This window comes from Euleptes europaea, chromosome 12 (genome assembly GCF_029931775.1).
Source record: "Euleptes europaea isolate rEulEur1 chromosome 12, rEulEur1.hap1, whole genome shotgun sequence".
In the NCBI taxonomy this organism is placed as follows: Eukaryota; Metazoa; Chordata; class Lepidosauria; order Squamata; family Sphaerodactylidae; genus Euleptes; species Euleptes europaea.
Genome location: NC_079323.1, coordinates 16301720 through 16366419, shown reverse-complemented (window position 1 = coordinate 16366419; position 64700 = coordinate 16301720). Strand labels below are relative to the sequence as shown.

General features: G+C 42.3%; 3 protein-coding genes across 3 annotated transcripts in view; all 3 read left to right on the top strand.

The window, feature by feature from the left end:
* Positions 1–16405: 16405 nt before the first annotated feature.
* On the top strand, positions 16406–28670 carry LOC130485504 (stromelysin-1-like). Its single transcript, XM_056858709.1, has 10 exons — positions 16406–16547; positions 17656–17897; positions 18765–18913; positions 19007–19135; positions 20991–21152; positions 22547–22697; positions 24508–24641; positions 25796–25955; positions 27137–27240; positions 28503–28670. The coding sequence occupies exons 1-10, from the start codon at positions 16440–16442 to the stop codon at positions 28601–28603; spliced, it is 1440 nt and encodes a 479-aa protein (XP_056714687.1). The 5' UTR covers positions 16406–16439; the 3' UTR covers positions 28604–28670.
* Positions 28671–39040: 10370 nt separating this feature from the next.
* On the top strand, positions 39041–49166 carry LOC130485501 (stromelysin-1-like). The gene is made up of 10 exons (XM_056858705.1): positions 39041–39148; positions 39881–40122; positions 41341–41489; positions 41810–41938; positions 43338–43499; positions 43892–44042; positions 44800–44933; positions 46030–46189; positions 47465–47568; positions 49063–49166. Exons 1-10 carry the CDS (start codon positions 39041–39043, stop codon positions 49164–49166), a joined length of 1443 nt encoding a protein of 480 aa, XP_056714683.1.
* An 8302-nt stretch (positions 49167–57468) lies between these two features.
* The window catches only part of LOC130485500 (interstitial collagenase-like), a 16007-nt gene continuing 8775 nt past the window's right edge, over positions 57469–64700 (top strand). Inside the window, exons 1-5 of the mRNA XM_056858704.1 lie at positions 57469–57576; positions 58264–58508; positions 59026–59174; positions 59270–59398; positions 60970–61131. Coding sequence (XP_056714682.1) covers positions 57469–57576; positions 58264–58508; positions 59026–59174; positions 59270–59398; positions 60970–61131 — 793 coding nt within the window. The remainder of the gene's footprint in view (positions 57577–58263; positions 58509–59025; positions 59175–59269; positions 59399–60969; positions 61132–64700) is intronic.

Here is a 64700-nt window from a genome sequence, read left to right as displayed (position 1 = left end):
CAAACCACCTCCTAATGTCTCTCCCCTTGAAAACTCTATGGGGGTCACCATAAGTCGGCTGTGACTTGACGGCAAAAAAAAAAAGTGTGTGTTGGTGACAGAGCTAGGCATGCTTTGGTAGATCAGGGGTAAAATGTGTCTATTCACTTCTCGTACATGGCTATGAAGAGGAAAACCCAGACTTGCCCATTGCTATTCTGACAACTGACACAAAAACAGAACCAAACATGTAAATAAAGGAAATAACCGGATATATACTGCCACCATTCTAAAATAATTGCTTGTGGGGGTGGCAAGACTTAATTATAGATTCAGATTTTAAACCTGTTAATAGTTACCAAAACCAACATTGCCTCATATTAGTGGGAGGGGGAAAGAACTTCCTCCTGTGTCAGATTGGTTATGGAGGAGGTGGTCAGTTCTCTCTTCTGTAGATCAGCCGCTGACAGGAAAAAACTGAACTACACAATAAACTGAACTACACAGTCATCAGAAAATGATGGCTGGAATACTTGAGATTAAGTGTCCAAGCATTGAGTCATAGAGTTGAAGATTAAGGTGGGGTCTGGAAGAGATGAGTCAGTGGGCTAAACTGGTGACAGAACCGGATTAGGGGTACATCTGAATAGGGTTGAAAAGATATGGCAGGATGCTTGCGTTCTACTACAGGATGGGTATAGAAATGCAAAAGGCTTATCTTGGTCTTCTTTTGTCTTCATGGAGGAGCTGCAACATTCCTTGCAGGGGAGAGTATGGCACACATTGCTGCTTCAGCCCAGTCAGCTTGCTTCAGCCTTGGCACAAACTAGATGGATGCCATGAGACCCCTTTTAGTCTCTGGCTACACAGCACTGCTCCATCCTTTGCACAATAGCTCCAGTCCTGAACACCTTGCGGGGGTGCCTCAGGGTAGCTAAGGGCCTGATGGGGTACCATAACAGGGATGGAGAAATGATACCACACCATCAGTTGTTGAAACTCTTGAGAAAAGAGATTTGTAATAGAAAGCTTCCTTTCAAAATTGTCTCTTCCAAACAGTTGTTTAAAGAAAAATGTCTGTAACCACCAATTTCCGCTCTCAAAAGCATCTGAGGGCAGTACAGGCAAACAGAGAAGTGAAATAATGCAAGAAATTTTGTCATGAGAAGCTGCATTTGAAATCTTCTCCTCAAAACAAACCTCATGGGGAAAAAATATTTTTCTAACCACAAAATTCCACTTCCTTTGATGAGCATATGAGGACAGCTCATGAGCGTGAGAGAAATGATACGATGCAATTGCTTCCTGGGACTTCGAAGGGATTTTTTTTGTGGAAATCTATTTTCTGAAATCATCTCATCAAAACAAACAATCCTTCTAGAAACCACGAATCTATACTTCATAGGACATAAGGACCAATTTACCTCATATAATTTGAAAGAAGAAGGTTTTGTCAAGTCATAAGAGTAACCCACATATGAGGTATTCCAGGCAAGAGACTAACCAAGATGGTTTGCCATTGCCTTCCCCTGCAAAGCAACCCCAGTCTTCCATGGTGGACTCCCATTCACGTACTGACTATGCCCAACCCCACTTAGCCCCTCAGCTCAACTTGGGTGAATCCAGGCCCTCCAGTCTGCCCATACAATTTGGAGACAATGGCAAAACCTCTTAGTTTGCTGATGCGTCATATTAGGTGAAATTTTTGAACGTTTGTTACACATTTGTCACAATAGTTTTGTATGATAGTTATAAAACTGAGATTTTTTGAAAAAAAATATTTCCAGGAGAAGGCCATGGACCCCCACCTCCCTTTTCATTAGTGAGGACGCTGCTTGGATCCAGCCTGAGGTTAATGTAGAAGTTTAGTACTTGTCAGAAAAGTACACGTCAGGTTTAACCTTCTTTCATTGTCTGGATGGCAGTCAGAATTTATATATTGTTATAATTGTCATCTGTGAGGAAAATGACTGGTCCCTGTGTAGATAATGAAAGTATCAACATCCCACAGGCAAGGGAGGGATCTCTGTGTGCTCAGAGGACTTCTTCCAAGGAAACAGAAAATTTTGATTTTTCGGAGGGGGGATTAATTAAGAACCATTCAGCCAAAATTACATTTAAATTCATTCTCTCTCTCTCTCTCTTCTCTCTGTCTCTCTCTGCCATTGAAATCGACAGGATTTTAAATTGCTTCTGTTGGATTGTGTCTAAAGTGTTTTGTGGTTTCCCCCACCCCTCAAGTAATAACTACGTTACTCAGATGGAAAGACAGGCAGGAAAACAGAAGCTTGACAGGGTACGACACACCCATCTAAAAGAACAGATGTACCCACACACTGGGACATTACAGGAAGCACCTCTTGCCATAACATGCAAAAGGATTATAGCAGTTTGCCAGCCAAGATTAGGAAGATCTTGGCATAAACTCCGTTGCCCCTCTGGATCTCCGGTTCCCGGACTTTGCAGCAAGGGCTGCCTGTCAGTATTTTGATCTGCTTCTTTTGAGCCCACTGTCTTGGGTAGTTTGAGGGCAACTTCCCAGCAAGCAATTTAATTTAATTTATTGCACTAATTTTTAATGGAAGTTCTCTATTGGCTGGAGATCAGTTGTAATAGCAGAACCTTAATGGGAGACCACCAAGGAACTACATGGATGGGTAGGGTTGCCTGGTCCCTCTTTTCATCCAGCAGGAGATTTTGGGGGCGGAGCCTGAAGAGGGCAGGGTTTGGGGAGGGGAGGGACTTCAATGCCCTAGAGTTCAATTACCAAAGCGGCCATTTTTCTCCAGGTGATCTGATCTCTATCGGCTGGAGATCAGTTGAATTAGCAGGAGATCTCCTGCTACTACCTGGCAGTTGGCAACCCTATGGATGGGAGACCACCAAGGATGTCTAAAGTTGCTACACAGAGGAAGACACTGACAGATCGATTTTGTTCATCTTGAAAACCCTATGAGGTTACCTTGTCAGCTGCGACAATGTGTAATGTCATGGCTTCCTGGGTCAGCATAGGCCTCTGAATGCCCGGGGATATCAAAATAGGATCTTTTTTTTTGTCACTTTGTATTTCAGCAAAGGGGGAATCAGTGTGGTGTAGTGGTTAAGATTGGGGGACTCTAATCTGGAGAACCGGGTTCGAGATTCCCCACTCCTCCACATGAAGCCTGCTGGATCACCTTGTGCCAGTCACAGGTCTCACAGAGTCAAAACTCTTTCAGCCCATGTGGAGGCAGGCAATGGCAAACCACCTTTTGCCTTGAAAACCCTATGTAGTGGCCACACACACACACATTACAGCAAGGGAGAGGAAAGGCAGCATCAGATCCTGGGAGCTAAGCAGGGTCAATACTTGGATGGGAGACCACCAAGAAAGACTCTGCAGAGGAAGGCAATGGCAAACCACTTCTTGCTGGGGTTGCCTTGTCCACTGTGAATTGACAGCACTTTGCACATACATTTCAGCAAAACCCCATACAGAAACATTCTTTGTGCAACTATATATACAGCCAATGCCCAGCAATTTTAGATTTTTTAAAATAAAATATTGAAGAAAAATTGAACTGATTTGAAAGCTGCAACAAACCATGTACACTAAGACTCAGTAATTTATTTTACAAATTCTAGTTAAAACAGTAGATCAGAAAATAGGTCAGAGCAAACATACAGAACACTAGAGAAATTGAATGGAAAATTTGCTGATCTTTAATCCCTCCCCCCAATATTATAATATCGTTAGAGTACAAATGAGTCACTTAGAAATGTGTACATTTTCAGATTCCTGCAGGGCATTAAAACTGTAGCGAGATCAGATATACAATCATGTCCTTAGCTCTCATAAAATTGTCTGCCAAGTACGCTTGTTGGCACTGACTCTGGTCACGTGTCCATAAGACAACACCCAGTGTGGCTCACAGTCACAACAAAACCTCAAACACTACCATAAATATTAGTAATAGTTGTTTTTTTAAGTTAGAAGATTGATACTCAGATTTAAAACCAGACGTAAGTTTCTAACTTTAGTTTATGCAGGAAATAAAAAATATCTGAGACCTCAAGGCCTTCTGGGTTTTTAAAAAAGTCTTCAATTGGCATCAGAAGGCCTACTGTGAGAAAGCTAAGCTTAACTCCTGGAGGAGAGAGATCCAAAATCTAGGGAAAGCCTTTGCATGGGTCCCCACCAAATGGACCTCAGGGAGCGTGGGTGCATCCTTGAATGATCTCAGAGAAGATCATTCAACACAAACACTGAATTCCATGTTCAGGGCACTCAGCTTTAAGACTGCAATGTGAAGGGTTTAGCTAATCCAGTTCAGAGACAAGTGGCACTAAGCAAGAAAGACCTAGAGATCTTTCTTTTCCAGGAAACTTATCTAAACCATCACTTATTCTTTTGAAACCTCACTGGTTCAAGTGATTTGTGTAATCTACCCAGTTCCACAGAAGACCACAGTGCTGGGATTACTTTTATGGTCTCTTACTAACATCACTTGTGAGGTTATCTTGCCAATGATGACAGTAGAGGAATTTTGTTAGTTTTTTGTCAAAGGGATCCACAGTACCATCTTAAGCAATGTTACACCTTTCTAAGCCCATTGCTTTTCACAGACATCCCATGTAAAATGTACGATAATCTAACCACAATGCTGTTATTACTGGGATATTTTATGAATACAGCATAATTTTATAAACCTCTATCATGTCCCCCCTTAGTTGTCTTGTTTCTAAACTGAAAAGTCCCAAGTGCTTCAGCCTTTCCTCACAGGGAAGGCGCTCCAATCCCTTATCATCTTGGTTGCCCTCTTCTGTCCTTTTTCCAGCTCTGCAATGTCCTTTTGAGATGCAGTGACCAGGTCTTTCATATCACCTGGTCCTTTTATCTGGTGATGCATGCCAAGCAGAGTCTCTACCACTGAGCCACAGCCCTTTCCCAAATGTTAGTGCTGATATTTTTGCCTGTTTTCAGCCTCCCACGTTTGAACTGGGAACCCTGGGCATGCTATCCCTGTACCATGCCTCTGTTTTTATATATGTACTCACAGGAGTCTGTCATTCAGTCTGGAAAGAATTTAACAAATTCAGTCACATCGATTTCAGTGGAGAACGCATGCTCTTTGGGGAGGTGACTGAAGGACTTTTGGTTTTTGGAGAGTCTCCACGTAAGAAAAAAAAGAAAGATGACAGAACATGTGCATTTGCAGTCCCTGGCAGTCTGTTGTCTGCAGTCTTCCTGCAAGCAATGCCATGGCCCTCCAGCACATTTGTGTGTCCTGGATGGCCTTTAGTACCAAACATAGCATAGCACTCAACCTTTGTCAAAAGCTCCAATAAACAAAAAGAAACTATAGTCATCTTAGGGCATGTTCTGCACAGCGCTTTAAAAAAATAAGCTTCTCAAATATGGCTTTCTGTTCTGTCAAATAGGAGTTGCTCAGTTTCCTGTCTCATTACACAACACAGCCAAATACGAGGCTCAAGTTTTCTTGCTGAAACAGTTGGTAAGAGCAACAGAAAAAGGAAGCATTTCCGTTTCTGGATGCAGGACTTCTTTGGAAGGCTTTGAAAAGGATTGGCATCCAGCAGCTACCAAGGCCTCTGCACTCTGAGAGAAATCACCCCTAAGCCATGGCAGGGGCAGTAGCCACCACCACACAGCTTCAGTCTCTTTGAGTGGCAGTAGTAATGTAGCCACCTTGGAAGAATTTAGGCTCTTGGGGCCCCACTATTGTATCATGTCCCTACCTGCAGTGGTCTCCAAATTTGTATGCTGCTCAGGCTGTTTAGTAAAAGGCAAACGATTCATACAATCTGAAGAGAAGCCAGAGTACATGGCACTCAGTCGATAAAACTCTTTTTTTCCAGTGCGTTTTTTCAGTTTCCAGTGAATAGCTCTGCCAGGTGAGAGTTAGGTAACTGCTGTAGGGCAGGAAAATTCCCAGCGGAGGTTATTCTAGAACATGTCAGAGCTCTTTTAAACCCTCTGTCATAAAAGTAACACATCAGTCTGAGGAAGTTTCATAATAATTTCCAGGATTGGTTCTCTGTGAGAAAATCCTTTTCAAACTATACATCTGGTCCATTGAAAGTGTTTGGGGGAAGAGCCAAGAAGCCTAAAATACTCATTAAAAACTCTTTGCCATCTAATGCAAATTTGGAAATACCCAAATGCGTCAGATCCGGATAGGTGGCTTTGTTCTATTAATTTAGGCCATTTCTGCACCAGGTTTTTACAATGTGTAATGAATCGTTTCATTTCCTCATGTCCGCACTATTTTCACTCCATTTGGGGTTGGAACTATTTTGCAAATGTTTAATCGACATGTTATCTGCAAATATTTATAGGATGATTTTTCCCTTTTTCCGTTTCCAAGATGACTTCCTCTGAGAAGCGGATATGTTTAAGATGCTTTTCATTTCTCTGCCCCCTCTGTTGAACATACCCACTGTGTTGCCTCCTGTTCCCCCTTCCAAATTCCCCCTCCCCTCTCCTCTCGCTAACCATTTCTGTGCTTTTTATTTTTTTAATGCAACAGGACTACCAAAAGAATGTTAAACTGTTGGACTAGAAAAGAGACGTTGGAGCATTGCTGGGAGTATCTTCCATTAATTTGTCTCATCCCCCTTTAAGCCAACTAAACTAATGGCCACCACAAGATCCCGGGCCAGTGAGTTCATGAGTTAATTACTCATTGAATAAAGAAGTCCTGTCTTCTGCCTGTCCTGAATGCGCCACCCATCAACTTCATTGGATATCCTCAGTTCTTAATATTATGGGAAGGGGAGAGAAAGTTGTGTCTACTTACTTCCTGCAGAACATGCATAATTTGAGTTGTCTTTTCTGGAAACTAAAAAACCTCAAACATCTTAACTTTTCTTCATAGGGAAGATGTTGTACCCCTCCCAACACAATATTACAAATGCAGCCATTCCATAGATCTACACAAAGGCATAATGAAGCTGGATGTTTTGTATTCAACCCCATTCCTTATAACCCCTAGCATAGAATTTGCCCTTTTCACTGCTGCTGCACACTGAGTCAACATTTTAATTGAGTGGAATATGGAATGGCCTTTTTAGAATATTATTTGTAACAATGATAATGTGTAATACTTACCTGCCAACAATAAATCAGGCTTTGGGCAGCCAAAGGACCAATCAAGATGATCACGGCAACTGTCCACACTGTCTCTCCCTTCCCCCTTGTTCTCCTCTTTCCTCCTCCCTATGAATTTTCTCCTTGCTCTTTGGATTTACCAGTCCTGAAGAATGACTGCAGTTTCTACACTGTTAAGTGCTATTAAGCTGCGACTCTACGAATCAACCTCCTCCAAAACATCCTGTTGTTAACAGCCTTGCTCAGGTCTTGCAAACTGAGGGCAGTGGCTTCCTTTATAGAGTCAATCCATCTCATGTTGGGCCTCAGAAACAGTGGCGGATAGCCATAACAACCAAAAGATCAACTCAGAACTGCACTTACTCCATAAATTCTGGACCAACATATTCTAATGTAGGTTCCAACCAGTCTGACTGACAGCCAGCCACTCTAGGGTTTAAACTAAGCAGTTATTTCCTAGCCTTGAAATATTAACTTGAACTGCCAGAGATTGAACCTTCTAGTGAGCTATGGTCTCCAACATTATTATCATTACTCCATAAATCTGCATGGCACTAGACAGAATTATACAAACTCAGAGATTAGTGCTGATGCTAAGATATTTGTGTGTGTGTGTGTGTGTGTGTGTGTGTGTGTGTAAAGTGCTGTCAAGTCATAGCAAGGAACTTCAAGGCAAGTGAGAAGCAGAGGTGTTTTGCCATTGCCTTCCTCTGCAGAGTCTTCCTTGGTGGTCTCCCAAGTACTGACCCTGCTTAGCTTCTGAAATATGATGAGATTGGGCTATACCATGCCACTCTCCCTCCCGCTAAGACATTTACAAGTCTAAATTTCACCATTAGAGGACCACCAAAGGAAGAACTGGTGAGGAAAAGTCTAGGGTAGTAAACAAGCAGAGATGAGAAAAGTGGTTGGGGGAAAAGGGTTTCAAAGGCAGAAGATGTTGCCGCACAGAATGTTTCAAGTGTGTCTAGGGCAGGCCCCCTTCCAATTGGCCCTTGTCCCAAGAGGATATCACCTGGCTCTAGGGCTGATTTCCTCAATCAGAGGGGAAATCCTGACAGTAGGTCTGGCGGAATTTCCAGTATTCCTTTATTTAGTTTCTTTCCTCTTTAAACATTGCATGCCATGACCTAACTTGTTTTGATTTAGAAAACAGTCATCAACCATATAAGAAAACTTTGCCTTATTTGAGAGGAGAAAGTGCTTAGATGCTTTCTTTGGTGGGATCTGTTGATCAAAGTACAAATTATGAGCAAACTGGGAATTGCCAGCTTCATGTTCCTCTTGTAAGGCAAGTGTGGCGGTAGTGCCTAAATAATTTTCTCTAATCAGGACCTGTAATCAGTAGTAATAGTAGTAGCATTACTGCAACTACTTAGGGTTACGAATAGGGCTGTCGATTTGGTTCGTCCCAAACAAAAAAACAGCCGAATTTCCCCCAATTCGGCCTTTTCTAGATCGGATGGAACCGAATTCAAAAAAGGCGGGAAAACAATGCGCCGAATTCGGTGAGTTTGGGGCGATTGCCGAATAAATTCAGCAAATTCAGGCACTCCAAATCATCAGCATAACCGTCAGTTAGTAAGCAACTAGCAGCATTCGGCCGTTTAAAGCCATTAAAAACACATTCACCATGTGCATTTTCTTGGCTGTCTGGCTTGGATCTCCACCACCTATCACCAACTTATCAACTAATCAACGAATAAATACCTCACTATCTCAAGTCTATGTGAGTAACAAGAATACCTTCGCCCCCATAACTCGGGGGCCCCTGACCCAATCTTTACAAAACCTGGGGGTTCTTGCGAGAAGGGTCCCCTGAAGCGACACTGAAATTTTGGGACCTCTACCTCCAAAATGCCCCCCCAGAGCTGCGGAAAGGCGCAAATGTGTTTTTAATGCCTTTATTCCAATTGGCAATTTGGGGGGACCCCTTCCGGGCCCCATATCTTGGGACCCCCTAACACAATATTTACAAAACTTGGGGGTTCTTGCAAGAAGGGTCTCCTCAAGCTATGATGAAATTTTGGGACCTCTACCTCTAAACATGCCCCCCCCAGAGCCGCGGAAAGGCGCGGATGTGTTTTTAATGCCTTTATTCCAATTGGTAATTTGTGGGAAACCCCTTCCGGGCCCCATATCTCGGGACCCCCTGACCCAATCTTTACAAAACTTGGGGGTTCTTGCAAGAAGGGTCCCCTCAAGCTACGCTGAAATTTTGTGACCTCTACCTCCAAAAATGCCCCCCCTGGAGCTGCGGAAAGGCGCAAATGTGTTTTTAATGGCTTTAAACGGCCAATTTTTTTTCCGAACTTCAAATTGCGTGCTGAATTCCACGGATCCGAATCGGGGGAGTTCAGACTTCGGTATTTCTCAAATCAAAACAGGCTGAATTTTGCCAAAACCAAATTTTACCGAATTTGTTTTTCAACAGCCCTAGTTATGAACCTCAAGGCAAGGTCTTGAGTTCTTTTGAAAGTACAGCTGAACTCCAAACTACAGAGATCAGTCTCCTGATGGACATGGCAGCTTCAGATACAACCTTTCCTCCTTCACATGTTATGTGCTGTCAAGTCGCTTCTGACTTATGGTGACTATGAATTAATGACCTACAAAAAGTCCTATCATTGACAGCCTTGCTCAGGTCTTGCAAACTGAAGTCCATGGCTTCCTTTATTGAGTCAATCCATTGCACATTGGGTCGTCCTTTTTTCCTGCTTCTTCCACTTTTCCTAGCACTATGGTCTTCTCCAGTGACTCTTGTCTTTTCATAATGTGACCAAAGTATGATAGCCTCAGTTTAGTCCTTTCAGCTTCCGGAGTTCAGGCTTGATTTGATCTAGAACCTGCTTATTTGTCTTTTTGGCAGTCCATAGTATCCATAAATCTCTCCTTCAACACATTTCAAATGAATCCACTTTCTTCCTGTCTGCTTTCTTCAATGTTCATCTTTCACACCTGTACATAGTAATGGAGAATACTATGCCATGAATTATCTTGATCTTGGTCGCCAGAGTCACATGATTATACTTAGGAATTTTTTTCTAGCTTCTTCATGGCTGCCTTTTGCAGTCTCAATCTCCTTCTGATTTCTTGGTTGCAGTCTCCCTTTTGGTTGATGATGGAGCCAAGGAGCAGAAAATCTTGAACAACTGAACAGTTTCTTCATTTTAGCTTCGATGGAGAGTTCAAGAGGTACCTTACCTCTCCAGGTACCACCCCCATAACCCCATGAATTTCCCAAGCTGGACTTGGAAATCCTACTGCAGCAGCTGCTACTATAGCTACTATTATTAACACCAATGTAGTACCTTCAAAACTTCTAAGTACCTCATATATATTATCTTATTTCAATGGTCTGTGTGTATTTCTTCCAATGGTATTGGCAACGGAAGCATATTTATTTATTTATTTAAATTTATAACCCGCCCTCATCCCCAGCAAGCCAGGCTCAGGGTGAATAACAATGATTAAAAACAGATTACATCCAGAATACACCTAAAACATCCTTAAAACCATAATCATTAAAAGTCAAAAAATACTCAGATGGCCGTAACTACCCTAGGTGCCACAGCGACAAATATTAGCTGATCAGCCCCCAGATTTCAAAAAGGGGGGGATGGGGAGGCCAGTAAAGATGGATCTTCTTCTTGCGGCTGTCCTCAATTATAGGCCCGATGGAATAGTTCCATTTTACAGGCCCTGTGGAATTCCCTAAGGTCCCATAGGGCCCTGATGTCACCAGGAAGACTATTCCATCAGGCCGGGGCCAGGGCCGAAAAAGCCCTGGCCCTTGTTGAGGACAGCCGCACATTGTTCAGGCCAGGGACCACCAGTAAATTACTATTTGCAGATCGTAAGGCTCTCTGGGGGGCATACCAGGTAGGGCTGCCATCTACCAGGTAGTAGCAGGAGATCTCCTGCTAATATAACTGATCTCCAGCTGATAGAGATCAGATCACCTGGATAAAAATGGCCGCTCTGGCAATTGAACTGTATGGCATTGAAGTCCCTCCCCCCCAAACCCCCCCTCCTCAGGCTCTGCCCCAAAAATCTCCCACCAGTGGCGAAGAGGGACCTGGCAACCCTAATACTAGGAGAGGCGGTCAGTTTGCATGCAATTGAAAACAATGCAGTGGTGTGTTATTTGCACTGGAATACTCATCCCATGTATGCTGGGCCCAATTTTATGGGGAAGAAGTTGGATTTAGAAAACATGCACCTGAAGGTGCCAATTGCTGCTTGCTTTCCTACAGGTTGTGGCCACAGATGCACATCAAAATGCAACAATGCCTGGCATGTAGCCAACATCTGCCTTTGATGGCACATTTAGATGTATACCTGTTTAACATTTGCAGCTCCTTATACTGCAAATTCAAGGAAGGCTATTTCTGGACATGGTTCTCCTTGCTTGAATCAGGGTAAGGATATGTCGAGGAAAGGGAAGCAGGAACATCTCAAGTTTCCAGTTATCTATCAGTACCAGAAAAGGTCTTATGGAATTGGTTCTTGTAGGTTATCCGGGCTGTGTAACCATGGTCTTGGTATTTTCTTTCCTGACGTTTCGCCAGCAGCTGTGGCAGGCATCTTCAGAGGAGTAACACTGAAGGACAGTGTCTGTCTCTGTTCAGTGTTACTCCTCTGAAGATGCCAGCCACAGCTGGCAGGAAAGAAAATACCAAGACCACGATTACACAGCCCGGATAATCTACAAGAACCAATGAACTCTGACCGTGAAAGCCTTCGACAATATTTTGTCTTATGGAATCTTTCCCAGGAACTTCAAATCATGTTTGGACTAGGAATCATGCAATACTGTATTTCCAGTAATCAAAGCTCCTAAATAAGGAGAGTGCAATTCTAAAAAGAGTTGTTGTTTTATCATCAAGTCACAGCTGACTTATGGAGACCCCATAGGGTTTTCAAGGTGATTTGCCATTGCCTGCCTCCACGTCATGCCCCTGGTATTCTTTGGAGGTCTCCCATCCAAATACTTGCCAGGGTCAAGGCTGAGAGCATATGACTGGCCCAAGGTCACTTGGCGAGTTTCCATGCCAGAGTAGGGATTTGAACCTGGGTTTCCCAGATCCTAGTCCAACACCTTAACCACTACGCCATGCTGACTCTCAAATAGAATTACACTCTTCTAAGTCTACTGAAGCAAACGATCTTTGAACAATGTAGGAGTACTCTGCAAGGTTATGGGTTTCCATGAAATTGTGTTAGATTCAAAGCTGTGAATTTCAGTTCTACACAATGTTGCACCTACGCAATACTTATTTGTTTTCTCTGCCTTTCCCAGTGCAGGTATGCCAGGAAGAGGATGGCCCAGATACATCTGGTGCAGCTGAAAAGCAGCTTTCTCTGGGGCATTCCTGCATGATCAGGCCTGTGTTTATTGGCCTCTGTACAATGTTGTATAAAACCACAATTAGAATGGCAGTAACCACTTAGAAAATGAGGCTTGTGTGAGTGTGGAACTTCCTCTTTTCATGCTTTGGAAATAATTTGTTCACATATGAGTATGCACATGAATTAATCAAGGTATACAATAAGCTGGACAAATGTAAAGAACTGGCTGGCAAGCATTTCTGGGGTCCAATCAGGCTGCTGTTCATCAAAGACTTTGTTCCATTTAGTTGACTTTTATAAGCATAACTGTTGGACCCAGCTTAGCTTCCAAGATCTGATGGGATCAGGCGAGCCTGGGGCTATCCAAGTCAGTGCAAAGCTTACTATTACTGGGCACCAGTGCCTAAACTTAGCACCTGGCCTTGCCAATCCTAGACGTCAGCTGAAATTGTTTCCGCATCCAGCATTTTCTTCAAGCTGTCTTATTTTCCTAACCTGTACAAATTCTTTCTCATTTTTTCTATTTCTTCTCATTTCAAAAACTCCATTGTTGTTGTACTCACTATGTTCCTTTTTGTTCTTATTTTAATTGCATTACAGTTGTTTGTGCTAGTAATATATTTTAACCCAAACATCTATTCTGTTGCATGATTTGTTTGACTTTGATGATTGGAAAGTGTCAATATCAATTTAATATGATTTCCCCTTGCCCCTTTCTTTTTTCTTCCTTGAAAACTCTGAACCCTACAACCAGGTTCCAGGAAATGAATACAACAGATAAAAGGAATGGCAATTCTCATTAATTTGTTACCTTAACAAATGTGATGGATGAAGCTTATTGGGTTCATTTTTCCAGTTTTGAAAAGAATGCACATCCAACAGCTTCTTTTCCAAGCTACTTCACATCCTTGCCTCAAAGTCACTGTTCTCTCTCCTCCTGCCCATTTTTGTGTTTTGTGTATGTGGAGAAAACCAAAAGTCTGCAACCACAAAATATAAGGTGAAGAATCTAAGATAGGAGTTTGGGAGCAGAAGAATAGACAAAAGAGAGCCAGGGTGGTGTAGTGGTTAAGAGCGGCAGACTCTAATCTGAAGAACCGGGTTTGATTCCCTGCTCTTCCACATGAGTGGCAGACTCTAATCTGGAAAACTGGGTTTAATTCCCCACTCCTCCACATGAAGCCTGCTGGGTGATGTTGGGCTAGTCATAGACCTCTCAGTCCCACCTACCTCACAAGGTGTCTGCTGTAGGGAGGGGAAGGGAAGGTGCTTTAAGACTCCTTACAGTAGAGAAAATTGGGTATAAAAGCCAACTTTTCTTCTTCTAAAATCATGTGAACTCTGTCATCACACTGTTCTTTGTTTGGAATGCAATAGCCTTCAATACAATTCACAATTCTTTCAATTATGTTAAATGAAATAATCCTACATGGAAGAAAATATCTGCAAAAGGGCTTTAATTCATTCAGGTTTGGACATTTCCCAGCATCTCCTGGTAAATGTTAATATTTACTGGCAAATGATGAAAAAAGGTGGAGTTCAGTCATTACTAAAAATACCTGTAGGGCAATCCTAAAGATATTTTCCAAGGATTCAATCCTACTGGGAGAGGTATAGCCTGATATCATCAGATCTTGAAAGCTAAGCAGGGTCAGTCCTTGAATGGAAGACCACCAAGGAAGACTCTGCAGAGGAAGTCAATGGCAAATCATCTATGCTTCTTGCTTTTCTTGAAAACTCCTTGCTGGGGTCGCCATAAGTCAGCTGCAACTTGACGGCACTTTGCACACACATAAGCCCTATTGGGTAGATTTGAGTAGGATCCCGATTAGACCTGCTAATGATGACACTGTTGGTGCTTCTTAACATGTACTAATGAATTCAGAAACTTTACAACAGAGACATGGAAATGTCATTCTCTACCAATAAATGGCAATCATGGCAACATTGCTGGCCTTGAGATTTAGTAATAAATGTTAGAATATTTCAAAAATTCCTGCTGGCTTCCTAATGTAATTATCAAGAAATGGCAGCATTTACCAATTTTTTTAAATGCCCTTTACCAGAAATGCCCTATACCAGAAACGTCCTCAGAATTTGTCTACACTGACAGCCCATTACTGAGCCTTGCAGTGACTGTGGACAGCTTGGCCAAGGCATCACCGTAGCACCTCCAAAGAGGTTTCCCGGCTGCTACAAGGTGAAAAAACTTTTTAAAAGTTAAAAAAAAATGAAAATGGGAGAAATTGCTCCATTAAAAATAGTGATGCTGCACCAACAAAAACCTGGCGCAGCAATGCTGTTTCTTATTTTCATGTTTGGTGGACTTGTCCGAAGTTGCAAATGTACTGGAAGAAGATTCAAGGTGAAACACAAAAAAATGTTTAAACTAAAAATAAATTTAGACCCAAGATATTTTTTATTAAGCATAACACCATCTGACCTACCCATGAGACTTAAAGATCTGTTCAAATATGCTACAACGGCTGTGAGAGTTGTCTTGGCAAGAACTTGGAAACAAACGTCTACACCTGGCATAGAAGAATGGAAAGACAAGATGCTTGAATATGCACATATGGCCAGAATGACTTTTATGATGAATCCAATTGATAATGAGTCCATGGAACAGTTTAATGAGAAATGGCAGCCATTTCATACCTATATATCAGCCAACCTATAGATAAACATAGTATAAAAATTAGACAACATAACTAGCTATATGAAAATGTAAAATGTTTTTGAGTGTATTTGACCAACAAGAATGTTCATTTATTGTAGTGTGAAAATGTAAAATGTTTTTGAATGTATTAGACCAATAAGAATGCTCGGCTATTGCAGACGCCGGATTGCTCTTACCCCTCCCTTTTTTTCCTTTTCTGTACCCTATATCTATAATAAAAAAACTTATTAAAAAAAACCTGGCGCATCAATGCTGTTTCTCAAGGAGATGTTCCTGGGATGGAGGGGCTTAGGAAGCTGACTACAGTCAGCTCCACCCCTGGGAACACCCCGGGAATGCCCACACACACTGGTGCCGCTGCTGCCTTCTGGGATTTAGGTCCCGGAGAAGTTGCGACATCAGAGGAGCCCCGTGCAGCTCTGTGACACCCAGGTGCTGACAGAACTGCCCCTGCTGCCAGTGTAAGTGCCTCTTATTCCGTGATATGAGGCCACTTCCGCTGGTGATGGGGTCAAACTGCCTCCACAGCACTTTCAGCCCAATCCTCAGGAATGGGCTGTGAAAGACTTTGGTATTAACTGATTTTTTTTTTTTTTACATAATAGTGGTTGTTTGTGTATCATTAATGTTAAATGTTTTAGTAATCACCCCCCAAAAAACACATAAAGTACAATCCTAAAACCACTTATACTTACATACAAATTGATTAAAAACAGTAGCAGTAGTAATATACAGATCTTTTATTTCATATTTTAATCTACCTGTTAGTATGTAATACATTGATATAAAAATATTTTAATAACCCAAGCCTTATTAAAAGGGACGTCTGGAGTTGGAGCTGTAAAGATTGCTGTACACCTCACATTGTTTTGACATTGGGGGTAGGGGTCATTCCCACATTTATTTTTGGTAGAGGATAATTTGATTCCCTTTGAAAAACCATGAAAACTATTTTTTAAAGTCCTGCTAGCAATGAGTGTTTGAGGTCACAGTTAAAATTGTTTTCCTGTTCCTGCCTGTCTGGACACTTCATTTTCTCGAATACAAAAAATATAAACCAAAGATTGGTAGGATTATAATTCCAGTCGTTTTATTAGTGATTGCCAAATCAAGGATTTGGGGAATTTGGTTACACTTCATTCATTCTATGATTATTTTACATGCCTGGCAAGTCAGAGGATGTTAGAGTGCTATGAGTCATACTTCTGTTGATTTTATAGTACAAACATGGAGTATATATACCAGGGCATGTGCGGCACATTAACAGAACGACTGGCAGCAGTGTTTTGAGGCTGGTGCACAGAAGAGAAGGCAAAAATGAAACATTTCTTACTCATGATCGGGCTCTGTGGAGTGCTTTCACGGGCTTTGCCTGTTCTCCCACAAACTGAAGAAGTCACAGAAGAGGATGTGCAGCTCGCCAAGGTAAAGTAGGTTAGGAGACGCATAGTTAAATTGTGGAACTCCGTGCCCCAGGATGTGGTGATGGCTGCCAACTTGGAAGGCTTTAAGAGGGGAGTGGACATCTTCATGGAGGAGAGAGGTATTCATTGCTACTAGTTAAAATGGATACTAGTCATGATGCATACCTACTCTCTCCAGGATGAGAGGAGCATGCCAAATATATTAGTTGCTGTGGAAAACAGGCAGGATGGTGCTACTGCAGGAGTCTTGTTCGGGGGCTTCCTAGAGGCCCCTGGTTGGCCACTGTGTGAACAGACTGCTGGACTTGATGGGCCTTGGTCTGATCTAGCATGGCTTTTCTTATGTTCTTATGAGACATATTAAGCAGAGAAGAAACAAACTGATTAGTAATTGTTAGCCAGTCTTTAAATGTGCTGTGTTAACTGACCCTCATGTGATCCTGTGTAAAGGCAGGGAGAGGAGATTTAGGCTCAAGCTTTGCTCCAATGTAAGTTGGTAGGCTTTGTGCAAGTAAGTTCCACATGAAACTGCCATATACTGAATTAGGCTGGTGGTCCATCAAGATCAGCATTGTCTACTCTGACTGGTAGTAGTTCTCCAGGGTAGCAGACAGAGGTCATTCACATTACTTAATACCTTATCCTTTCGTCTGGCGATGTTGGGAATTGAACGTGGGGCCTTCCGCATGCCTACAAAAAAGGTGGAATAATTTTATATAGTTTAGAAAATATTTATTACAGCTATTTTCTAGCTTGTCTTTCAACTGTAGTTCAAAGAGGCTCACAGTCATAGAAACAAGATTAAAAAATTATAAACAACGAAGTCAAAATCAGAGAATAGAATCAGGACCAGCCATGATCTAGGGTCAGTTCTAAAATAATTCAAACATCATCTTTAATTTAAAGGCAATAGTAATAGTGTTGTTGCCTGGCAACTAAAGGCTAGCTAAGATAACGCCAAATGTATGTGCTGGCAGAGACTGATCCACAAATGTTCTAAAATGCATACCCTTCCACATAAAAGTTATATTGACAAAAAAGGCAGGGTTTTTAAAATTGCATGTAAAATAATGCTTAAAATGATCATATGTATCTCTTTTTCCCTTTAGAAATACCTCAACAGCTATTACCCTGAACCAGAAGGATCTCCTGTCATTCGAAACAATCATAATAGCTTTGATGCCAACAAACTACAACAAATGCAGGAATTCTTTGGGCTGAAAGTGACAGGAAAACTAGATTCAGGCACCTTGGATGCAATGAAAGCCCCCAGATGTGGAGTTCCTGATATAGGAGGATTCAGAACCTTTCCGCTGTCTCCAAAATGGCCAAAGAAAGACCTAACATATAGGTAAGAATTCAATGTGCTTTCTTATAAATACTTGTGAGTAAAAATGGAGTGCCTTTTAAAGTATACAATGTAGCAATGGCTAGTGCTGGACCAAAAAATAACTGAAAGCAGGAGGAGAGTTTTTATATTTTGAGGTAGCTGAAGGTAGGACACACCAAATATGCTGAGCCCGGCTTTGGCTGGGGATTGAGGGTGGGGATAAATTTAATAAATAAATAAATAAATAAATAAAACCTTGTATCTGACAACTCTCACAAGGGAGTAGACATGTTCATGGAGGAAAGAGCTATCCATGGCTACTAGTCAAAATGAATACTAGTCATGAATACCTATTCTCTCTAGTATCAAAGGAGCATGCCTATTATAATAGATGCTATGGAAAGCAGGCAGGATAGTGCTGCTGCAGTAGTCTTGTTTGGGGGCTTCCTAGAGGCACCTGGTTGGCCATTGTGTGAACAGACTGCTGGAGTTGAGGGGCCTTGGTCTGGTCCAGCATGGCTTTTCTTATGTTCTTATGACTTTGATTTCATTAATCCAGAATCCTAAAACAAGCATAGTTGTAGGACAAAGATGCCAAATTCAGGCTGATGGTATCTCACTGTTCTTCTAAGATTCTTCAGGAAGCATATACAAGGATTTCCTCATCTTAGTCTCACAGGAAACCTGTCAGGTACATTAACTGAGAGAACCTGATTTGATCACTGCTACCCACTGAGCCTCATGACTAAGCAAGCAACCTGATCTTCTTGTATGAAGGCCAACAAGTTACTTGTAGATACTAGGTTGGAAATGGGTTTCATTTCTCTCTGAAGCTGTTGTTCCTTTTAGATCAAATATCCATTTCCTTTACCACTGTCTATTTTAAAGTCTTCAGAATTACACACCAGACATGGCTGGTGCTGATGTAGAAGAGGCCATCAGGAGAGCTTGGAAACTGTGGAGTGATGTGACCTCCTTGAGCTTCACCATGGTATCAGGGGACTCTGCAGACATATTAATTTCATTTGGTGCTAGAGGTAAGTAAATCAGAAAAAAAATATGCATAGGCAAGTTTACTTGAATTTCTGGATGGGGGGAGTTACAGATTTTCTCCCTTTTGATCTTTCAAGTACACAGCACTAATCCCTTTGATCCTCCCTTTGACGGACCCAAGGGAGAGGTGGGTCATGCCTTTTCACCAGCTCATGGTGGATATGTCCATTTGGATGAAGATGAAGACTGGACTAGGGATGCACAAGGTACTTTCAAGTATTTTGTACTTATACATTCCATTTTGCATGTAGTGGCTATTAGACAGTAAACTCCCTTTACTGCAGAATATTAAGACATAAATACAATTTAGGCATAACATTTAGGTGTAAAAATATCTATACATTCCAGGATGCATCTTACACTTTGATGGGGGGAAAACCCCTAAAATTGATTTTTCAGGCCCGATGTATCTACTGAACTTGATGGACCAATAGTCCATCAATAGACATTCAATAGACAGCTTTCCTGTGAGCCAGTGTGGTGTAGTAGTTAAGAGCCATGGTTTGGAGCAGTGGATTCTGATCTGGAGAACCAGGTTTGATTCCCCACTCCTCCACATGAGCAGTGGAGGCTAATCTGGTGAACTGGATTTGTTTCCCCACTCCTACACACAAAGCCAGCTGGGTGACCTTGGGCTAGTCACAGCTCTTTTAGAGCTCTCTCAGCCCCATCTACCTCACAGGGAGTCTGTTGTGGGAAGGGAAGGTGATTGTAAGCCGGTTTGATTCTCCCTTAAGTGATAAAGTCGGCATATAAAAACCAACTCTTCTTCTTCTGATGCAGGATTTGTAGCGCCATTAAAATCAATCCAAGGACTGCAGTCATTGGGCCAATAAAATTAGTAATATTTATTCTGAATGTGTTCCCAGCCTTTGCCATCACACAAAGTTTCTAAAAGCAAAAGCAGTGTCCTCTTTTCGCATTAAGAGTAAGCAGAGACTCAGAAGAGAGCCATCATGGTGTAGAGGTTAAGAGTGGTGAGGATGTGAGGATCTGGCTGCGGCATCTGTCACCCCATTGATCGCCAGGATTGATTCGGCCGATCTGGCTGGCTAGGCGGGTGTCCCCTACCTCTAGGGTTGCCAACCTCCAGGTACTAGCTGGAGATCTCCTGCTATTACAACTGATCTCCAGCCAATAGAGATCAGTTTGCCTGGAGAAAATGGCCACTTTGGCCATTGGACTCTATGGCATTGAAGCCCCCAAAATCTCCCTCCGGTGGCAAAGAGGGACCTGGCAACCCTCCCTCCCTCTCTCACAGCTCCATGTGCATCCCTCCCGAAGCTGGGCGCTTGGTGGAAGAGAACGACCATCCCAGATAGAAGGAGTGTACCGTTCTTCGGTCAAGGGTATATGATAGCTGCGCTCCCCTGCTAGAACCTCCAAACAACAACAAAGGTTAAGAGTGGTGGCCTCTAATCTGGAGAACCGATTCAATTCCCCACTCCTCCATGAGAAGCCTGCTGGGTTACCTTGGGCCAGTCACAGTTCTCTCGGAATTCTTTCAGCCCACATGGAGGCAGGCAATGGCAAACCACCTCCAAATGTCTCTTGCCTTGAAAACCTCTGGGTTTTCAGCTGTGACTAGATGGCATTTTCCATCACTTGGGGTCAGTTTATATCCCATCCTGATTTGGAGACTGCCACCACAAAGCTGAATTTGATCCTTTGCAATAACTATTTTGTATGTTTTTAATTAGCTACAACTTGTTGTATAAATGCCTTGCAACCTCTGGTGCTGTGCACCTTTTGGTTCAATAGTAAGCCACGTGTATCAAGAATAATGCTATGTAACTATTCATATTCATTCTCTCCAAAAAAGTCTCATCAGTTCTTTATAAGAATCTTTATGACAGAAAAAAAACAGTGCCCTGAGTTTACAGCATTAAAACTTACCTTTCTTAATTCAAGGTGTATACCTCTGAAGGGCAAAACAGAATACTCTTGCACAACATTACAAAAAGCATGTCTGATATTGTACAGTAGACTAAAGTTTGATTTTCACTATCATAGAGGCAAAGTAATTTCATCACTGATCATGCTCTTCCTGATCCTTTTTAGGAATCAACCTTTTCCATGTGGCTGCCCATGAGTTCGGCCACTCACTGGGTCTCTTCCATTCCAACATTCAGGAAGCTCTGATGTTTCCAAAATACATACGTTCAGATCCTGCAAAGGTCAAGCTTCACCCAGATGACATCGAGGGCATTCAGTCTCTTTATGGTAAGTGCAGACTTCTCCACCTGCACTCTGGAAATACTCTTAAAGGGCAATCCTAAATGGGGGGGGGGATAGTTAGGTGACGGCCAGGAATGGTGCATCTGCCCTGCCCCCGAGAGGCTTCCCAGCCCAAAAATGAAAGGAAGAAATGTTCTTTTTACAAAACCCAGTGAAACTCCTCCATTGACTTTAACGGGGCTATGCTAGGTATTTTGCAGATGTAACTCAACACCTGCAAAATGGGAACACCCTAGGGTTGCCAGGTCCCTCTTTGCCATTGGTGGGCGATTCTGGGGGCCGAGCCTGAGGAGGGCGGGGTTTGGGGAGGGGAGGGACTTTAATGCCATAGAGTCCAATGGCCGAAGCGGCCATTTTCTCCTGGGGAACTGATCTCTGTCGGCTGGAGATCAGTTGTAATAGCAGGAGATCTTCTGCTGTTACCTGGAGGTTGGCAACCTTAGAACACCCCCTGGATGCTGACGCGGGCACTTGTGCTGGAAAAACGCTGCCAGGGAGGCTGCACCAGTGCCTGAACCTCACACTGCAGGCTGGTGTAAGTGGCCATGTCCCTGTGTCTGTGCCACTTTGGATAGTGCAAATGGCACGGCTCCTAAGCAGCTCCGCCCCCTTCAGGATTGCACTTATTATTTTTTTAAATAGAAGACAGAAGCCTTATCAGCCATTGGTCAACCAACTGAACTCTGTTTGGGGTGTGGAATCTCATCAGTCTAATATGTTTTGGCGTAGGGATGCCCACTCTGGAAATATACATCAGGAACTGTAAGCCCCAGGCCTGTGCCCATCTTCTGTCAACGTCTACCAGAAATTCTGTCCTGGTACATAGAAAATAATCACAGTTACAAATTAATGCTCATTTCTTTTGGAATGAGACCCAGTGCGCTCAGTGGGACTTAATAAAGATGCGTAGGATTGTGCTGAGAGTTTGATTTCACTTCCTTCCCATCAGTTGTGCCTTCCTTAGTCCAGGGCCTTTTGGGTCCTCCTAGTGCAGGAGTGTCAAACATAAGGCTTGAGGGCCAGATCTGGCCCCTTGAGAGCTCTTATCTGGCCTGCGAGCCAGCCACCGCCCCACTCTCGATCTGGGCTGGCGAGGCCTGGCCTGGCCTGACCAAGTGACATTTATGTCATGTCTGGCCATCGTAACAATTGATTTTGACATCCCTGTCCCAGAGCAACCCAGACATTTATTAATTGCACATGATTTAAGGAACAAAACAGTGTGTCATAGCATCACCTAATGTGACATGGCAGTTGCTTCACTTAGAGTAATATTGAATTACTATATATCTTGGTGTGCATCCTCTAAGAAGTTCTTCAAGTTGCATCTTTTCAAACGCCGATTATTCTACAGTACTTCTGCTTGCCTCTTTTTCAAGGACCCTCTGAAGAAGCTGAAGGTGATGGTCAGCCGTCCGGGTCTGGCTCACCAACAAACGCACAAGAGGAGGCAACAGACTTGTGCAACCCTGGCCAATCTTTTGATGCTGTCACCAGTCTCCGAGGAGAAACTCTGTTCTTTAAAGACAGGTAAATAAGCCCCAGATTTCTCAAGACACTAATCCTTTTTTCTTTCTTTTTAATAATTTTTGTTAGATTTTTTGGGTTACAGAAATAGAAGGGAAAGGGGAATAAAAGTTAAAAATAAAAAAACAGTGAGTGGGTCAGTATCCAAGTCAAGCCCACCGGTGTAATCCAACATTAATTTCAAAGTCCCTCTTTACAAATTTTATAGTTATTTTTTCTTCTAAGTCTACTGTTTTTCTACGTCATATACTATTTCAATTCATGTTTGCTTTACCGATTTCTGTCATAAAAGTTTTGCCATTTCTGCTGGTGTTCCTCCGTTGACTTGTTCTGAAGGCAATTAGATAGTCTGGCCATATCTGCATACTCGTACATTTTTGTAACCCACTCTTTCAGCGAAGGTGTTACTTTGTTTTTCCAATATTTCGCATAAAGTATTCTAGCCGCCGTCATCCCGTATAAATAAAGTTCTTTGTTTATAGAATCTATTTGTGTTGGAATCAATCCTAGTAAAAAATACTTAGGTTGTAGATCAAATTTCACCTGAAATACTTCTTGGAGTTCTTTTTGGATCTCTTTCCAGTATTTCTGTGTACTAAAAAAATAACCTCAAAGCTATGGGGGCTACTATCTTGAGTTGGGATATTCAAACACTTGCCGGTTTGACGCACATCCTATTTACCCCTGGCAATCAGGCAACCCGTTAATCAACAGGCTGTTTGGATGTTCACATCTGTTTGTGTCTATTTGTAGGAATAAGCTATTAGCATCCCTCAGGAGCCAATTTCCTGCTGATGAAGGGTCAGCTTCTAATCGCCTGCTGGGGGAATTTTGCTCTGTACATTAGGAGGGGACTCACAGCTGATCTACTGGAAGTTGGGGTCGTTTAGCTAGACTGAATGCTAACCCCTCTGTGGCTATTCTGCAGGGCAGAATTTTGAATATCCCATACCCAGACAGGACCTGTCCTTGCTCTTCTGGCTCTATCGATTCACTAGCTCATGCCCTTAGAATGCAGCTTTTATGAGGAACTTCGAGCACATTAAATCTCTCCCTTTAACATATAAATCTAATGCCTCTGTGTCTGACATAATGTCTTTTTTTACTAAGTGACAGGGATCCCATTGCTACTTTTGTTTCAGTCCTTATATCCCTCAAACATTAGATTTACACTGCTCAAGATCAATGGATCAAGGAGCTTCTAAGGGATAAAAGAAAGGAAAGGAAGTTGGGCTCTTGTGATCTCCCATTCTGGAAACTGCTGCAACCCTGATTTATTGAGATGCAGCAAACGGGGGGCAGGGGGGGGTTGATCAGAAACCCAGTAAATTTCCCTTCTTTTCTCCCCACCCCTAAGCTGTCAGCTGATAGAGGTTGCCGTTGCAGCTGAGAGAGCTGTGACTAGCCCAAGGTCACCCAACTTGCCTTATGTGTAGGTAGCTTCAGATATTAGGCAGAAGTTGACTCACTGTCAAGAGTTAAAGCCATTGGCCCACTGCAGAGCCAATGAGCTCACAGGATTACTTTCCGATCCAAGAGACGAAATCAACCCCAGCATATTAAATTAATTATCTATGACATCCATTTCATATATCATCTTCAGTTGGTAAGCATGAGGGTTATAATTCTTAATTAGTTGCTTTTATCGGTCAACTATATCCTGGAAACTTTGTGGGTGGGTTTCTAAATCAGCTGTCAAGTTGAGGTACAGAGCATCCAGCCATTTCATTTAAAGCATTTCATGTCAACACTTCCTTAGCTAGAATTCTGATATAGTTTGAAGTAAACTTTCTTGTCCCCCCAACCCCACCAGCTTTATGTGGCGAAAGAGCCCTGCTCGAAGCTACATTGAAAAAGATCAGATTTCTGCATTCTGGCCAGCTTTGAGTGGTGGAATAGATGCTGCGTACGAAGCTGAAAATAAAGACACACTATTTCTTTTCAAAGGTAACTATTTTGAACACGCTAAGTATCGTTTTAACCAGAAGCCACTGAAATTTATGAAGCTAGAGGGTGTGTCAGCAGGGAATGAAGTTTCTGCTGCTGAATTTAATGTGTTGGGCTAGAGATCCTAGTTAGGAATTACTCAGTATTACCCAACAAATTCTAGTTGTTCAGTTGCAGGAAAAGAATGGTACCGTGGTCCTCAGAGCCTTCGCCATTGTTAGCAATTTATTTCTTTTTTATTTTAAATTGTTAACAATTTCATAAGTCAGTGGTAGAAAAGAAATGTGAGAAGGGTTTCTAAATATTCCAATATGAATTACGGCAGGAATAAAATGAGGAAAGCGTGGGTTGCATTGGAAGGGGGAAACGAGAAGGCCGCACTCCACTGACAGAACTGCCTTTTATCAGCAACAATTTCTGTTGCTGATACAACCCCTGCTTGTGCGGACCATGACTCGTTGGGTGGAGCCAAGGTTACTGGCCATTCAGTTCCCGTTCCTTCAAGGAGTTTCTCTCCTCTTCCATTTTATCTTCCCAAGAGGTAGATTATGTTGAGGGAATAACTGCCCTGTAGTCACCCAGAGAGATTAATGGCTAAGTGGGGATTCAAACCTAGGTCTCCACAAACCCTTTAACGTTACATACGTAGTTAAAATATGACCTGTATTCTTAGGACAGAGATGCAGTAGCTTTCATGTGCACAAGGTTATGGAAGAGCCCTGATCTCTTCCAAAATCTTATTTCCCTGAATGGAAGAATTATCCTCCAGCCAGTGTAGTGTAGTAGTTAAGAGCGGTGGTTAGAAGCAGTGGACGCTAATCTGGTGAACCGGGTTGGTTTCCCACTCCTCCACATGAAGCCAGCTGGGTGACCTTGGGCTAGTCACAGTTCGCTCCAAACTCTCACAGCCCCACCTACCTCACAAGGTGTCTATTGTGGGGAAGGGAAGGTGATTGTGAACTAGTTTGATTCTTCCTTAAGTGGTAGAGAAAGTCAGCATATAAAAACCAGTTCTTCTTTTTCTTCTCGTTACATCAGTTCACTGGGTTTTTTTTTTTTTTTGTAATCCTCTTTGCATGGATTCAAAATACAGAAATGTCAATGGTTCTAACTAAGATTCTTCCCATCTTTCCTATCCTATTTTCAAAAAATAGGAGAGAACTACTGGGCTAGCAAAGCAAATATTATACAGCCAGGTTTCCCGAAGAGCATCCACACACTGGGCTTCCCCCAAAGTGTTAAGAAAATTGACGCAGCTGTTTATGACAAGAGCACAAAGAAAACATTATTCTTTTCAAGTGACAAGTACTGGAGGTGAGCAGAAACTCTTTGCCTGACGCTGGACAGTCCTGGAAGCCTTTTGAATAGTTTGCTACTGTGTGTGTTAAGTGCTGTCAAGTCGCTTCTGACTCATGGCGATCCTATGAATCAATGTCCTTGAAAACGTCCTATCTTTAACAGCCTTGCTCAGGCCTTGCAAACTGAGGGACGTGGCTTCCTTGATTGAGTCAGTCCATTTTCTGTTGAGTCTTCCTCTTTTCCTGCTGCCTTTGAGTTTTCCTAGCATTATTGCCTTTTTCCAGTGACTCTTATCTTCTCATAATGTGACCAAAGGATGATAGTCCACTGGTTTTCAAACTTTTCGGGCCACCACCCCCTTGGTTCCACAAACTCAACCCCAGCGCCCCCTACCCTATCCAACAACGCAGTTGAAGGGGCCCACCTCTAGCGCCCCCCTACTGCCCCCTTGCCTCTTAGTGCCCCCTTAGGTAATCCCACCCCCCAGGGGGTGGTACTGCCCACTTTGGGGACCACTGGTTTAGTCATTTTGCTACTAAAATGGAAAAAAATGTATCACTGAGTAGGTTAAACTTTTTTTTTTCTAGCTCACCACAGAGTGCACTGGGTAATTCTTTGGGAGTAAACTCCACTGAAGTCAGTAGAACTTACTTGACACTAAACAGGATTGGGCTAGCCTGACACTTTTACATATTGGAAGTCTCACGAGTCCAAAAGAAGGGATAAAGTTAGAAAAGAGGTGGCCACATGTGCCATATCAGGATGCAAGGCATCTCTCAAATAGTCAGTTAGCCTAGCCCTGTGCACGATGATGGGGGATGTAATGGCTCCCGTTGAGAATAGGCAGGCCTTCCTACATATAAAGCACAGTAGAGAAGACTTGGATATTTACGCAGAAGCCAGTTTTGCATAAATTCTGCTCCTTAATTTAATTCTGTGTGTTTTAAAAAATTATTTAAACTTTTATTGTTGTTATCTGCCTTGGGTCCGAGAGAAAGGAGTGCTTATAAATATGTAAAACAAACAAGCAAACAAATAAGTATGCTGGTTTTGCTTAAATCCGTTTCTTCGCCTTACTTGAAATTTACAGTTTACGTGGTGCTCCCTGCTGCATGTAAAAAGTTTTGAGCAACACTGACCCCTACAGCACACTGTCCTCCCAGCTCCATTGATTTCCAACCCATTTTTTTCATTAGATATGATGAAACCAAGAACTCCATAGGGATGAGCTATCCCCGAAGGATAGCAGCTGACTTCCCTGGGATTGGATCCACAGTGGATGCTGCTTTACAACATAATGGTAAGTGGAAGGCAGCCCTCATAGATTAGCATTTTTAAAAGATCTTTAGTAACTACGGCTATGACTGGCTGCATTCATACAGTGAGGATTTTCTATTGCCCTGTCATCCACACTGACATTAGAGTATCCATAGGGGCATTTTGTGCACATTTTTCTCCATCAGCTAGCATTTCCCTGCACGCCCCCCCCCCCCAGCACACCACTGAAGAATATTTGAAGGCCTTTTATAAATTGGTTGTTGCTGTTGTTCTATTACTTAATGTTTTATGATCTACTAGTTCCTATAAATTCCCAGTTTCCATGTTTTAAGGCATCTAACCCTTTTTGATGCACAGATATAAGTGGAAATGTACACTCCCTCATTTTTCTGCAATGAAAAGAGTTAGACACTTTCTATTTTGGGGGGAAATGACAGCTAGGAATTCAGAGGTTCTAGGAGATTGTGGCATAGATCAATTTTAAAAAGCCCTCCGGAGTGTGGTAGGGGAAATGGTAGCTGTGAGATGCTGGTGGGTGGAAAATGGCACCAGTATGGACAAGATCTTTGAAAATGCACACCTTCCTGTCCAGACAGCTCGCTAACATGTTTGGACTACATTCTTTCTGGAAAGATTGTACTAAACTAGGTTTAATAATGAATGTACCAAAGATAACGGAAGCCTGAAAGTAGATGATTAGAGGATGACATAGTGTGGATGCTCTTGAAAAACCACAACAGTATGGAAGCCGAGGCAGAGAAAATCTCCATAGGGATGTAGCCTAAATTGCAGAGATTGAGAAGATGAGATGTCAGAGAGCATCCAAGCAGAGCATGTGGCTCAGTCACCTATGGGGCTATAGGCTTCTGCCTTTAATGTTCTTCCATGCTGTTCTCCTGTTGACTGGGCCACTGGCCTGCAAATTGAAGGTGTACTGAAATTACCATCTGCCAACGCCATAATTCATGGGTGGAGGTTATTGGTGTGATTAATTTGTGTGTGTGTGTGTGTGTGTTTATATATTAGATTCCTTTCCTAAGCCCTTACATCTGTGCAATTTCTATTCATTTCCATGAGTGTGCACCAATGTATTTCTCGGAGAACACTGGTCAGTTACTTTCTAGATATTTCCTGCTTGAAATGTTAAACCTTGTGTGCCCTTGCGATGCAGGGAAAAAATTAGGTTAAAGAATTAAAGGAGAACAAGTTAGAAAGAAGGAGACTGTATAATAGGATTTGAAAGTTAGCCTGTCCATTAGATTCACCATCTCGTTATTCTTTTAGGACATTTCTATTTATTCAGTGGCTCAAAGCAACATGAGTTTGACAGCCAAAGAAGATTTATTAGCATCAAGAAAAGCAACTCCTGGTTTGGCTGCCAGTGACCAGGGAGGAAAATGCAGTAGCAAAGGACAAGAGAATGCCGGCATCAAGCCTTACTGCTTACAGGCATCATTCGATTCAGCCCACGTTTTTCAGTCTTCCAAGGAACTACTGTTAGTGCACTTTAAGACAAGGAAAACTTTAAACTGAATGTCTATTTATAATATTAATTACAAAAATATTATTTATTTGTTACACTGCATGTTTCCAAGTAATAAACTAATTTATATTTCTGTATTTAATGGACTTTGGCTGATTTCTTTTTATGCAAACATAAAATCATGACACTGTGGAACTGATTGAAAGAAGGAATTCCTAGCCCACACTTTTTGTTGAAAAGCCACTTCCCCTCATCACTACCCTGAGCAAACAAAGCCCGTGACTCTCAACTTACAGTGTTTCCTCCAGCATTTTTTTCTAGCGGACTTCTCACATCAGATCCTAGCCCAGAGAATATGTGCTACAAACAGCAGAGCCCAGGGAAGGGTGACTGTTCATGTAAAACTGCTGCAAATCAATTGTAGAGTGCAGTCCTGGAAAATGCAATAAGATATGACACAATCGATAGGTCAATCAAGTAGACAGTGAAATGAGGCAAGTCTGGACTCAGAGGCCATCTGGTGTCCTGTGGCACATAACCCATAAAAACAAAGAGGAAAAGAACCCAATGTTGCAGTGGGACAATAAATAATTTATTAAAATTACGACATTATTAATGTGTGTCCTGACGGGCAGCAGGTCTGAGGGCCAGAGGCGAGCAGCATAGTCAGGGCGTGGTCCGAGTCAAATACCGGGTTGTCCTTAGGTCTAGGTTCAAAGCAGCAGTACCAGAAATAGAATCCAAATGAAGGGTCAGAGCCACACGTATCTCAGGAGTAGTGAGAGAGTTCACAGCAAACACAAGACATTGTTCCCACACTGAGTCAGACACAGTTGCCTGCTTAAAGATACCTGAAGTGGACCAGCTGTTGCTAATTACCCTGTCTCATCATTCCCTGTTTGGTGAAGCTCATCAGCCTCATTACTGTCATCAGGGAGTGTTCTTTATCAGGCTTGTAATCTAGCACTCCTCTGATCATATAGTTGTGCCCTGAGTCTTTTGTACCTCTGCTCCAGTGGCTGTTGGGGGCTTTCTGGTGACACTGCCTAAGGCTTCTGGCATAGGTAAGTCCCCTGTGCTGGGTGGCTGTAGACACCAGGGAGGACCCTTCTGCTTGTGGTTGCTTAGCCTGCTGCTGTTTCTCTCTTTCACTACCTTCTGCTTCAGGTCCTCTTCATCTGAGGAAGCCTCAGCAGGCTGACCCATTACAATGTGTGTGTAAACTGCCATCAAATCACAGCCAACTCATGGAAACCCCATAGGGTTTTCAAGGCAAGAGACAAACAAAGGTGGTTTTCCACTGCTTGCATAGTGACCTTGGACTTCCTTGGTAGTCTCCCATCCAAGCGCTAACCAGGGCCAACCCTGCTTAACTTCTGAGTGTCAGAATCAGGCGTTTACCTCTAGCATTCCTCAAAAGCAGATTCATCCAGCAATAATACTTTATTAGGAGCAATAAGGTAAATAAAAGAGCTGACTGTCTACAAAACGAAGAAGGCTGCTAATGGCAGCCTTCTTTCACAAAGTGAAAGAATTCCAAGATAACGTTCCCAGGGCACAGTAGACAACAGCTGGGGATTGCAGGCTGAGAGAATAACAGGATGAGAAACTATACACAGAGTTTGTGGCATGTGAACCAGAACTTGACCTGAAGCCAGTCTCTGGCCTGGGTCCTGCCAAGAGCCCTTCTTCAGGTGACTTTAGTCAGAACCTGTCATTCTGCCCCCCAGGGCCCCCTCCCATTCCACAGCTGGGCGAGGCTTGTGGGGATAGGTGTCCTGGAACTGATGAACCAGTCGGAGGGCTGCTACGTGAGGTTCGGCAACCCATTCATCATGACCAGCACCTAAGTGTTTCCAACGAACCAGATAGTAGAGGACCCCCCTGCATATGCGGGAATGTAGAATTTTGGACACTTCGAAGTGTTCTCCCACCCCCCACCAATACTGGAACTTCTGGCGGGGGTTCAGGATGCCACTCAGGGTTGGGTATATACTTCTTCAGAAGGCTGATATGAAACGTGGGGTGGATTCCCCTCAGGGAATGGGAAGGCTTAGTTCCACTGTGACTTCATTAATAATCAGTGACACTGGAAAAGGTCCCATATATTTTTCACTCAATTTTTTGCTGGGGCGGAGGGAGCGCAGGTTTTCTGTGGACAGGTAAACCTGATCCCCCACCTTGATGTCCCACCCCGGGAACGGATGTTTGTCAGCTTGTGCTTTGTACTTGTTTTTGGCCCGCTCCAGATTCTTTTGCAACCAGGGCCAGGTGTCTCTTACCACGTTTACCCAATCAGCTATTTCAGCATCATCCCCCTCCCCTGACAGATCCACATTGCCAAATGGCCCAAACTCTTTACCATATACTACACGGAACGGGCTGTAACCTGTGGATTGATAGGAGGCATTATTGTAAGCATACTCTGCAAAGGGTAGAAGATCTACCCAATCGTCTTGGTGGTAATTCACATAGCAACGCAAATAATATTCTAACACTGAATTGACACGTTCTGTTTGTCCATCGGTCTGGGGGTGGTATGCGCTTGTCATGAGTCAGCCTGCAGAGACCTCCTCTGACGACGAGGGACAGGCAGAAGTCCCACAGGAAAAACCACAGGGCCTACAGCCTGCCGGAGTGGAGGATCAGCCAAGGTCAGGAGATGACTCACCATGTCTGCAGCCAGCCAGCTCAAGGACTCCAGTTGGACCTGACACCTTGCAACATGCAGTGTCTCCAGAGGCCTCGCCAGGGTCACTGGAGCAGAGAAGAAAACAGGTCCGTCTGGCAATGCAGCAGAGACGGCAGAGTGCTAGGCTGAAGGCTTTACAGAGGAACCTCCCCAGTAGCAGTGATGAGGAAGATCAGGGCTGAAGCACCACCTGTGAACTCAGCCTCATCAGCATCAGCTGGCTGCTACAGCAGCAGGGGAAGGGATTTAAGCCATCAGTTAGGCTTGGCTGTTGTGCAAGCAACTTGTCACCAACCTCCTTGAGTACCTGCCTTGTTTACCTGCCTTGTTTCCCTGCTATCCATTGGATTCCTGGTATCCTGACTTCTTGGACTGGCTCTGACTAACGCTTTGGACTTCCCTTGCCTGTATTGATATCTCGGACTCTGCCTTCACTGTGAATGACCTTGGACTGTTCCCCAGACTACGCTTACAGCCCTCGCTCCTCGCCTGTACCACGACAGCGCTAGACAATGCTTGTTCCACCCCCACCAATTTCAGAAATGCTTTCCAAAACTTAGCCACGTATTGTGCCCCCATCGGAAACGAGTGATATTTAAAGACATGTGACACAAACATCTTTGCCAATTTTTGCGCTGAGGGCAGTCTCGTACAAGGGACGAAATGCGCTTGTTTGGAGAAAAGGTCCGTAACTACCCAAAGAACCATTTTTCCCTGACTGGGAAGAAGGTCCGTGATAAAGTCCATGGCGATGACTTCCCAGGGAGCCGAAGGCGTCTCCAACGGCTTCAAAAGTCCAGGAGGCTTCCCCACCACCCTTTTGGCTGTAGCGCACGTAGGGCAGCTGCGAATGAAAGAGTCTAAGTCTGTTCTCATCCCTGGCCATCAGAATTGCCTGCGTAACAAATGCAGGGTCTTTACGAACCCAAAGTGCCCAGCCACTTTGAAACCATGGCCCCAATCCATCACCTCCCTCCGCAAAGAAGTAGGCACATACAGCTTATTTTCTTTAAACCAAAACGCCCCCCTCTGCATCAGTTTGTCTGGCAGATTATTTGCACGCAGCTCTTTCCGCTTGACAGACTTTCACTAAAGCGACCTTAAAGGCATCCGGTAGCCCCTCCAAGAGGGCACATCAGGGGAGGAGTCTGGTACCCCCTCTAAGATGGGGACAATGGCAGAGTCCGGCAACCCCTCTAGGGTAGGGGATTTCTGTGCTTGAGAGCAAGTCAAAACAGCTCAGCTGGGTACATCTAATGAGGTCAGACCTGCCTGGTCCATCCAGGTCAGGGCATTGTTATGATCAATCAGTCAATTAATTAACAATTCTCTTTCCCACTGCACCATTGGCTTCTTTTGCCCATCTTTGCTTTGGTGGCTCGCACAGCCCTCTTTTTTCACAACACAACCCATAAAACCTTTTCAGTCCAATCCTGTGCTTGGTCATGTGAAATTGAATTAGCCTCACTTTGATTTCCCTTGGCTTCAGTTTCTTCTCTCACTCGAGATGTATGCCTCACTCCGCTACCTCTTCTGCCTTGGAACCTCACTTATTCAGTGCCCTAAAAAAATGTATTTGAAACCTAGGTTTGGCTTTATGCCAAATAAAGGTGTGATTTGATTTGATTTGCCTAGGATTGGCCAGAGGCATGAGCCAAAGGTATTGTAGCCCAATGCTTCCTGCCTATTGCCTTGTGTGTGCTGGGCTTGAACCAACAGTAGCCCAAGACATCCTTGGGACCAGTTTCAAGATAGGGATTTGTTGGATGGTATATTTTTGTTTCATTTGTACTGTATGGGAATTAAATTTTATAAGCCATGCTGAGTCCCCAGAACAGGAGGAAAATGAAGTGAAATATTCAATTTCAATCAATTTTATTATTAATGTTATAGTCACAGACTGTAACAATGTTCAGATTGAAACCATACAAAATGTATAACCCACAACACCCAGAATTACATGAATAAATTTTTTAAAATGTTACAGACAGTTGCGTATATACATATTGTTGCTGATTTAAATATTATAGTTCCCCTAAAATATTCTTTCTGAGCAACTTCGGAGCCTACTTTCTGTGGCAACCTTGGAGTGAAATATCTAAATAAACACATGTTAATTGCAGGTCACCAGCACCTGGAGAGGTGACATAAAATTTGCCAAACCAACCAGTCTTGGCATTTGTTGTTTAAAGCCACCGTGGTAGAAGAAGAGTTGGTTTTTATATGCTGACTTTCTCTACCACTTAAGGCAGATTCAAACCAGCTTACAATCACCTTCCCTTCCCCTCCCCTCCCCACAACAGACATTCTGTGAGATAGGTGGGGCTGAGAGATCTCTATGAGCTGTGACTAGCCCAAGGTCACCCAGCTGGTTTCATGTGCAGGAGTGGGGAAACCAACCCGGTTCACCAGATTAGCATGCGCCGCTCATGTGGAGGAGTGGGGAATCAAACCCGGTTCTCCAGATTAGAGTCCACCACTCCAAACCACTATACCACACCGGTGGTAGAAAGTGCAGTCAAAGTGTAGCAGATTTATGGAACCCTGTAGGGTTTTCAAGGCAAGAGACAAACAAGAGGTGGTTTTCCCTTGCCTGCCTCTGTGTAGCAACACTGGCCTTCCTTGGGGGCCTCCCATCCAAGTGCTAACCAGGACCTACCTTGCTTAGTTTACAAAATCTGATGAGATTGGGCTAGCCAGGACTAAACGGGTCTGGGGAAGCAGGCATAGGGGGCCACAAACTGGAGAGGAGGGGAGTTCTCATTCCTTATCACAATAACATCTAACTTTAGTTTACCCTATCAATTCCCAGTTTGTTGTTTCTCCCTATTTTAATCCAGATTAGGGTATTATTTAAAGCTAGGGGTTCAGAAGATGATTCAGTTTGTATTTGTCACTCGACTGCCAAGTCACGGTTCCTTTTCATGAAGTAATGGCTCAAAGTCAAAGTGAATATTTCCGTTCCCCCATTCTTCATATGTCACAATCATTCTGTTAAAACCACCAACCCTGCATTTAGAGTTCCTTATTTGGAATAATTTTGATCTGAGATGGGCTGATCCATGTGCAGTCATTCCAGACAGAGATTCCTGACTCTCTCTTTTTCTTTCTTTCTAATTTGGTCCAAAGTGTATGTGATGTTAGGGATATTTTAGATTTATAGACATTTCATCATCAAATAAAAGCCAGATAGATTCCATTTTATGGTAATGCTTGTGCATGGCTAATAGAGCAATTCTAAACTGAATTTAAACCCTTCCAAATGTATTGAAACCAATGGGTTTATGAAGGCATTAATGTGCCTAAGAAAGCACTGCAAGAAACATAACCCAGAATGGGGTGGTCTCACATGAACACATGAAGCTGCCTTATACTGAACCAGGCCCTTGGTCCGTCAAAGTCAGTATTGTCTACTCAGACTGGCAGTGGCTCTCCAGGGTCTCAGGCAGAGGTCTTTCACATCACCTATTTGTCTAGTCCCTTTAACTGGAGATGCCGGGGATTGAACCTGGGACCTTCTGCATGCCAAGCAGATGCTCTACCATTGAGTCATGCCCCCTCCCCTCCACAGCCCTCTCAATTTTAGAAATCTCTCTAAATCAGTTCTGAGTAGAGTTGTTTTCTGTTTAACTACAGAGGGCAGGCATTCGTGGACTGTTGCATCAGACTACAGTCAGGGTTCCAGTGAACTCTGAGGTGTGTATATATTTTTTCCTTTTTGTGGCTCTGAAGTAATATGTGTGTTTTGTGTATACATGTGTGTGTGTGTGTGTGTGTGTATGTGAAAAATCAGTGTATAGAATTAACTTGAAAGGTTTTAACAGACTAACTAGCAGGCTTTATTGCTATTCTTTCTATGACTTCATATAACATTTTATTTTAATAATCATAACAATAAGATAAATCGGGCCACCATGAGTTGTCTTCAGTGTGCAGTGTTCCAGGAGAAAATATTTAAAAATTAAAAAAAATGCCATTAAAAATTTGCCACCCCAGATAGCATCGACAAGGACCAACAAGATATGTTAAAATATTTAGTTACAGTTGCAAGGATAGTTTTAGCATCACTATGGAAAACAAATAGAATACCACAAATCGAGACCTGGATTGACAAAGCATACGAATACATAACAATGGCACAATTAAATGAAACACTACAGAAAGAAACTCAAAAACAAAATAGAGACAAATGGAAATCCTTCTACGAATATATTAAAACCAAAAAATGACAACACCTTACAAGACTCAGCAGATTCATATTTGAGATCGAATACAACCAATTAATAAGTTAATGTATTATGACACCCTATAAGGGGGCGGTATTAGATATATTAATATTGTATAATATCTATCTATCTATCTATCTATCTATCTATCTATCTATCTATCTATCTATCTATCTATCTATATTTTCTTTTTTCTTATTTCCTTGCCCTTCTTTCCTTCTGTATCCCATTTATTATTAAAAACCAATAAAAAATATTTATTAAAAAAATTGCCATTGTAGCTTAGTTTGACCCAAGTTACTCTCTAGGAATGTGTGAAATAATAAAAAGGAGAGTTTATTTGAACCTGTGCTCACTGTTTACCACTAAGTAAATATACCACATCACCATAAATTTGGAACAAGATTTCCAGGAGCCATTGTACAAATGAAATAATGGCATGCCTTCATTCATTGTGATTCCAATTTGTTTGTGTTGCTCTAACAAATACAATGAATGGAACTTCTTGCGTTCATTATTTGATTTGATTTTTTAAAAGAGAGCATGTCTTTATGGTTTACAGGTGTTTCTTACAGAAACTTCATAGCTTCTTGCCATGTTAGTTGACAATAGCTTCTTTCTTCCCATCAGTTTCTCTAGTTCCATAAAACTTAGGGTGACAAGTCAAAGACCTGTCGTGGAAGAATAGACTAAAATCAAAGGAAATTTCTTATTCTATTCCTTATTTGCAATACAATATATGTCAAGCCACAGAAACGGAGTCCATCAAAATCTTGACAAGAATATGCCAACAAATATGGAAAACAAAACAATGGCCCACAGACTGGAAACAATCAGTTTACATCCCAATTCCCAAGAAAGGAGATGTCAAAGATTGCAGCAACTATCGAACCATCACATTAATTTCTCGTGCAAGTAAAGTGATGCTGAAAACCCTACAACAAAGATTGTTACCATATGTGGAATGAGAAATGCCTGATGTTCAAGCTGGATTCAGAAGAGGAAGAGGCACTAGAGATCATATTGCAAACTTACGTTGTTAGTGGTGTGTACGAGAGAATTTCAGAAGAAAATCAGCTTGTGTTTCATAGATTACAGCAAAGCTTTTGACTGTGTGGATCATGAAAAGCTGTGGCTGGTTTTAAAGGAAACATTTGATTGTTTTGATGCGCAACCTGTATTTTGGACAAGAGGCCACGGTTAGGACAGAATATGGAGAAACAGAATGGGTTCCAATTGGCAAAGGTGTTAGACAAGGATATATTTTATCTCCCTACTTCTTCAATCTGTATGCAGAACATATCATTAGGAAAGCTGGATTAGATTTAGAGGAAGGTGGAGTGAAAATTGGAGGGAAGAACATTAACAATTTGAGATATGCCGATGATACTACATTACTGGCAGAAAATAGCGAGGACTTGAAATGACTACTGCTGAAAGTTAAAAGAGAAAGTGCCAAAGCAGGACTGCAGTTGAACATCAAGAAGACAAAAGTAATGACTACAGGAGAATTACACAACTTTAAGGTTGACAATGAGGAAATTGAAATTGTTGAAGACTTTCTATTCCTTGGTTCCATCATCAACCAAAAAGGAGACTGCAGCCAAGAAATCAGAAGGAGATTGAGACTGGGAAGGGCAGCCATGAAGGAGCTAGAAAATATTCTGAAGTGTAAGGATGTGTCACTGGCCACCAAGACTACATTAATTCATGCCATCGAATTCCCTATTACTATGTATGGGTGTGAGAGCCAGACAATGAAGAAAGCTGATAGGAAGAAAGTAGATTCTTTGGAAATGTGGTGTTGGAGGAGAGTGTTACGGATACCCTGGACCGCCAAAAAAAGAAAAAAAAACCAAATCAGTGGGTTTTAGATCAAATCAAGCCTGAGCTGACCCTAGAAGCTAAAATCACTAAACTGAGGCTGTCGTACTTTGGACATATTATGAGAAGACAAGAGTCACTGGAAGAGACATACATGTTAGGAAAAGTTGAAGGCAGCAGGAAAAGAGGAAGACCCAACAAGAGATTGATTGACTCTATAAAGGAAGCCACAGCCCTCAATTTGCAAGATCTGAGCAAGGCTGTTAAGGATAGGACACTTTGGAGGACATTGATTCATAGGGTCACCATGAGTCGGAAATGACTTGACGACACTTAACACACACACATATGTCAAGGTGACTCACAGCTCATTCCTGAGCCTTTTGGCAGCCGGGGACAACATAGCCATGGCGCCAGTACCATGGAGCCTCCAAAGAGGTTCTATGGACACCGAAAGGCTAAAAAAGTATTTGAAATTTGAAAAATAAAAAATGGGCATTTTGCCCCATTGAGAACAGCGAAGCTGCGTCAGGAAAAACCTGGTGCAGCAACGCTGTTCTGGAGGGGGCGTTCCTGAGCTGGAAGGGGTTAGGAGGCCACCTACCAGCGGTCCCGCCCCCGGAATGCCCTGGGAATGCCTCCCTGGCTGCTGGTATGAGCACTTGCACCAGCAGGACACCGGCGGGAGGCCGAGCCAGTGCCCATAGGCTGCTCTGCCACGCCAGTCCTGGGGCACTGCTGCAAGTAGCACTATGTCAGTGTCCATGCCACTTTGCACTGTGCAAGTGCCATGGATGCTGGTGTAGGGAGCTGGTCGCCTCCCAGGCAAGCCGAAAATGTAATATCCCCCAAACCCAGTGAAGCTGCTCCATACAGTTTCATGGGGCTGTGCCACCATTTTTATAGGCGCAAGTTTGTGCCAGCAAAAGGGGGCATTCCTGGGGTGAAAGGACTCAGGGACCTGACTACAATCAGCCCTGCCCCCAGGAACACATCTTTGGGTGCTGCATGAGCCCCTGCACTGGACAAATACTGCCACCACCCCTGCCTGAGTCTGTTGCGCCACTCCGTGGTGGCAGCGTAAGTAGCCCAGCGCTGGAGTAAATGCCCATGTAGCCAGCACAAGTGATATTTACACCGCCGCAGGGGTCATGCCACCTCCTAAAGGCTTTCGCCCCCCTTTAGGATTGCACTGTAAAAAGACAAGAGAGTGCAAATTGGGTAGATTCTAAATATCCCACCTGGATCTTTCATTTTCTAGCTTCTGAATGCATAAGCTAAAAAAATTGTGTGACTAGAATTCCAACCACCTTATTAGAGATTACCTGAGCAGCATGTGTATATTTTATATTTTAAGGAACTGTGTTCCTTAAACACAAAACACTAATTATTCAGTAAAAGATGAATAATTTCTATGTATGCATACTTTCAATGCATTAGCAATCAGAGGATGTTGTAATGTAGTGAGTCATTATTCTTTGAATGTTATGCCACAAACAAGCATAGACGGGGAATATATATATATAGGGCCAATGAGGCACACCACCAGATTCTCAGACAGAGGCAGAAAAGTTTTGTGACCAAGACTGAAGGGAAAATGAAGTGCTTCCTACTCATGATTGCCCTCTGTGGAGCATTTTCAAGCGCTTTGCCCATTGTCTCAAAAACGGAACAAGTCACAGAAGAGGATATACAATTGGCCAAGGTAAGAATTGGTAATGGATGACTTATGCAGCTGAGAGCAGGCTGATTGGGAATATGGAAGGACATTATAATCTGCTAGGAAGTATCAGTGCTTATCTAAGAGCAGCAGTCGTCGAAGAGAGAAGCTTCAAGAGGAGATTACAATGTGAGATTGCTGAATGAGTTCAATCACAAATTCAGAACTATGGACCTTCCCTGGGGCTGAACAGGGACATAGGATTCTTATCTCACTACAGATGCTAATTTTCTGCCAATAAGCATTTCCCGCCTCCTTTAATTAAGTTGATTACATTTTATATTGTACCTTCGCATCCTGACTCCCTTCTTTGCAACACCTCTCCCAGCTTATGACAGGGATATAAGGGATCAGGGTTCATTCCTACTTGCGTCTGATGAAGAGAGCTTTGACTCTTGAAAGCTTATACCCTGAGAATCTTGTTCATCTCTAAGGTGTTATTGGACTCAAATCTAGCTCTTTTGATTGGGAATTGTTAGATGGCTGTGTTAATTTACAGTGACTGTAACTTTGATTATACTTATGGAGACATTTATGTTCAGTTCAATATTCAACATACACCAATGTAGGCTTTCAATAAATCACTGCTCATTGGCTCCAGCTTCCGTAACTGTACAATGGTATAATGTTCCTTAAGGAGTTAGCACCATTTCAAATTGCTATTTTGCATGTAACAGAATTCCATAAACAACCAAACACATCTTTTCTTTCCATTAGACATATCTGGACAGTCACTATCCTGATTCAGAGGCAAATCGTGTCATAAGAAGCACCGACAATAATATCGTTGGTAACCAACTACGGCAAATGCAGGAATTCTTTCAACTGGAAGTGACAGGCAATCTGGACTCAAGAACCTTGGCTGTAATAAAGGCCCCCAGATGCGGGATTCCTGATATAGGGGAGTACAAAACCTTTCCTCTGTCTCCAAAATGGTCAAAGAAAAACCTGACATATAGGTAAGACAAGTGGGAACCTGCAAGAACTACAGGGAGGCATATCATTTCCCCTCCCCCATTATTTCCTCTTTCCCTTCCTTGAAAGCCCCTATAGTATCTCCCCTTTTCCTGCTTCCTTCTCTCCTTCCCACCCAACAGCCAACTTACCTTTATCTGCCCCCTGTATTCAGCTCCCCCCCCCACACCGACAGCTTCTACCTAGGAAAACTATGTCACTCACGGTTCTGTGGTTCCAGCCACTGGGCTAGGATCACTTGCATGGTAGGGAACCCTCAAGGACTTTTGGGGTGGGCACCTCAATTTCTCATGTAATCCTCTCCCTGCATTTCTCATGTAATCCTCTCCTCCCCATTCCCAGCATTCCCCATATCCTCTCCTTTCCCCCTGCCTCTTCCTCTCCTTCTCAGCCATTCACCAACTTATAGGCTCGCCTACTTCCAGGTGGTGTCTGGAGATCTCATCTCCAGGCAACAGAGATCAGTTCACCTGGAGAAAATGGCCTCTTTGGAAGGTAGACTTTATGGCATTATGCCCCATTGAAGTGCCACCCTCTCCAAACCCCACCCTCCTCAGGCTCCACGCCCCAAATCTCCAGGTATTTCCCAATCCGGAACTGGCAACCCTTCCAACCTACCTTTTACCTGCCTCCCATCTTCAGCTATATTTATTATTTATTTACTTTATTTACTTTATTTTCCTCTCCTCCTTTTTGCCCTCACAACAACCCTGTTAGGCTAAAAGTATGTGACTGGCCCAGAATCACCCAGTGATTCGGAAGTAGGGATGCCAGGTCCCTCTTTGCCACCGGTGGGAGGTTTTTGGGTGGAGCCTGATGAGGGAGGGGTTTGGGGAAGGGAGAGACTTCAATGCCATAGACTCCAATTGCCAAAGCACCCATTTTCTCCAGGTGAACAGGTATCTATCGGCTGGAGATCAGTTGTAATAGCAGGAGATCTCCAGCTAGTACCTGGCAGTTGGCAACCCTATTTGGAAGGGTGAGGCCTGTGAGACTGATTAGCCTGAGGAAGGTGATACGGCCAAGAGCACCAGCAAGTTGAATGGCTAAGAAGGGATTTATTTGAACCCAGCTCTTCGTGGAGGAAGCCCAACACTTTATCCAATACAACACAAGGGCAGATGATCCCTGAATACTTGGTTTACCTGAAACTGACACTTTATTTCAGAGATTCATATCTTTTGCTACTTTCTGTTTTCAAGCATTCAGAACTACACACCAGACATGGCTCAGGATGACGTAGATGAAGCTATTGAGAGAGCCTGGAAACTGTGGAGTGATGTGACTCCCTTGACTTTCACCAGGATATCTGGGGACTCTGCAGATATACAGATCTCTTTTGGTTCTAGAGGTAAGTAAATCATATCAAAAAATAGCATTGGGAGATTTACCTGTCATCCAGAGTGTGTGTTTGTGTAAAGTGCCATCAAGTCACAACTGACTTATGGCAACCCAATAGGGTTTTCAAGACAAGAGATGAACAGAGGTGGTTTGCCATTACCTTTCTCTGCATAACAATCCTAGTAATCCTTGGTGGAATCCCATCCAAGTACTAACCAGGACCAATCCTTCTTAGCTTCTGAGATCTGATGAGATCAGGCTAGCCTGGACCATCCAGGTCAGGACCAATCCAGAGTGGGAGGATTTATATTTTTTCTTTGTCCTTTCAAGAACACAGCAATATTCCCCTTGACCCTTCCTTTGATGGACCTGGTGGAAAGCTGGCCCATGCCTTCTCACCTGCCGATGGAGGATATGCTCATTTTGATGAGGACGAAAACTGGACAAAGCATACAATAGGTACTTTTGTGTCTTTTTTGGCATTAATGCATCCCAATGAACATGTTCTTGTAGTGGCTTTTAGATAATCATTACAGATGTGCCCACACCCATAGCTTGCTACCCTTGTGATAGTTAACAGCAGTTTGAATACTGAATGGGCAGTTCTACCTCCTGCTAAAAGAGTTGCAGCAATGCCTGATGAAGAACCAGCAAGAGAGATCATCTTTTGTTAGCAAGCTGTACGCAAAATTAGATTGGTAACTAATGTCATACCCCATCTTTTTCCTGTCTCTCATTTCATCCTAAAAAGTGAGTTAGATAAGGGTGAGTGGATGTGACTGGCCAATTACCCAGCATGCTTCTGTGGCTGAAACAGGATTAAATCCCGAGTCTCCTAGATCCTAGTCTGACACTCTAGCCACTATACCACACTGGCTGTGATAGCTAAGGGACTTTATTAACCCCCTTTGCTTTGTCATGGAGGGGATATTTTCCATACTCCCTGCCTGTGATGCCAGTACTTTTCTGGCTTCTTGAGAGTAAACCTTTGCTTCCAAATATCAGAGCGACGTTATGGAGCTTACCTCTGCCAGGATGGTATGATTCCCTTCATTTTTAGCACTGCAGGTCCCATGATCATCCTCAAGATGGTGACCAATTTTGAAATGTCTAGGTTTATTTTCTGATGAGTTATGTTTGCCACAGACAAGTGCAGCTTCCATTGTAAAAAGCATCAGGGAGCTTCTGGGGATAACCTGGGTCAGGATGTCCCAATTCCCTTACATTTTGACACTGTGACTCCAATCATCATCCTGAAATTGGTGACCAATTTTCAGATGCCTAACTTTATTTTCTGGTAAGTTGTGCCTGCCAGAGACAACTATTGCTTCCAAAGCAAAAAGCAGGTGGTAGGGGGTTCTGGAGATTATGTGGGTCAGGATATTCTGATTCCCTTCACGTTTGGCACTGCCTCTCCCAAAATCATCCTGACACTGGTGGCCAATTTTGAAACTCCTAGCTTCATTCACTAATGTCTTATGCATGCTACAGACAGACAGACAGATTTATGGATGGACAGACAGATGGACAGATCCTTTTATTGATTAAATTTCTTTAGGGATTTAGACTTTTCAGTTTCTGGGAAGCAGGAGGATAACATTTCAGGAAAACATTTTCTTCCATTAAGTTCACAACCTCCCTCCCCAAGGACCCCACGATATAAGGCAGAAATCCCCTGGGAAACTGAAGAACCCAATGGCAGAACAATACACAAAAACAAAGAAGAAAAAGCGAATAAAGGAAAAATGGAAGGACCGGGACAGGAGAAAAAAAAAACAGGAAGGAATCACTCCTAGTTCCTTTGTTGATAGATAGTGTCTTAAGGAGGAATCTTCATGATCTTCCTGTTTTCTTTTAGGAATCAACCTTTTCCACGTTGCTGCCCATGAGTTTGGCCATGCATTAGGTCTTGACCATTCCAATATTCAGGAGGCTCTGATGTTTCCAATCTACAACGCTGTGGACCCCACCAAGGTCAGGCTTCACCAAGATGACATCAATGGTATTCAGTCTCTTTATGGTAAGTACAGGTTGCCAGCTCCATGTGCGGACTAATTCTAAGTAAAATTACTATGTTTGAGGGGATTTGAGGTGATACCAACTTTCCTTTGGGATGTAAAGTGGTTCCTTCACCCTTGCAAAAAACAGATTGATTCTGAGAGAAACCAGTATGATTGATTTGAAAGCAATTTGGATAATGGGCAACTTTTGCAGGATGTCAAAGAGGAACAGTTGCCTTCTCCTTTCAGGAGAGCATGAGAAGAGATGGATCCCATCCTGCAGGTTAAGAGGTGTGTGTGTGTGTGTGTGTGTGTATGTTCTGTTACAAGGAATCTTAAATTATGACTCCCTGCCACTTAAGTTACTTTTTTCCAAATCCTAATTTTTCTTCTCTTTTGCTCTTTTTTAAAGGACCCCCTGAAGAAGATGATAATCAGCTAACATTCCCCATATTGCCAACAAACATTCCAGCAGAAGAATGTTCAATAGACATTTGTGACCCTAACCTGACTTTTGATTCTGTTACCACTCTCCAAGGGGAAATGTTGTTCTTTAAAGACAGGTAAATGAGGACCAAGCTTTGAAATAGTCATGTGAGTTAATTTCCTCACTTAATTTAATTTTTAAAGGGCCGTGAATGATCAAATATTGATCCAAAGACTTCCAGTAACAGGGTAGAAAGGCTCCCTAACCCTTTCCTCTTTGTCCATCTTTTAATTCTCAAAATACCTCACCCCATAGCTCTGTTTCCATTTTTATCAGAAAATATATGGAGGGGGAAATGAAAGGATAAAGAGATTATTCTTTTAGCTTTCTTCTGCTCTGTGCTGCAGTCTCCATTCTCTGAAATAATTAGAAAAAAGGTTTGGTAAAAACTATTTTCATGTGCAAATTCAGTCATCAGGAATAGGTTGACTGTCAAGCATTAAAAGCATGGATATTATGTGCAAATACAGTGAGTTAACAATGAGCTCACAGAATTACAGTGCAATCCTAAACAAAATTCAAGCCCTTCTAAGCCCATTGAATTCAATAGGGTGCAACCCTGCTTAGGATGGCACTGTTAGTTTCCTATCTGAAACAAGAAGCAACCATGGTATACCTCTATTAAACATTTTGACACACCATCTTTTATGGGCGAGATAGTTTTTACCATTAGTACTTAGTTGCATTTAGCATTAACTGGTGTGGTGGATTTGTAATACAGCCTTCAGTTCAGGTTTTCAAGCATTCAAGGAGTACGCACAAAAACTTTGTTAGATGGCATTTTGAATATAATTGGAATGAAAGATATATGTGTTGCCATTTTCTTCTCTCAGCTTGATGTGGCGGATGAATCCTGAGAAAATAGATATTGAACAATATCATATTTCTACTTTCTGGCCTGCTTTGGAAGGTGGCATAGATGCTGCTTATGAAGATGAAGATAAAAAAACCTTATATATTTTTAAAGGTATATATTAATCTGAATGAATTGCAAGTTCTGAAGCTTTACTAGAAGGGGGTATGTCTTGTGTGTGTGAAGTGCCATCAAGTCGCAGCCGACTTATGGTGACCCCTTTTAGGGTTTTCATGGCAAGAGACTATCAGAGGTGGTTTGCCAGTAGGGTTGCCAACTGCCAGGTAGTAGCAGGAGATCTCCTGCTAATTCAACTGATCTCCGGCCGATAGAGATCAGATCACCTGGAAAAAAATGGCCACTTTGGCAATTGAACTCTATGGCATTGAAGTCCCTCCCCTCCCCAAATCCCGCCCTCTGCAGGCTCTGCCCCCAAAATCTCCCGTTGGTTGAGAAGAGGGACCTGGCAATCCTATTTGCCAGTGCCTTTCTTCTGCACAGCAACCCTGGTATTCCTTGGTGGTTTCCCATCCAAATAATAACCAGGGCTGACCCTTCTTAGCTTCTGAGATCTGACGAGGTCAGGCTAGCCTGGGCCATCCAGGTCAGGGCAGGGTATGTCTTACTGTTGATTTAAAGGGATTATGTTCAGAGATAAGGCAGGTGGTACCTAGAGGCATGGCATTTTTAGTGGTGGCACCTCACCTCTGTAATGCCCTCCTCCTTGAGGCTTGCCTGACCCCTAATAGGAAATATAGGTGCCAGGCCAAAATACACCTTTTTACCCAGGCTTCTAATTTGGGGTTTTATCTTACTGACTTTTTGAATGCACTAATTCTGTTCCTCAGACAGTTTTTATGCTCTTTATGTCCAGTGGCTTGTTTTTAACGGCTTGTTTTTATATTGTTACATAGTTTAAATTGTAAGCTACCTCCAACAGGACTCTGAAGCAGCTGCACTAAAATACCTTAAATAAATAATATAAGTATAAAGCTGACCATAGATGAAGACGTCGCCAATAGCTTTAAGAACTAATGTGCAACATATTTGCTTATTTCCAAATTCCTATTTTTCTAAACAGAAGGCATTTCCTCCTTGTGTCCACCGATACAATGTGTTTTGTAATTGTCTTTGCATTGATTTGGAATGCAGAAACCTCAGCACTTCTCATTAAGATCCTTTCAATATTTTCAATCTTGTTCTTTAACAGGACAGAAGTACTGGGCTATGGGGGCCAATGTTATACCGCCTGGTTTCCCAAGGAACATCCACACCCTGGGATTCCCCAAAAGAATTAAGAAAATCGATGCCACTGTTTATGATAGGAGAAGAAAAAGGACATTATTCTTTTCAGGAGATCAGTACTGGAGGTGAATAGAAATTATCTCCCTGGAGAGCCCTGAAACAATACATGGCCCTAAGCCCAATGCTACAATCCTTTGAGAATTAACATACTTATGATAAGGGTGTAAATGGGGGGAAATCTCCACCATTTTTACAACCAGCAGGAAATCATAAACTTACAAAAAGGACAGACTGTTCAGAAAAGAGCTTGTTACATGTGCAGTATCAGGACATAAGATAATGCTCAGATATTAGAGCAATCCTAAGCATGGTTATATTCTTTTAAACCCATTAACTTCAATGGACTTGTGTGTGTATATACATTAGAACATAAGAACATAAGAAAGGCCATGCTGGATCAGACCAAGGCCCATCAAGTCCAGCAGTCTGTTCACACAGCAGCCAACCAGGTGCCTCTAGGAAGCCCACAAACAATACAACTGCAGCAGCATTGTCCTGCCAAAGCACCTAATATAATAGGCATGCTCCTCTGATCCTGGATAGAATAGGTATGCATGCATCATGACTAGTATCCATTTATACTAGTGGCCATCTCCTCCATGGATATGTCCACTCCCTTTCCAAGATGGCAGCCATCACCATATCCTGGTATTCTTTGGTGGTGTAAAGTGCTGTCAAGTTGCAGCCAACGTATGGTGACCCGAGGTTTGCAAGGCAAGAGACTTACAGAGGTGGCTTGCCAGTGCCTTCCTCTGCTTAGCAACCCTGGTATTCTTTGGTGGTCTCCCATCCAAATACTAACCAAGGTCAACCAGGCTTAGCTTCTGAGATCAGATGAGATCGGGCTATACCATGCTTCCATCCCTCCTCAATGGACTTAGAAGGGTCTATTTGGGGAGGGGCTGTGGCTCAGTGGTAGAGCATCTGCTTGGCATGCAGAAGGTCTCAGGTTCAATCCCCGGCATCTATAGTTAAAGGGACTAGGCGAGTAGGTGCTGTGAAAGACCTCTGTCTGAGTAGACAATACTGACTTTGATGGACCATTCAGTATAAGGCAGCTTCATATGTTCAGTTAATATTAACTCACCTTGAAAGTGAGATGTTGTTAAGAGCAGCAGGATTTCTTCAAGGATAATCCACCATGGCGGGAATACAGATATATGGACTAAAGCCAGTTAGACAGGATTCATGTTGAAGATCATGATTTTGTGGTACTCCCTGTTTCAAAGACAGATTCATATGGAAAGGGATCCAAGGCAGGCATTTCTAACATCTATAGTTATCATGCCAGTGAAACAACCATGGCATCTGCTTAACTTTTAACCAATTCCTTTCTTTAGATATGATGAAACCAAGAGATCTGTGGTAAACGGTTATCCAAGAAAGATAGCTACTGACTTCTCTGGAATTAGCTCCCCAGTGGATGCTGCCTTCCACCATAATGGTAAGCAGAATACGATCCTCGTAGATATTAGTATTTTTGAAACATCTTTAGTAAGGATGGCTACCTTAGTTGGTGTAGTTAGGAAGATGAGATATTTGAGAACATCCATGATAAACATGCAGATCAGTCACTTGAGGGTCTCCAAGCTGCTGTCTGTTCCAGGAACAAGAAGGCATTAAAATTATGTCTGTAGTTCAACCAGTGACATGAAGGAGTGGCTCAGGAGTAGGTTTCACTGAATCTGCTGAGCCATCAATGCCTTTAAACTTGTGTGTGTGTGATGGCTGGTGGCCCCAGTGTTGCTACAAATTAAGTAAGGACTAGTTACAAGAAACTGTCCATGGGAGCTTCCATGTCCCAGAACTTCTTTATATGCCCAGAAAGGCCTAAAGTCTGTAGAGTCCTTGATCATCTCAGGTTCAGGAACCCACACCTGTGTGAAGGGAAAACACACACAAGTGTATCTTGATTGGTGAGAGAACCAGCTCTGCCATCTGAGTGGAGCTCTCAGGTTTTTATTAAGAAAGACATATAATGAATAGCAAGGTTGATCAATACTTTAGACAATGGAATTTTAGGCAAGGCATACCACGATTAATGATTAACAAGATCAAGGCATAGCGAAGACAATGCACATTCCATCCTTGTAGCCAGCAATCTTTTGAGCAAACATACATAGAATGATGAGATTAAAAGAAGCTAATCCCTTTAAGGCTGCTACCCTGAGGTCATTAGGCAGCTAGTGAACTTTGCACTGTACTATGTGATCAGTATTGAAAGTGGACTTTGGCCGGGAGCTTTCCATAGACCTAGAATTTATTGTGACCAATATTTCAATATGGCAAGGATAAGGGTTCTGTGGAACCAATATTAAAATGGTGAGGGTTTGCCCTGCCACCAATAATTAATCTTGGTTTCAAAAATCCTCTACACCTGTGCATCTCTCCCAAGTGCGTGGAGGATACTTTCCTTTACATTTCTCTGTTAATAACCACATTTTCTAGCAGCTTGCAGAAAGCTACTGGGTGTGTTTTTGTGTATACAACTTGTATTTAGTTAACCATCATTAACCAACAATGGCCATTGGCATAGATGAAGGGGGAATAGGGTTGCCAGCCACTGGTGGGAGGTTTTTGGGGCACAGCCTGAGGAGGGCGGGGTTTGAGGAGGAGAAGGACTTCAATGCCATAGAGTCCAATTGCCAAAGCTTCCATTTTCTGCAGGTGAACTGTTCTCTATTGTCTGGAGATCAGTTGTAATAGCAGGAGATCTCCAGCTAGTGCCTGGAGGTTGGCAACCCTAAGGGGGAGGCATTAGAAACCACATGGAAATAAATAAAATTCTGCAAGGTATCACCATTAACTTCTTGTAGATGTTCACTGTGCACCCTCCCTCACCCCAGACCCAGGAGAGAAAGAAGGAAACATTAAAATAGGACTTGATGGTTAGTTTGAATCTATAAGGCAACTTATATTATTCCCATTCTTCTTTTAGGACACTTCTATTTGTTCAGTGGCTCAAACCAATATGAGTTTGATGGGAAACACAAAAGATTTAACAGTATAAAGAAAAGAACCTTCTGGTTTGGCTGCAAGTAAGATGAAAGGAAAGAAAAAACAAGAATAGCGGTATCCATCAACTCCTTCCACACATCAACAACCGAGTGCCTTGTTGGTTCTTGGCAATAGCAGTTGACTGTGTGTTCTTGAGCCACAACAAAAAGCAATCATGGCCTCCCACTCTTCTATTATTCTACAAAAGGTGCAAAATCATAATGTTCAAGAGGGCGGTTTTTAAAATGGATTAGAACTGTAACAGAATGAACAGCCCAGGAGGGCATTTATAGAATGAAATAGTCTTCTGCAGTGATTATTGTAGACATCATGTGCTTTTACTGCATTATCTTGTAATCCACTTTCTGTATCATTTATAGTTTACCTGCCCTATATAGTTTCTTATTCGCTGTGTTCCCCAATTCTGTAATCCTAGTCCTGTTGCATTGCTCATTAGTTGTTTTATGTTGTCTGATTACACCGTTTATATCCTGTCTCAGCAAGAAAGGCTTACTCTCTCTCTCTAGTTGTATTAAATATATAGTTAATATTATTTATAGTAATAATTATAAATTATAATTGTAATTTATTGTAAATCAAAGCAGATACATAATTTCATATTCATAATTTCATAATTCAACCAACCAAAGAAATATGCAAAACTGTGCAGAACTGTATAACAACCATTTCTCGTTAATATTAAATTATTATTTTGGGTTAAGTTATATGATGTTGAATGATAAAGTAATTTATGTTTCTGTACTTGGCGTGTTGGTTTATTCCCTTTTAAGCAAGCATACACTCATGGTAGCAAAGCACCAAAAGGACAAAAAGAGCAGCCGGTTGACCTCCTGGTTCAAACACCACAATTCACTCATCTCAAAGCAGATCAAACTAAGCCAGTGATTCTGAGCTTGTGGCCCACATACCACCACAATTATCATGGTATCTAGTATCAGAGGAGCATGCCTATTATTTTGGGTGCGGTGGAACACAGGAAGGATGGTGCTGCTGCACTCGTCTTGTTAGTGGCTTCCTAGTGGCACCTGGTTGGCCACTGTGTGAACAGACTGCTGGACTTGATGGGCCTTGGTCTGATCCAGCAGGGTCTTCCTTATGTTCTTATGTTCTTATCGTCCTGCTTAGTCAGACCATTTATTTATTTATGTTATTTTTTATTTACATTATTTATAGTCTGTCTTTCTCACTGGGACTCAAGGCAGATTACACAGGGTTGCCAAGTCCCTCTCTGACACTGGTGGGAGGTTTTTGGGGTGGAACCTGAGGAGGGTGGGGTTTGGGGAGGGGAGGGACTTCAATGCCATAGAGTTCAATGGCCAAAGCGGCCATTTTCTCCAGGTGAACTGATCTCTTTCGGCTGGAGATCAGTTGAATAGCAGGAGATCTCCAGCCACCGCCTGGAAGTGAGAATAGAGAATCATGTAGTTAATAGAATGAGCCTTTGTGCTGTGTTTTTTGTATAGTGGCCACCTGGAGGTTGACAACCCTACCCCTTTCAGATTACTGTTCTAAACCGGATGTCATCCGTTGTTGGCCCGAATCCAAGTAAAGTGATATAGGGATGGGTGTTTCATACAGCTCATTTCAATCCATCTATGAGCCATTGCAAAGAGTGCCGCTATTTCCCCCCGCCTTTTTCCATGTGGCATTCTTTTTCAGCTACAGCTACAGGCATACCAATGGTGCTGCTATAGCGCTGTAGCATCTTGCACTGAAGCAGTGCTAGGAGGGGGAGTTATTTCCCCATCTTGAACCCCCTCAAGAGTGGGGAGCATCATGTTCCATCATCCATGTTCCACCAAGCACAGCATTCTCTGATTCCAACAGCAATTATTCAAACGTCTCTGGGCACTCAAAGGTAGGGATATATGAATATCCTTTTGACTTCTCCCCCCACCCCTTTTATGTTGTTATGAGCAACTCAAGAGGGGCAGCCATGTTAAACAACTCGAGAGGGGCAGCCATATTAAACAAAACAAAACAGAAGTCCAGTGGCACCTTATCAACTTTTATTCCATCTGGTTTTTCTTGAAGCACTTAAGCCATTGTATGCCATTTGGACCCACAACAGTGTCAGTGTCTCAACTCAATTTCTCTCATACGTTTGTAAAAGAAACCTGCAGTTTTGTCCCATACATGGAGAACCTACATCAGAAACAGGAAATTCGAACTGGAATAGTGCGTTGATGAGATTTGTTAACACAGCTGCTTACAACAAGCAGAACACAGAGATGACCTTCCCATAGGTCATTTTTGCAGGGGAAATTTGCGTTTGGTTTGCTGCACAGTTTTCCGCTCCGAATTCTCAAACATCATATGCATGAGGGATTCTCTCTCTCCCCCCTGCCTATTCCAGAAGTACCTTGTGATTAATTAGGCATCCCAAGATTAATTAGGACCCCAGAATCACGGAGCTTCTGAGTCCCTCCCCCTGAAAATGCAGCCTTGTTGCACTTTACTTGGAGGGGGCGGGTCAGCTCTTAAAGGGCTGCGGGTGCTTTTGCTGGGTATTCCTCCCCACCTTTCTTCAACAGCTCCCTGCCAGGAGCTGCCTTCCAATCTTTGCAGTCTTCTTCAGTGTCTTCCTGCACAATTCATGAATGTTTAACTCCCTCTTTTGTGCTTTGCTTTGAGGGAAGGAGTTGGATGGGAGGGACAGACATGTGGGAGGGAGAAGCCAAAGAGGGTGTGGGGAGAGAAACCCAAAGTTAAGAGCTATGAATGGAAACGGGGAATTTGTGTTGCTCTTGCCTCAAAGCAGTATTTAAATTCGTTCTAAAACTGGATCCTAGAACTGCGGGGGAAGAACGAAGCCAGATTGAAGTCACGTCTGAAAGTCGGTAAAATAATGAATAATGCAAAGGAAGCCTCGAAGCAGTCCAGCAGGGACTGTGAAGTAAAACCCCCCCTGCATAAATGGCTATAGAGTTGGTTTCCATCTATCTATCTATCTATCTATCTATCTATCTATCTATCTATCTATCTGTCTGTCTGTCTGTCTGTCTGTCTGTCTGTCTGTCTGTCTGTCTGTCTGTCTGTCTGTCTGTCTGTCTGTCTGTCTGTCTGTCTGTCGCCCACAGCCCTTTCTCAATGTTTCCAAAGTGCCCACATGCTAAATAAGGTTGAGGACCCTTGATCTAAGTTAATGATATTGCATTTGTCAATCTTGAACATGCTATCAACCATTTTCATTGGGTGCCCTAAAGTTCTATTTTTGGGGCGGGGAAAAGGGAAAATGTTCATCTTTTTCTCTGCTTTTCATAAAATTAAAAATAGTCCTTTACCCTGCTGTCCTTTCTATGTCCTGACTCCAAGATCATTGTCTCAGAAGCAGGCACAAACTTCAAAAGATGCAATTGACAGTACTCCCTGCCCCACCATGACAACATTCCTATCATAGATGACATGCTTGAGATAACAACATAACCCTTCACTCTTTGTCCCCAGATCAATAATTTAGGCCCTCAATACATTCCTGGGGACAACACAGTTGCTCTTGTCTTCACAGATGTTTCCATTTATCTTTCAGGAATGTATAAAGCAACCATGTGGTTGGATTCCCTTGTATGTTTCCATAACATGCCAGTGATGAGTTCCTGGTGTAGGGAAGTTGCTAATTGTATGTTATGTATAAAAAGAAAAAGTCAGTTTGGTTAACCACATGAGCAGACGTGTTTGTACCATCCTGGGACTGAAACAGGGGTGGTCGCTGAGACAGCAGCAATTGTTTCTCTTCAGGTACCCCTAAAGGAAGCCTTTGTAAGTTAAAAGGCATAAATGCAATGCTTGAGTGACGGTAAAATGAGAAAAAGCAAGCATGGACTAGAGAGAGAAAGAGGACAGGAGGAGTGGAGATGAGGAGAGGTCATAAGCAGGGAGCCAGAAAACTCAAAAATAGAAAATAAAAAAGCATAACCCCCCTCCCCCCAAAAAAACTATTGGGTATATAGACGAGTACATTACAAAACTGAAGTGTAAAAATTATACTGCAAAATCAATATCACATACAAGGCTGATTCAGACAAAATGCAAAACTTAAACCCTCCCTTCTGTCTTGCCTCAATAAATCTTAGTTTCAGACGTTTCTTGCTCTCCTGGTTGCTGTCTTAGCCTGCACTGCAGTGCTCCACTAAGGAAAAGGCTTCTCTGTGTCAAAAACATTTTCTTTCAGTCTCCATTACTGCTGCACCATAACTCCATACCCCTTTCATTTGTCATGCCACAGAAGAAGACATCCCAATTAAATAGAACTACACACACTCATCTGCATGCCCCCAACCACCAATGGACCAATAGACCCCCTCCCCCAAGTTTAGCTCCACTGTTGGCAGCCATATTCCGCTGGCTGCCACTGGACCTCACCTTATACCTCAGCAGCAGCAAAGCAGGTCTGGGGAGCAATACACCTCATGGGGAGGATTGCCGGGTCTCCCCACTCAATCGGCGGGAGGTCTTAAGGGGTGGGTCTGGGGTGGCCGTGTGCATACGTGGCCGTGAGCATGTGATGGCATCACTTCCGGGTTTACTTCCAGAAGTGCTGCATCGCTGTAGCCAATTTAGCTGCAGGAGAACATCTCAGATGGCTTTCCATGTCAGTCTTTATGGAAGAAGGAATATAAACACTGCCTCTAAGGTGATCGTAATAGTCAGCCTCTTTAACTGGCATTCAATATCTGCCTCATAAACTCCTTCCAGCTGCAGCAGACCCAATTAGTTCAATATTTATGGTGGTGACAGACTGAATGGGTCAGTAATATAAATGGTAACAAGTAGCAGGGCAGAAATGAAACTAGAAGTAAAAATTAAGTATACATTAATATATCCAGCGATTTAGCCAAGAGTTTCATTTTGCACCAAATTAAGATGTCATTGAAAGCAGAACATGACTCAGTTTTCAGTTGTCATGTCAGTTTCCAGTTCCTCTTCATAATTCTCATGAAGTAATAGCACAAAGTCATGGGGATGAATTCATTTCCCTAGTTCCTCAAAGTCCTGTGGATCCCACGCTGTGTTTGTGTTTATTAAAAGCAATCCTGCATTCAGATTTCCTTTTATGGTAGATTCTTGATTTGAGATGATGTATGGTCCACACATAGTCATCAGGCAGGGATATCTCAGAATGTTTCCCCTCTATTTTTCAATGATTCCCATATGCACAAAGATAGACAACATATATAATAGCACTGGGGGGTCCTCCATTTTTACTGCACCATGTGGATCATTCTATTCACACGGAACAGCAAAAATGGGGAAATAACTCCCCTCCCAGCACTGTTTTAGTGCAAGGAAACAGCTTGGGGTGGGGGTAGGCAGGAATAGGGATGCCAGCCTCCAGGTGGTGGCAGGAGATCTCCCGCTATTACAACTGCTCTTCAGCTGATTGAGATCAGTTCACCTGGAGAAAATGGTCACTTTGGCAATTGCACTCTATGGCATTGAAGTCCCTCCCTTCCCCAAACCCCGCCCTCCTCAGGCTCCACCCCATGGCAAAGAGGGACCTGGCAGCCCTAGGCAGGAGCCTTCCTAGGGTTGCCAGGTCCCTCTACGCCACCAGCAGGATGCTTTGGGGCAGAGCCTGTGGAGGGCAGGGTTTGGGGAGGGGAGTGACCATTTTCTCCAGGTGAACTGATCTCTATCAGCTGGAGATCAGTTGTAATAGCAGGAGATCTCCAGCTAGTACCTGGAGGTTGGCAACCCTAATCCTCACAATGAAACAAGCAGACTATGGACATTCATAGTGCTCAAAGGTTGGGAATTTTCTTGATCAAGACTAGGGTCACGTCCACACAACAATGGGTCTCACAATTCTGCTATGAATACCAAGGTACTCGCAATGGTAACAGAGCATCCACATACCAGGTTTCCCTGCATTTTCCTGCCCTAGTTCCCTACTTTCATCACCAACTCCTACTGTCAATAGAGTGCCTTTTGTTTATTTGTTTGTTTGCTTGTTTGTTTGTTTGAAATCGGCAGTTGATATACCACTATAGTGTTATATGGCCTTTCAGTGGATGGCAGGCAATGGCATGGAGTCCAATTGCTAAAGCAGCCATTTTCTCTAGGGGAACTGATCTCTATCGGCTGGAGATCAGTTGTAATAGCAGGAGATCTCCAGCCACCACCTGGAGGCTGGCAACTCTAACTATTATTCTGACTCACCTGAGGTGGGCGCCATTTCTAAGTGGGGATTTGCCAGTCTTAGTCAGAAACTATGAACTCAGCACCGCATCCACAGTTCTAATCCCTCTGAAGCTGATCAAGAACTCAGTGACGGCTTCTTCTTATTCAGGAAGTGATTGAATTTTTATCTCCCACCTTAATGCGTTCTACAGAATGGTAAGAATAGAGGTTTCTCTGAGTCAGTTCCGGCTGCAGCAGCCCTGTGTTTCCTTGCAGCCATTCAGGGAACGTTGCAGAAAACCACAATTAAGCATACAGCATATTGTGAAAAAAACAAAGCTTGTGTATGTGTGGGCGTGAGAAATATATAATCTTCCTGTTTTCATGCATCTAAAGTAAGGTGTACGTGCTTTGGGTTGTGTACCTCTGAATGAACATGTGGAATTATCTGGGAACATGTGACAAACCAGCTGGCAGGCATTACAGTTATTCGACCTTAGACTTTATTATATACACATTGATTTTAGTAATCATAATTACTGGATAAACTGGGCTACAGTGAATAGTCCTCAGTATGCAGCATTCAGGAGAAAACATTGTACAAACTTAAAATGTTGCATGACAGGGCTTAATCGGGGCTAGGATCGCCAGGTCCCTCCTGGCAACTGGTAAGAGGGAGTTACCAGGACTGGTGGAAGGCCTTGGCCATGGGGCAATGTCACTTCCAGAGTAAACTGGAAGTGATGTCATCACACAGCCAGCATCACAGCAGAACAGCAGCAGTCTGGTATTTTGGCAAAAACTCTATGGTAAAAATAGTAAACGCCGGGATGTGACGTCACCCCATGGGTCAGGAATGAGCCGGTGCTTGCACAGGGGACCTTTACCTTTTTAAAAAACAGCTTTTACCATAGAGTTCTTGCCCAAATACCAGAGCATGACCGCGATACTGGTGATATGATGATGTCACTTCCAGTACCTTTGCCAGCCAGCTGATTGGAGGTGGGATGGGGAATCCCTAGGGTTTCCAGGTCCCTCTTTGCCACTGGCGGGAGGTTTTTGGGGCATAGCCCGAGGAGGGCTATGTTGAACAGTAGCAACCAGCCAGGCCTGGGTGAGTCATGTAAATCGTGTGAAATCAAACCACACAGTGGTTATTGTTTGCTATTTTCAATTTTCAATCCATACATTAATGTAATCTGGTCATATTTTAAAAAATAAAATAAATGGTCAACATCCTATTGAACAATCTGAGCTGGGAAGGAATTTGATAACCTCATATTGTTTTGCTATAGGGGTCATTCCCATTATTATTTTTGGTTTGGGAATAATTGGCCTCCTCTTTGTGAAACAACATCAAAATACTCCTGAAAGTGAAGAGTGTTTGATATTACAGGACTCTGACATTTTTAAAAGATGCTGATTAGTTTTAGGGAGAGAGTGGACAGGCTTTTCTCCCTCTCTCATAATACTAGGATGCAAGATCATCTGCTGAAGCTGGAGGGTGAGAGATTCAAATTAACAGATAAAAGGTATTACTTTACAGAATGCATAGTTGCATTGTGGAACTCCCTGCCCCAGGATGTGGTGATGGCTGCCAACTTGGAAGGCTTTAAGAGGGGAGTGGACATGTTCATGGAGAGAAGGGTATTCATGGCTACTAGTCAAAATGGATCCTAGTCATGATGCATACCTATTTTCTCCATTATCAGAGGAGCATGCCTATTATATTAGGTGCTGTGGAGCACAGGCAGGATGCTGCTGCAGTTGTCTTGCTTGTGAGCTTCCTAGAGACACCTGGTTGGACACTGTGTGAACCGACTGCTGGACTTGATGGACCTTGGTCTGATCCAGCATGGCTTTACTTATGTCCTTTTATAGTGTTGCTTCCTCATCAGAACCCATCTATACTCTAAAAATACCAACCACATATTAGTGTGACTAAAATCCCACCCATTTTATTGGTGATTGCTTAATTATGGATTTTTGAACTTGCTTTCCTGTGTTATGTGTCATCGATTTTGCTTAAATGGAGCATGTTTGTGTTGCTGTTATAGAGGATGTTATAATGTTGTGACTCATAACCCTGTTGATTTTGTACAACACACATGAAGTGTATATATAGGCACCCTTTTGAGGATATGGACAGATTCACGGGCAGAGGCTAATGAGATTTGTGACTCCCAGCGCAGAACCGAAGGCAAAAATGCAGAGCTTCTTCCTCAGAGTTGTGCTCTGTGGAGCACTTTCCTTTGCTTTGCCGATCATCCCGGAAACTGACCAAATCACAAAAGGGGACACACAGCTCGCTGAGGTAAAGATTAAAAATCGCTTGGCAAAACTTACTGCATTAATAAACCAAAAAGAAAACATGGAATTTGTGGGAGAATGGGAGGCATGGACAACATACTGTGTAAATGAGCTTAACTTGGGAAATATTAAGGGATATGTTTTGATCTAATTCAAATTGTTTGAAGTAATGAAGATACCAAAGTTAAAGATTAGATTTTAGGATAAGGATAAATGTGGGTTATTATAATGAATTAGACTTTAATTACAAAGAGAGAAATAAAGATATTAAATGGATAGAGGAGGGGAGAGGGGAAGTTTTATATATCTTAGTGATATGATAGAAATTATTTATATTATATACTACGACTGGAATGATATAATTGAATGTGAATAAGTTTGAAAAATAATTTTTTTTTAAAAAAAGATTAAAAATCGCTGAAGCATTAAGCAGAGGAAAAGCTATGAGTAAGCACAGAGAGCCAGTGTGAAGCTGTGTGAGGGCTGGGGGAATTTATGTTCAGTCTACTACAACCAACATTGGTGGGCCTTGTTGAAGTCAGTGTCAATTAGCTTCAGGTTCTGTATCTTTAAAACGAATAGAATAATGGAGTTGTACTGAGGAAAAAGACTGAAACCCATTTTCCAATGTGAAAACTACACATAAATGTTTTGATCAAAGAGAACCAGTGTATCTTTTTCTTCCTAACAGAAATATCTCCACAACTACTACCCTGAACCAGAAGGAACCCCAGTCTTAAGAAGCAAAGGCAATAATAATGAGATGGCTGACAAAATCCGACAAATGCAGGAATTCTTTGGGCTGAAAGTGACGGGCCAGCTGGATTCACCCACCCTGAATGAAATGAAGAAGCCTCGATGTGGGGTTCCTGATATAGGAGAATTTCGCGCCGCTCGTACACTTAACAGATGGCCACGGAATGACCTAACGTATAGGTAAGACGTCAAATGCCTTCTTGAATTTGAGGTGCCACCTGAAAATGGTTGTTATCACAGCACAGCAGATCCTTTGAGGAGCTAGTTAGTTAGTTGTTTGTTAGTCATGGAGCAGCAGCATGAAACATATATTAGCAAAAAAGATGTACAGATTTTGAGGAGCAAAATCATATCAAATTAAGTAGAAGACAAAGGATAATGAGGGCTGCACACCTACCGCACAGGGTGTCTGTTGTGGGGAGGGGCAGGGAAGGTGATTGTAAGCCAGTTTGATTCTTTCTTAAGTGGTAGAGAAAGTCGGCATATAAAAATCAACTCTTCTTCATCGTCATCATCTTCCTCCTCCTCCTCCTCCTCAGTGAAGCCCAGCACTTTGTCCAAAACAACACATCAGCTAAAAGATCACTTGTAGGTGTTAGGCTGGGAAATAGAACCTGTCCCAGATCTGTTTGAAGCTATAGTAGTTTTTTTTTTAAACTTCAGGCATTCATTTCTTTTACTACTATGTATTTTAAAGCATTCAGAACTATACACCAGACATGGAGCCTGCTGACGTGGAGGATGCTATTGAAAGAGCTTGGAAAGTGTGGAGTGATGTGACCCCCTTGACCTTCACTAAAGTATCCCCAGACTCTGCAGATATATTGATCTCTTTTGTTGCAGGATGTAAGTAAATTACATGGAAAATAATCACAGATAGATTTCCTGGTTTTCTCTTCAATGGGGGGTTGATAGATATTTGTTTTCTTTGACATTTTAAGACCATAGAAGCAATCGCTTCGACCGTGCCTTTGATGGATATGGAGGAGAACTGGCTCATGCTTTTTTCCCTTCCTTCGGTGGGGATGCCCATTTTGATGAGGATGAATACTGGGCAAAGGATTTGAAAGGTATTGTGATGGCTTTCCTTTTCATGCACTGGACCTATGTTTTTAATAGCGATTAGGTGGTGGCTCCCTTTCCTTCAAAATGTCACTTTTATTAATTTATATCCCACTTTTGTCTACAATGGAGACCCAAAGAAACTTGCCACATTGTTATCCCCTCCTTTATTTTACCCTCATAATAACCTTATAAAATAGGTTAGGCTGAGAGAGAGAAAGACTAGCCCAAGATCCCCCAGTTAGCTTCTGGGGCAGAGTAATGGTGAGGGGTCTGGAGACCAAGTCCTGTGAGGAAAGGTTGAAGGAGCTGGGTATGTTTAGCCTGAAAAGGAGAAGACTGAGAGGGGATATGATAACCATCTTCAAGTACTTCAAGGGCTGTCATATAGAGGAGGGTGCCGAGTTGTTTTCTGTTGCCCCAGCAGGTCGGACCAGAACCGACAGGTTTGAAATTAAATCAAAAGAGTTTCCGTCTAGACTTTAGGAAGAATTTTCTAACAGAGTGTTTCCTCAGTGGAACAGGCTTCCTCGGGAGGTGGTAAGCTCTCCTTCCCTGGAGGTTTTTAAGGTTAGATGGCCGTCTGTCAGCAATGAGGGGGGGACATCTTGGACATCTTCTGGGCATGGAGTAGGGGTCACTGGGGGTGTGGGGGGAGGTAGTTGTGAATTTTCTGCATTGTGCAGAAAATAAGATAAGATGACCCTGGTGGTCCCTTCCAACTCTATGATTCTAGTGTGGTTTCCAACCTGGGTCTCCCAGATTCGCAAACATATCCCAGTCTGGCACTCCGGCCACTTCACCACACTATTATGAGATAAGCACCACTCCTGCATCAGGGTATGAAAAGTATATTTAGGGGATTTAACTCTGTATGTTGGATTTATACAAACATATTCAGTGAAGATGCAGATGAAGCTTGAAAATCAGACTTGCAGTATGAATTTTCATTTCTTTTAATACTAATTGTTTCGATGTGTCAGGTATCCATTCCCTGAAACTGTTTCTTGAACATATTTTGAACTGGTGTCTAGTGTGTTCATACCTTCACACAGTTATGTAGTTAGAACAAATTACATTGATCTCATGTTTCTGGCACCACCTCTAAATCTCCAGGAAGTTCTCAATCCAGAGTCAGCAACCCTACCATCAAGTGTGGGGGACAGATGGTGCTGAGATTTTAACCCACCACCCTGGGAAAACTAAATCACAGGGTCAAAATCTGTGACCTGTCCACTCTACTCAGAGACCTCTCTCTATAGTTCATCTATAGTTTGTTAGAGGAGGATAAGATAATATATCTGCAATGCATTTCCCTGGGCTATGTGGCCAGTGAGTCTCAGACATTATTCTTGCTCCTGTTGTGAGCATCCACATGGGGCTTCATGTTTGGAATGGGTGTATGCAAGTACAGATCACACATTCCTAGGGGAAATCTGGAAATCTTAATTCCAGGTGCAAAGTGGAAACGTACATGCATTCCACACACAAAAGTATAAATGATGGGAATTTTCTGTATTGGATATGTGATTTTTCACTATCAAGTAAAGTTACTAATGCTCATCTTTTTTCCTTTTAGGAACCAATCTTTTCCTTGTTGCTGCTCATGAATTTGGACACACACTGGGTCTTCAACATTCCAGTATCTGGGGGACTCTGATGTTCCCAACATACGTGCCTTCAAACCCCCAAACCTTCAGGCTTCATGAGGATGACATTAATCGCATCCAGTATCTTTATGGTAAGAACAAAGAAATTTCCTATTAATATGTAGGCTGCTTCGACTTCAAAGCATCATGACTGACAGGATTTGAGGAGATATGAATATTCAGTTTGTGGTATTAAACGTGCGATAACTCATTCACACATAACAAACAGGTCTGCTAAGAACCACCATGGACCACTAGACAAAGATATCCTCGAAGATCTCTCCATCATACTGAGAGAGGACTTTCTTTTTTTTTTTTTTTTATAAATATTTTTATTGATTTCTGATATTAAATGGGGATACAGGAAAGGAAAAAGGGTAAGGGAAATTATTAACAAAAGGAAAATACATGTTTTTACCCCCTTAACAGGATTCAAATAGTCAACGTTTTTTAACATGTCATACTTTGTCTCCTTTATTTTCATAACGTCTAAGTAAAATTAGAAAAAAGAAAAGAGCAGAAAAAAATTTTTATCGTTGTTTTATGGTTTGAATAAATTTGTAGAAACTGTGCCATTTGTCTTTATTTGAATTTTGGGTATCTGGTTGTAAAAGTTCTGTTAGATGCGCCATTGTTATGAATTCATATGCTTTATCAATCCAGAGTTCAATTTTTGGTATTTTTTCTGTTTTCCACAGTGAGGCTAGGACTATTCTTGCCGCTGTTATTAGGTATTTTAATATAATCTGATGATCTTTACTGCATTCGACTGGTACTTTACTTAGAAGAAAGAGTTTAGGGTCATATATAATAGGTTGGCCAATTATAGTTTCTATATTCTTATGGATTTTTTTCCAAAATTTTTGGACTGATGTACATGTCCACCAACAGTGATAAAAAGTGCCTCTAGCTTTCCCACACTTCCAACACAAGCCTGATGTTGAGCTGTTCATGTTCTGGATGTCGCTCGGCGTTATGTACCACCTGTGTAACATTTTCAGCCAGTTTTCTTGAATTCCTTGGCATAAAGTAAATTTAAGGTTGGCACGGAATAGTTGTTCCCATTCGTCCGTTGTTATGATCTCTTTGAGATTTTCCATCCATTTGATTTGGCAAGATTTTATTTGTTCGTCTTCCGTGTCATATGTCAGTAACAATCGATAGATTTTGCCTAAAAGATGATCTGTTGGCTTGCTTATCAGCTGTTCGAAATCTGTTTTACCTTGTAAAACTCCCCGCGTCCAACAATCTTCTTTGAATCTTGAGATTAGTTGGTAATATATCAGCCAAGACATCTGCAGGCAATCATTTTGTAACTCAGTTAGTGTCTTGAGAGAGCCATCTGTTTTTATCAAGTCCTGATATCGTATTGTCCCATACATTTTTCTATCAGTTACAGAGCCATAAACATTAAAAGGCGCTATCAGTAGTGATCTTTCAAAAGTCAATCTGGGTTTCAATTTTCGCCACACTGCTATCATATTTTCTACTGTTGGATGGCCTCCCATTTTTTCTAGGCACATCTTCCAGTTTTTTCCCCATAGTAAATGATGTACTCCACCTTGTAGATTTGCCAGTTCTAATTTAGTAGTTCTTTCGTTAGTTTGCAAAATCCAGTCTTTGATCCATACCAAGGTCGCTGCTTGATGATATATAGTTAGGTTTGGAAGGGACATACCTCCTCTTTTCTTTGCATCTGTCATAATTTTAAATTTTATTCTTGGACGTTTTTTGTCCCAAACAAATCTATTAATTTTCTGTTGCCAGGATTTTAATGTCTTATCTGGCACTTTAATGGGGATTGTTTGAAATAGAAAATTAAATCTTGGCAGTACATTCATTTTAATTAGGGATATTCTGCCCAACCAGGAGATTTTTAGTTTAGTCCAAGTTTGAAGTTCACATTCAATCTTATTCCAGACTGTTTGATAATTATAGTTGTATAGGTCCTGAGATTTTTTTGGAAAGGTTATTCCCAGATATTTTATTGGTTTGGTTGATATTGTAAATCCTGAAGTGTTTATTATTTCTGATTCTTCTTCTTTTGTTAGGTGTTCTAAGAAGATTTTTGTTTTAGTCTTGTTAAGTTTGTAACCCGCCAGTTGTCCATAGACCTGGATATCGCTCATAAGTTCTTTAATGCTAGAGTTTGGTTGCGAGATTGTGAGCAAAACATCATCAGCGTATGCTCTGATTTTAAATTCTTCTCCTTGTACACTTAGGCCAGTTATTTTCTGATTTGTTCTAATTTTATTTGCCAGCACTTCTAATGTTAGATTAAATAACAAGGGTGATAGAGGACATCCTTGTCTCGTTCCTTTTTCAATATTAATATGTTTGGTCAGGGTTCCGTTTATTATAAGTTTCGCTTGTTGATCCGTATATATACTAGATATCCAGTTAAGTAAGTTACCGTCGTGTCCTATACTGTGGGTCACCTGTCTTATAAAGTCCCATGAAATATTGTCGAAGGCTTTCTCCGCATCCACGAAAATAAAGGCCATTTTCTCTTTTCTATATTTCACAAGCTCCCGCGCGTTAATCAAAAACCTGATATTGTCCGCCATATAACGTTTTGGTATAAAGCCTGTCTGATCTGTATTTATCAATGTTTCTACGTGAGCTAACAGTCTTTGTGTAATTATTGTTGTGAATATTTTATAGTCTGTGTTAAGCAATGAGATTGGCCTATATGAGGAGGGTAAAGTTGGATCCATTCCTTCTTTAGGAATAAGCGTTATGTATGCTTCTTTCCAAGAGTCTGGTACCTTCTTTTTCTTGTATATTTCATTCATTACTTTCACTAACATTGGAGCCACTTCTTCCGTGAATGATTTATAATATATAGCCGTAAAGCCATCTGGCCCTGGCGTCTTTCCACTCTTCAGCTTTTTAATTGCCTGTTTCACTTCTTCTATAGTGATTTCTTGATTTAAACAGGCTATATCTTCCTTGGAAAGATAGTTCATATGATTTTGTTGAATGTAAGTTTTTATTTCCTCCATTTGTTCGTTTTGCTCGTTTTTTTTATACAGTTCCTTAAAGTATTCTAGGAAGCACTGCGCTATTTCATCTTCCTTGTGTGTTATCTGCCCCTTCAGTCTTGCCGCGTGAATTGTTCTTTTTTGTTTTTCCGTTTTGACCATAGCTGCCAGGTACTTGCCCGGTTTATTTGCGTGTGCAAAATGTCTTTGCTTTATAAATTTTAATTTTTTTGCCATTTCCTCTGTGTAGACAAGATCAATTTCGTGTCTGATTTTTTTAAGTTCTCTCAGAATTTTTTTGCTATTTGTTCGCTGATGGATTTTTTCTAACCGAGCAAGATTGATTTGAAGATCTGTCATATGTTTTTCCCGCTCTTTTTTATTTTTTGAACTTAATGAAATATAGATACCTCTCATGTAAGCCTTTGAACAGTCCCAAATTACTGCTTGGCTCATTCCTTGCGTTTCATTTCTCTGTAGAAATTCCCTGAGTTCTTCACGACCTATGTTAAGATCTTTCTCTTTGTTGAGTAATGCATCATTTAGCCTCCATCTGAATATTTTCTTCTTTTGATGCTGCCATTTTATTGTTATTGGGTTGTGGTCTGACAGAATCCGAGGTAGTATTTTGATATATTCTAGATTTTTCATTAAAGTAGTCGACGTCCAGCACATAT

What these genes read in the sequence shown, in the direction of transcription:
- LOC130485501 (XM_056858705.1), top strand. Translation starts at nt 39,041, where the DNA reads ATGAAGTGCTTCCTACTCATGATTGCCCTCTGTGGAGCATTTTCAAGC. An exon ending in TGGTATTCAGTCTCTTTATG is followed by an intron (nt 43,500 to 43,891) that starts GTAAGTACAGGT and finishes TCTTTTTTAAAG; the next exon opens with GACCCCCTGAAGAAGATGAT. An exon ending in AACCTTATATATTTTTAAAG is followed by an intron (nt 44,934 to 46,029) that starts GTATATATTAAT and finishes GTTCTTTAACAG; the next exon opens with GACAGAAGTACTGGGCTATG.
- LOC130485504 (XM_056858709.1), top strand. Translation starts at nt 16,440, where the DNA reads ATGAAACATTTCTTACTCATGATCGGGCTCTGTGGAGTGCTTTCACGG. An exon ending in AGGATGTGCAGCTCGCCAAG is followed by an intron (nt 16,548 to 17,655) that starts GTAAAGTAGGTT and finishes TTTTCCCTTTAG; the next exon opens with AAATACCTCAACAGCTATTA. An exon ending in AAGAAAGACCTAACATATAG is followed by an intron (nt 17,898 to 18,764) that starts GTAAGAATTCAA and finishes TCTATTTTAAAG; the next exon opens with TCTTCAGAATTACACACCAG.